The sequence below is a fragment of the Euphorbia lathyris genome, chromosome 6, assembly GCF_963576675.1.
Source record: "Euphorbia lathyris chromosome 6, ddEupLath1.1, whole genome shotgun sequence".
Lineage (NCBI taxonomy): Eukaryota > Viridiplantae > Streptophyta > Magnoliopsida > Malpighiales > Euphorbiaceae > Euphorbia > Euphorbia lathyris.
The window spans coordinates 9900596-9972684 of record NC_088915.1 but is presented as its reverse complement, the minus strand read 5'-3'; the positions used below and the strand labels follow the sequence as shown (position 1 = coordinate 9972684).

Here is a 72089-nt window from a genome sequence, read left to right as displayed (position 1 = left end):
GTAAAGTTTTAAGTGCGAGGAGGTTTGATAGGGGTCAAGAACCCCTATCTTTGGGTATGGTTTTAGGACGGTTTTTAGTGTTATTTCATGAATAAGCGAGCAATTCTCGCATTTATATGCTTTTGTTTGAGTTAGTTAGAAATTGGAAATGTTTTATTAACTTTTCGTTGTTTAGGCTCGTTTTCTGATCATTTTCGGCAAATAAGGCCAAAATGGCATGTATGTTATAATTCCGTTATCTTTTATAGCGAATTGATCCGCAAAAAGTCGCACCAAACAGAGCGTTTGCTCAAAATGAGCGATTGGCGGGTCAACTTAGCCTTGCGACTAATGCTATAGGAGTTTTTCGTGCATGCGCAGGGATAAGTTTGGGCAAAAGTTACATCATAGGACATCGAGCAACCGCGCGGAGGCGTGCAGGGCAAAACAGCTCGTCGGACTGGCCTTTATAGGCCAGCTCGCCGAGCTAGCTATGCCAGCTCGCCGAGCAGGCCTCCAAGGGCCTGCTCGGGCGAGCTGGCCATGCCATCTCGCGACAAGCTGGCCATGCCATCTCGCAACGAGCTGGCCTCCAGGGGCCCGCTCGGGCGAGCTAGGGGCCAGCTCACCGAGCAGCGCGCCATGCTCGGTGAGCTGACCTGCGGGAATTGGTCAAAAATATCAGTTTTGCCCCCACGACTCCACGACCGGTCCCACGACTTCCCACCTGCATAAGGACACGAAATAGGTCAAAAAGAGGACCCGAGCTACATCTATAAATAGAAGTTTTCCATTGTAAATTAGATATCTTTTATCTTTGTAATTTTCTTAGCTTTCACCTTGAGAAATCCTCTCCACCTCCTCCATATCCTTCAAACCTCCATTGAAGACATCTCCGAAGCTCCGCTCACCGAGGATTGCTCAAGCTCCATCCTTAAGTCCTAGGAAGACGCCTGCATTGGTAGACAGGTTCCTTGAAAGAGATCTTTCTTCTTTTATATTTTGTCTAGCCTCTGATTCATGTTATGAATCCTAGGCTCATTGTATCTTCGTGACAATACTTTTCATCTTTGATATATATTATAGTTTTGTTTATTCAATTGTTTTATTGCTTTAATCTTTGTCTTATGCTTTGTCTGATTGGTTTAACTCATTCGATAATCCCAAAATTAAGTTGGCACATATTGCGAGCTGAATCTGACCTAGTCAGTGCCTATAGGATTGACGACCCTATAGAAGATTAAGCCCAAATTGCTGAGCCGTAGAGATAGTTTCGGCATTACAAGGGAATCACGAACTAGGGACCTTAGGAGGATAGGTAGGGTTAATCGTCTCGGACACAAGTGACTTAGATTAGGTTTTAATTCTGTTGTCTAAACAATCTATTTTCATTATCATCACATCCTTTCATGTTCCTTTGGATAATTACATTGGTAAAAGATCACGTAGGAGTAGTTTAACTTAATTAGGGGTAGAGTAACTTAATTAGTCATAGAATAACTTAGTTAGAATTAGATAACTTAGCTAGGAGTAGTATAATTCAACATAGGAGTAGATTAACTTAAGCAAAACCAAACTCAAAACCCCCCAAAGCCTAGATAACATCTGAAACCAAGTAGCTTGATACTTGCAGAAATAAATCATGTGGACAATACTTGGACTTTTCCAGAATTTTATTACTTGATAACGACGAGGTACACTTATCCCTTAGATCGGCCTCAGCGGCGGGAACCGAACGAAACTCATAAACCGCTGAGGCCCCGTCAGCCAGCATGGTCAACAGTTGGGCTTTTATTTAGGTCAGCTACAGGAACGTACCCATCGGGGTTGATATGGGTTTACAATCTTTCATATCGAACTTTTTGAGCATTTCCTTGGCGTACTTGGATTGACTAATAAAGATGCCATTCTTACCTTGCTTGATTTGAAGTCCAAGGAAGAAGTTGAGTTCACCCATCATAGACATTTCGAACTCAGCTTGCATCTGTTTGCTAAATTCTTTGCACAAGGATTCATCAGTAGCACCAAAGAGTATATCATCTACGTAAATTTGTGCTAGCAGGGTATGTTTACCCTTTTTCTTAATGAACAAGGTTGTGTCAGCTTTGCCTCTGACATAGTTTCTGGTCAGCAGGAAGTTGATCAACCTCTCATACCAAGCACGTGGTGCTTGCTTTAGGCCATACAGGGCCTTCTTGAGTTTATAAACGTGGTTTGGAAATTTTGGATCTTCAAACCCTGGAGGCTGACTAACATATACCTCTTCGTTTATAAAGCCATTAAGAAAAGCACTTTTAACATCCATTTGATATAGTTTGAAATTCATATAGCTAGCATATGCACACAATATACATATAGCCTCTAACCTAGCGACAGGAGCAAAGGTCTCACCATAGTCAATGCCCTTTTGCTGACTATAGCCTTTGGCTACAAGTCAGGCTTTATTTCTGACTACATTGCCTTGCTCTTCTAGTTTATTTCTAAAGACCCACTTAGTTCCTATGGTCTTTTGATTCATATGTTTTGGTACTAAATCACATACCTCATTTCTTGTGAATTGATCAAGCTCCTCTTGCATAGCATTGATCCAGTATTCATCGTGCTCAGTATCGGCGAAATTCTTTGGCTCATTTACTGAGACGAATGCAACATTTCCGAGATATTTTCTAAGCTGATCTCTTGTCATCAGCTTGTTGTCAGCGGCATCAAGAATGGACTTCTCTGAATGTCCTCTTGGGATTTTTATTTCTTTAGGTAATGTTGAGTTGTCTGGAATAGGTGTTTCTACAACATCTGCAGGAATAGATTGGTCAGCAAAGGTAATTTTGGGTTCGTGTTTACCTTTGGTCAGCCCTTGTACTGATGACTCAGTAGCTCCTGTTGGGTCAGCGGAAGCTGAGCTTGGTTCATCTTCGACAGACTGAGTTGTCTTTCTTGCATGGTCAGTTTCATCGAACTCTATATGGACAGACTCTTCAACAACTTGAGTTCGTTTATTATATACTCTATATGCTTTGCTGTTAGTTGAGTACCCTAAAAAGTTCGCTTCGTCAGCTTTAGCATCAAATTTTGCAAGGTTATCTTTTGTATTAAGTATAAAACATTTACACCCAAAGGCATGAAAGCAGCTTCACCCCAGAAATACTTTGGAAGCCTATTTTCACTCAGCATTGTCCTCGCAATTTCGACAATTGTTTTGTTCTTCCTTTCAATAACCCCATTTTGTTGAGGCGTTCTAGGAGCAGAGAAATTGTGGTCAATACCACCAGCTTCACAGAATTCGTCAAATTGTTGGTTTTTGAATTCTCCACCATTGTCGCTTCTAATATGAGCTACTTTTAGGTCTTTGTCATTTTCAAGCTTTTTAATCAATGTGGTGAACATCTCAAATGTTTCATCCTTGCTACTCAGCAAGATGATCCAAGTATACCGAGAGAAATCATCTACAATGACCAAGGAGAATTTCTTACCGCTCAAGCTGAGTGGCTGGACAGGTCCGAAAAGGTCCAAATGTAGTAATTCCAATGGTCTCTTGGTTGAGACAATGTTTTTACTTTGAAAAGACTTTTTGTTTGTTTACCTTGCTGACAAGCATTACATAATTGATCTTTTTCAAATGTCAATTTGGGCAATCCCTCAACTAGTTGCTTTCTAGCTAATTTGGCTAGGAGGTCCATGCTTACATGGCCAAGTCTCCTATGCCATAGTTAGGAGTTATCCTCTTTAGACACTAAGCATATATTTTTGGAAAACTGTTTTTCTAAACTCAACATATATACATTGTCAACACGAGGGGCAGTTAAAATCAAGTTATTTTTTTCCCTCGAGTATCTGACACTGGGTAGCATCAAATATAACCTGTCTACCGCTATCACAAAGCTGAGCTACGCTCAATAGGTTATATTTGAGACCCTTAACTAAGGAGACTGACTCAATAGTGGGGTTACCTCCGATAGTACCTGATCCTACTATTTTACCCTTCTTATTGTCTCCAAAGCTTACGTTTCCACCTCGTTTAAGTTCAAGTGTGATGAATTGAGTTTCATCACCAGTCATATGCCTCGAGCATGCACTGTCAATGTACCACAGTTTTGACTTCTCCACACACCTCAGGCTCACCTGCATTTTGAATCATTCATCTTTAGGTACCCAATTCTTTTTGGGTCCTTATTTGTTAGCATAAATAGGTGCAAAGTCATATTCTAATTTGTGACGACATATATTTATAGTGTGGCCTTGCTTACCACAGAAGTCACAATGAGTTACCCTTTTTGGATGACTCTGTTTTTGGTCAGCACCATTGTGCTGAGCATGCCAACATACCTTAGTGGTATGCCATTTCTTTCCGCAGAAGTCGCATTGGACAATCCGCTTGTTATACCAACACACATCTCTTGTGTGTCCCTTTTTCCCACAACAGTCACACTGAGTGAGCTGTCTATGCTGACTAGTACCTGAGTACTCGCATGGGATTTATTTTTGTTTGAGCCTTTAGTTTGGCTCTGAAGATTTGTGACATCCTTTCTCAGTTTCTTTGAATCTGATTGGACCTCCGAGACAAACTTATGCATAATTTTCATGTTGCTATGCAAAGTTGAATTGTCTTGGAGAAGATATCAGAGATCACTAAGTTTGACCTCTTCAATCTCGTCACACCGCCTGCTGAGTGCTTTTATTTTCTTATTACACTTTTTAGTTAGTGTATATAAATCACTCAGGGCGTTAATCATTTCTTTTCTAAGAAAATGTAAGGATGTTACCTCATTTGAGTATTCCTCCTGCCCAGATTCTTCAGAGAGGTCAGCATGCTCAGATTGAGTGTGGTCAGCACCGTCATCGGCCATGAAGCATATGTTTGCCGACTCAGTGGCTTCAGCTTCTGACGATGTTGAGTCGTTGCTGTCACTCCATATGGCCACCATTGCCTTTTTGCTTCCCTTCTTATCTTTCTTTAGATTAGGGCAGCTTGACTTAATGTGCCCGGTTTGATGGCACTCAAAGCATGTGACAGATTTGGAGCTGTCCTTTTTGTATTTGTCACTGGACTCAGCTTTGTACCTGTCGCCTTTTCTGAATGGCCTCTTGCTTTTCTTTTCATTCTTTCTGAACAGCTTCTTCATCTTCCTTGTGAACATGGCCATTTCCTCATCGTCCGATGAGTCAGCTTCGGTTGAGTTAGCTTTCATGACAAGTGATTTTTGTTTCTTGTCTTCTGACTTTTCTTTTGCTTCAAAATTTTTCATGGAGATCTCATGAGTCAGCAGAGATCCAATCAACTCGTCATACTTATATGTGGTCAAGTCTTGAGCTTCCTCCACGGCAGTTTTCTTAGCTTGCCAACTCTTTGGTAAGCTTCTCAGGATTTTCTTCACCTGCTCTTCTTCAGTGAAGTTCTTGCCAAGCCTCTTTAGCTCATTTATGATGTTAGTGAATCTAGCGTTCATCCCAGAGATGTCCTCATTGTCGTTCATCTCGAACAGCTCGTATAATCTCATATGTTGGTTCACCTTCGACTCTTTGACCTTACTTGTTCCTTCGTAGGTTACTTCAAGCTTTTTCCAAATCTCATGTGCTGACTCGCAACCTGAAATCTTATTATATTCTACAGCATCTAATGCACAGTGAAGCATATTGATAGCCGAAGCATTGTTTTGTAATTTTTTAAGGTCATCTTCTGACCACTCAGTTTCACTCTTAACAATTTTCTCATTGTCAACAATTTTGTATGGCATATATGGGCCTTGAACTATTGCAAGCCATGCACTCATGTTTGTGGCTTGAATAAAGTTCTTCATCCTATTTTTCCAGAATGTATAATTGGATCCAAAGAATAGGGGAGGCCGACTAATTGATAATCCCTCTGGGAGTATCTGTGTTGTTTGGTTCCCGGGAAGGAAACGAGTGCTGTTCTCAGCCATTTATCGGGATCAGCTCAAGATTGTTAAATCTTTGAATAATGAGCTTTTTAGCTCTGATACCACTTGTTGGTCCCGTGTGATTAGTTCCAGGGGGCTTAGGAACTAATATAACTTTTTCTTAATTAATTAAACTGACTTAATATATTTTCTTAAGTTTGTCAACTCAGCTTTGGTCAGCATGGCCGATTGTAGCGTAAGATAGCTTTAGTCAATGCTTTAGTCAGATATTGACTAGAACTATTTTACATATGAGTTGGGAATTGACGCTTTTGTGGTCATCTTCCAACTCAGCACTCTTATTTACTCAATATCAATTTAGACAATTTATATGCTGAGCAAATATAACAAGCAACACATACAGATATATATATTGAGAGATTTAGAGATTACTCAGCACAACTTATCCTGGTTCGGCCTCTCCGCCTACGTCCAGTCCCCAGAGTCCCTCCGGGCTTTTGAAATCCAATACCGAGCTCTTTAAAAGTAGAGCACAAACCGTTTATAGGGCAGTTGAATATGCAAGAGTACCTTCCTCTATTCGTCTACTCAACTCCTACTAAGTGCTATAACCGAACACTTAGGTTTCTCTACCACTAAGCACTCAACACCGAGTACTCAGCACAGTTCTCTCAATAATACAATTGATACAGACTTGTTTTTTTCAGACAAAGAACACTTTAGATGATTACGAAAATCACTCTAGCTTTTACACAAGAATAAAAAGTTGGTGTAAGATCTCTTTTTGTTTTGATGTGCTTTTTGCTTGTATTTTTCTCTCTTGTATTTTCTGTAAATCGGCAATGGTCCAAGAGGAATGCTTGTCCCTTTATAGTTGCAATCTTGAAGATCAAATCTTTTGAATTTGATTTGTCCGTTGAATCCAAAATGGCTCTTTTGGGAGACAAGGCTCTGGTCAGCTTCAGGCTTGCAGGCCAATCCTGTCATTTGATTTCCTCAGGTGTCAGGCTTGTCCTTTTCTTGCAGTTTTGTCTTCTTGTACAGGTTTCGTCTTTTAGCTAACAGACGTTTGACCCATGCATCTCGAAATCATTTTTGTGCATAATTCTGAGGTTCCTATTATTGGTGCAGATAGTTATCAGACTTGTCTTTTAGCTAACGGATCACTCATGCTGTCCTGAAGATCACTCAGCTTGATCTTGATAGCCGTTGTTTGTGATTGTTTGCTAATGCATATACTGAGTTCTCTTTTACTCAGCTTCCATGGTCAGCTTCGTTCTGCAATACATAGTTCTGACAAAGACTCTTCTATTCTTGATACTGAGTTTCGCTCCACTCAGCTTCTTGATCTTTAAGCTTCTGTTCTGAAGATGACTTATCTTAAGTCATGCTGAGTTCCACTCTACTCAGCTTGTGCTATGATCTTATGCTGACTTTGTCCTGTCCTACTTTTTATTCCTATTTGTATTTATATTTATACTCAACATTGAACAAACATATTAGTACAATTAAATCAAAGCACTTAAATTTAATTGTCCCTTAATCATGGATTAACTTAAATGATTTTGTCAAATCAAAATCATGTGGAAAAGTGTTTCAATAGATGTGTCCTTACTCGGTGGCATGCTACCTTTAGATTCCCCTAGAACTTCCTCCGCTACTTCCCTTATACTATGCTCCATCTTAGTCCATATCGAATCTATATCTAAATCCATATTACAAGACCAAACATCTTTTTTGGTCATCTCATCCACAAATTTTTGTTGATTCTCTCCTTGTAATTTCCACCACTTAATCTTAGTCTCTACTTGTGGTGTTTGTTTTCTTATACATTTCCTACTTCGAAAATCAAGCACCACTACTCTATGTTGGGTTGTCGTACTCTCACCAGGGATCACCTTACAATCAATATAACTCTTTCTCCAAGCACTACTTACTAAGAAGAAGTCAATTTGGCTCGCATTACCGCCACTCCGATAAGTCACTAAGTGAGATGTTCTCTTCATAAACCATGTGTTCATGATACTCAAGTCATGGGCTGATGCGAATTCCAAAATATCATTTCCTACTTCATTCTTATCTCCAAAATCATATCCTCCATGAACACTCTCAAACCCATCTCGCTTAGAACCCACGTGTCCATTGAGATCACCCCCTAGTACCATTTTTTCATCCCTAGGAACCCGTTGCACCACTTCCTCTAAGCACTAGTACAGAAATGGCCTATGGCTACGGTCATTTACCCTCATTAGCCACGGTTTCACGACCGTGACCAAAGGCAGCGTGGCAAATGCTTGGCATCTTTAGCCACGGTTGTTCGACCGTGACCAAAGGGGTTGGAGTCTGTTTTTACATAGAACCGACTCTAATATCTTATTTTTTGGCCATGGTTGTTACCAAAAAAACCGTGTTTAAAGGGGGTCTTTAACCACGGTCTCTCGTAACAACCGACTCCAATGCCATGATCATTAGAGTCGGTTGTAGAAGAACCGTAGCTAATGATAAAAACATTGGAGTCGGTTGTGGAAACAACCGACTCCAATGCTCTAATCATTAGAGTCTGTTGTTTTATAACCGTGACTAATGTTAATTATATTAGAGTCGGTTGTTTTGCAACTGTGGCTAATGTGGGTCGGTTCAAATTTTATTACGAACAACCGACCCTAATGTTATTGTTTTTAGCAATTTTACAGCAGCAGGTTCAAATTGAACCTGCTCTATTTTTTTCCTACTATATTACTGTAATAAATGGTAAACGAGATTAGTTACCCTAAGTCCTTTATCATAATCGAGATTGATCCTACTGTAATTACTAGAATTAAATGCAAAATAATAAAAAAATGTACATAAATATAGGGTAATTAATTAACATACTATATATATACAAGCTTTGATATATTCACAAATTCACAGTATTCCTGTTGTATATTACTGAAATTAACTGCAAACACAAAAAAAAACTTACATATACTCATCAATACTCTAACATACTCTATAAAACAGGATGTTAAACATATCTGCAATAACAGGATGTTAAACATATCTGCAATGTTGAAATCATGCACTCTCCTCTGCTGTCAACAAGTATTCATACTTTCATCATCTCGTTCAGAACACTGCACTTAGTCTACCAACTCTAGTGAAGCTTTAAGCTTGAGAAATCAAGAGTATTTTGAAGCAACATGAATCCACAATTTTCCACATCAACATCGCAAATCTGCACGTGTCGTCTCTGTGATGATGTATAAAAGCAATAGCATAGCCTAAAGATGCTTGTATAAGTCACATTCTTTTGCATTCTAATAGATCAGCAAACAACTCCCAGTTTTTAATACCCGAAAAAAAGCAGATGAAAAGGTACCTGTCATGTATCTGATGCTAAGTTCTAAATTTTGTAACACAAGGAAATAATCACTTGCATAAAGCATACTTCTGCAATAGTTAACAAGTTCAAAATCTCCTCATGACTGATGCCAACAGAAAACCTTTTGCCTCAAGTTCAAATTCTCCTCCTGACTGATGCCAACAAGCATCCCATGCCTAAGTTAATCAAGCTCCTGCTTAAGGGTTGAGATTAGCTGTATAACAATTTAACAGTTCATACACTAGTGGCAAAAATACCATTTGCATCGGCCATTTAGGGCTATTTGCGTCGGCCATTGGCCGATGCAAAAGCCCTCGCCATCGACTAATGCAATTGGTTGAATAACCTTATATAGTACTATATAGGCATACAGTGATCACTTATGTGCAATGCCAGAAACTCAATCCTTATCTAATTGCACACTCTTAGTTATATCATATAAATTGCAGCACCAATCACCGATCATTCCCTTATGTCCTTTAACTGAAGAGTGCTCAATTCAGAAAAAGATACTTCTATTTAAGTTGATAGCATAAGGCTAAATTTATGTGAAATTTTTGACAAAACAGGAACAAAATTCTTGCCTTTTGCATATTGAAGCAACCAGGTTTGCTGTGAAGTTTCTAAGCTCCCAATGATTTCAGAAAATCGATTCGCCAACCTTTTAGCAACTAGGTAGGTAATAATAGATGGAATCAATTGATGCAGCTGAAGAAATGACAGGAAAACTAAATTAGATGGAAGGAAAATCAAGCACTTCACTATTGTATATCAGTTCAGGAAACTCTCAACCACCTAAATGTTAAACAGCATGAGTGAGCACTGAGCACAGGGCACAAAAATAGCAGATCCAAAGAACAATGACTTTGATACTTTATTGGATTTTTTTATCAATTAACCTCTGCATCTCGATTCAATAAGTCAATGAACTTACATAAGGTTCTACATGTATGTGTGGATTTTGAAGAAGGCTTCTTGTCACACGCATCAGAGCAAACAGGATAGGAAAATTATTCAAATTTTGTGAAACCTGAGATCATTGTGGGAAAAAATAAAATATAAGCTCAGGAAAACAAATAAATATCTTCACCAAAATAGAGTATCTAAAGGTCATGTACACTACCTCATCAGCAATCAAGTATGTGAAGTAAGGAAGTAACCGATGCAGACCAGAGTCTGATGCCAAGCTAACTAAAGCTTGTTTGAAGAGTTTAGAATCAGACTTCTTCAGGGTAAGCTCAGCAATTTTGTGAAAGTACAACTGAAAATAAATATATAAATAAAGAAAAGGTTTTTGCTATTTAATTATTATTTTTTAAACGTATAATTCTTACTCATCAATCATTCTGCAATTATAAAATGTTAAACCCACCTAATTGCATCATTAAGCTTAATATAATATAAACTATATAATATTTGAAGTAAATAGGTAAACCATACCTTGAATTGGGTAGATTTGAGGTGCGACAGCATAAAGTGGATCAATGCCTTGAATTTCCCACAGCATAATTTGCAGCTGAAAATTTCTCCATACTTTCTTCATAAATTTGACAGGCCATAAAACACTCAATTTCACCACACCTTTTATGATATCATACAATCCAGATATCCTACAGTCCCAACCGAGAAAAATTAAGAAGTTGTAACGAATGCCATACTGTCAATAAGTCTTAACTACAAAGCACAGGGAATTTCAAATACTAGTGTACATATCTCGTTTTAAATCATAACATAATGTAGAGAAACAGAAAAGTAATCACCCAAATGATCAAACATAAAATTCTTTCCTACGAAAAAGCCGCCATCAAGGAATTGTTCCAAATACCGCTGTATTCCACCATATAACTGAAACAGAGACCCATTACCAAGTACAATATTATCATCAACGACAAGAAATATTCCTTGAATCGACATTATTAATACTAAACAACACAGAACCTAAGAAGGTTACCTGAAAAACATTTTCAAATCCAGGACCTTTCGATCTAATATAAGCTGATGCCATTTCACATCTGATTCCTCCAGTGCAATACCTATAGCACAGTGCACAACCACAGATAAATTGTTGAAGCAACTAATCACATTCACTTTCATCAATGCAATGTTTTAAATAATAGAAAAGGCCATCAGTAACATATTGGCAATAGGCATTTAGGATCTTCACTAGGAGATGTTTCTATCACGTCTGATATATGATTGCACCTTTGAATGTGAAAATACAGAGTCCTAGATAAAGGTCATATTGAGTTCGGTGGTAAGCAAAATAAACCAGCAATACAAAGTATAACACAGATCTATATAATGCAGAATAAATATATTGCAATATTGAATATTCAAATACTACACGGGAATGATTACAGTACAAACCTTCGCAACAATTAGACCAAACTAATCTCCAATGGGTATATTGAAAGGCTCTCGAGGGAAACAAAGCTCAGTGAAACACATTGGTTCAAATTAGAATTGATAAAAACTATTACGAGTAAGACACATTTCTACCATCTATAAGATTACCAAAGTGAAGAAGGGAAAGTAAACAAACTACCACCCAAGTTTATTATAAGATTTAATAATGTCTTTTGCACTCAAAATTGCATTTAATATAGACACCGAAGTCATAATTTGTGCTTCATGTCTACATATTTCTATATTTGATCCTCAAAGTAAATACGAGCCCACAATTTAGTTAACTAAACTTTGGGTGTGATGAATCTGCAGTTACAAAAATCTATAAAATGCAATGTTTTTCAATTTTGATTTCTGAGACTGGCTCCAAAATTCTAAGTCAAAAAGGCATAATACTAATAGTGTCATTAGCATTCAGAGGATAATACTGATTTACGGCAACGAGTTTACAAAATAGAAGGGAAATTGCAGTTTAATATTCCACAGTCACAAAACAACAAAATTCAACAATAACATATTAAAACTCGAACTCATTGATATAGCATTTACATAATTTCATTTGTACATCAAATTTGAGCTACTAGTGTTTAATTCAAAAAGGAATCAAAGGAAAAGTTCATATCTAAAGAATCCAAATTATGATATACTGTAAACACCCTGCACAAAGTTCATCTTCTTTTACTCCTTGTCTAATAACCTTATATAGGACTATATAGGCATACAGTGATCACTTATGTGAGACATGCTAGATTAAAGCCACAAAAAAGAAGAAACCTAGGAAGATGTATTCAAAGTCTATATTGTGAATATACTCATTTGGGATTTGCCAAAGTCTATATTGTGAATATCACCTGAAATTGTAGCACCAAAACAATGGGTTCCAGAGGCTAGCACAACTTTGGCAGCAAAAATTACTCAAACTCAAACTCGCTGGTTATCGTGCCTTGACAGTTTCAGTTTTTCTCTTGTGATTCCCTCTATTCCAAAGCATCAATTCTCGCCATTGGTAGTTCGCTTAATCCAATTGAAGAATAAAGGCCTGTTAGCTTTCTTTCAAGCCAGAGTTCTTTTCCTTCACCCTGCCTATCTTTCTGCTTTTGAGCGAGCCCCAATTGCAGTTCTCTTTAAGAAAAGCTGTTTCTGAAAGAAGGCATTTTATGGCGTTAGGTGAATATGGTCCAGCCAATAGTTCTAAAGTCATAATTATACGTTTAGCTTAAATTGGATATATTTTGTAAACGTTAAGCTTAAATTCGTATTATTTTGTAAACGTTAAGCCTATATTGGTGCTATTTTGTACGTGAGGCCTAAAATGATGCTATATTGTAAACCTTAAGCCTAAATTGATATTATGTTGTAAACATTAAGCCTATATTGGTGTTATTTTGAACGTTAAGCCTAAATTGGTGTTATTTTGAACGTTAAGCCTAAATTGGTACTTCCCCAAAAACCTTAGGCCTATTTTGATATCTTATCCGTAACAAAATTCCAACCTCTGAATTAAAGCAAACAAACCAAGATAAAGAATGATCACTATTTTAGCAAATAAGATAACAAAAATCTCTGAACTATTTTATAAGATACTCCATAGTTAATTGTCGAACAGTTTGCTTGAACATGGAATTTTTTTGATCGACCACATCATTTGTTATATCTAAACAGCCAGTAAATTGGCATGGAGATCACTGTCTATGCCTTGACTTATATGGTCTTGTTTACAACAAAACATGAAGTGCCAAACTTTTTCTTGATTAGAGGTGCAAGAATTCTTAGAATGAAGCAAGCTAACTTCTTTATTTAGTATGCATTAGAATTGACTGAATAACAAAATAATGTACAAAAGCAATTTCAATTGAATCCAAAGCATCATAGTATAGCTCAAACACATTTGTTCATGGCTAGCCATAACAAAGTAGTTCTGTTCCATTAGTTCATATCATATGATTACTTGTGAATAAAATATTTCCTATAACTATTGAAAGGAAAGAAATGGGGGAAAGAAAAGTATGGATAAGCACAAAGATGACAAATAACCTGTGATCCTGTTTGTGCAACTGGCCTTGGATAAAATAAGTTTCCTTTACTATCTTCACTTCCCCATGATTGTAAATCAGATTCTGCAGAAAGAGTTTTCATGTTAGAAAGGATCCTGAAATGCATTAGATGAATGTAATATGTAAGGAGCAAAAAGTATTAAAAGGAAGAATCATGTCAAGGAGGAAGGTTTTGTCTTCAATGGCTAATTAAGAAACATGAACATGATTTTAGGTACACTAGGATTAGAAAATCTCTCTCTCTCTCTCTCTTTCTATGAAGTGAAGAGAAAGAATGATCACGAAACCCTTGTGTCTTCTCTTCTCTCTATGAAAAAAACCCTTAAAAGGGACCCCATTCAAATACATTTTATTAATTATCAGATGCATTACTGTCTATTCTTCTAACCATACGGTTCATGGTGTGAACGTGATAGCCCGAAACAAGAAGCGGCTCTAAAAGATCATGATAGGAGTGTGAATAAACTGATTTCCATATTGACAATGGAAAAAAGTTGATTGAGCTATATTATTAAGAGGAATTTCTAATATATATATGTACATTGAAGTCTATAAACTAAGATAAAATATACATTTAGCTCTATGATTATTAGGGAACAGAAGATTTAGCCTTCACATATAAAACACTGTCATTTTAACCTAACTTCAGTAATCCAACTAAGATAAAATCCAACTACATCAATTGTTTATACTTCAGAACTTCCCTCCAATTACAGAATAAAAGCTTAACATCTCATGTTCTTCCTCATGTTCTTCCTCATGTTCTTCCTCATGTTCTTATCTTTCGAGCACCAGGCCAAGGTCATGTTAACTCTATGCTTAAACTAGCTGAGGTTTTATGTCTTTCTGGTATTAATCATATTACCTTCTTCAATTTCCAGATTATCCATGAAAACCTTATCCGTTGTTCAGATATTGAGTCTTCTTTTGTTTCCAAGTATCCTGGCTTCCAATTCAAAACAATTCCAGATTGTTTCTCAATCAGTGATGGGCCAAAAGATCCATCTGATTGGTTAAGACAATTCTTAGATACAACAAAGAAGAAAAGCAAGCCTATTTTGAAGAAAATGTTAATTGAGAGTAATCCACATGTTACTTATATTATTGGAGATATGATTACTAGTTTTATCCATGATGATGCTTCTGAACTTGGAATTCCATCAATTCAATTTTATACTATTAGTGCTTGTGCGATGTCGATCTTTTATTCTGTACCTGACATCATTGCTGCTTATCAACTTCCCATCAAAGGTACCTAATCTCATTTTATGCAATATAAATCCAACTTCTCTTCAAAATAGACTTGTTTTTCTTCTTTCTTGCATCTAAGAATTCTCTTAACCAATCAGTTGAGAAACAATCTGGAATTGTTTTGAATTGGAAGCCAGGATACTTGGAAACAAAACGAGAATGGGAAAACTCAACTTCGTGAATGGGTTTTATAAGATATATATAAAATTAGCATTTGCAGATTATCCATTAAAAAATTCTAAAACATATGTTTAGCTCCACAGTGCGTGTTAATGTGCTGTATCCATTCAATAAACAGATCCCAAAAAATCTCCAATAATATATAGTTTAATGAAAAATAAAGAGTGCTTAAAGTACATCTAATTAATTAAATAACATGTTTCTCACATTAAAGAAATACGTAAGAAATTAAAGAAGAATGAATATGAACGAACATGAACAGAGACGGAACCAAATCCAAAAGAACGAACATTAACAGAGAGAAATACGCAATTATAACCAAATCCAGAAGAAAGAACATGAATAGAGACAGAACCCAAAAAACCGAAACCAACAAAATCCAGAAGAACCAACACCAACCCGGACGGAACCCAGAAGATCGAACACCAATAAACTCATATAAACCCATAAGGAAGGACACAAAAAAAATCAAAATCATAAAGTAGCGCAAAAGATAGAATACACAATTCAAACCCATTCACTAACCTCTTTTCCGTTGCTTCTGCCACAATCGAAACACGCATGAAACCAATGGATGAAACTTCAAACCGAGCTAAGGAGAGGAAGGAAGAGAAAACTGCTAGGTTGCGCAAAAGGAAAGAAGAAGGAGGAGGAGCGTGCTTAACTGGGTTTTTAGAGTCGGTTATTTAATTAACCGACTCTAATAAGTAATTGGCGTCGGTTTTCTTTTGAACCGACCCAATTAATCTAGTAGTTACTGACTAATTAGCTTCGGTTTAAAATAAACCGAGGCTGATTATTGGACCATTGGCCTCGGTTCAATAAAAACCGAAGCCAATGACCGGTCAAACCGCTGACCATTTTCAAAAATTACATTTAAAGTCGGTTTTTAAAAAAAACTGACCCTAATAACGTATTTATTGGAGTCGGTTTTTTAAATAACCGACTCTAATTACCTGTAGCCACGGTTTTTTAAATAACCGTAGCCAATAAAGCGTGGCCGTAGGCTACTTCTGTACTAGTGAAGTCCTTCCAAAAAACTTGTCTTATAGAGACATCTAATCCTATTTGTGGCGCATATGCACTAATGACATTCACAACCTCATCCCCTATCACTAGCTTGACCCTCATAATTTTATCGCTCTTCCTAGACACCGCTACTACATCATCAATATACTCCCTATCAATAAGAATACCTACTCCATTTCTACCCTTATCCTTTCCTGAGTACCAAAGCTTATAATCCTAAGGAGCTATCTCTCTAGCATTGGATCCAACCCACTTGGTTTCTTGTAGGCACATTATATTTATTCTCCCCTTCTTCATAACATCTACAATTTCAGCTAATCTTCCTGTCAAAGAACCTATGTTCCATGTCCCAAAGCGTAACCTACTACCCTTACTCCTACCCATACCTCTACCATTACCGTGAACTAGCTTATTTACCCGCAACCCTTGCATATTTGACACCACCCCCGGGTCCTGGGATGGCGCGTCGCTTCGGGACGACGACCTAGCAACCCTTGCACATTTATCACTACACCCGGGTCTAGGGAACGCCCCAACGGTATTTATAATATGGTTCATGTCATAAGATGTGGCTAAGTTTTACGCTGACCGCCACAAACCTACCGCAACCCTCCTCATTTTTCCGGGTTTGGAACCGGTTGTAAAGGCCATCAAGTGACCCTCACAGACGGAGTTATTTTGGATATATATATATATATATATATATATATATATATATATATAATATATATATATAATTTATAAAAATAATTTTAAATTAATTATATATAAATTTAATATATATAAATAATATTTATTTATTTATTACGTCATCCAATCCGACCAATCCGAATTATAAGTCCGATCAAGTGATCCGTGATCCAATTATATCCGATTCGATTCTGATAACATTTTTTTTATATGTTGCCGCTAAATCAGCCCTTCAAATTTGACCCAATATGAATTATTATGTTTTTGACAAGTGGATTACTAAACCCAGCCATGAATTCCCACCCCTAGCCCCATGAGAAGACCAAACTACCCTTTATCTAAAATTTGAAAAAACACAAAACCTCTCAAATACCCTACACACTCTTTGATCAAATCCGGACTAATTTGTGAACCAAAACATGGAGTGTAACAACAACCGTAAAGGGAAAGCGAAAATAATAAGATTTACCGTTTTTGTTTTTGTTTTTTGATTTAAGCTTAAAAATTGAATCTGTGGGTGATTTTTTAAAAATGCCGAAATCGCAGTCGGGCGTATGAACATCATCCAATTGTACAAAAGAATATTTTCGTCCTTTCACGGGGCTAGGGGTGAAAATTTGTGGCTGGGTTTAACAACACCCTTTTGACAATTGGATTCAAATTTTGTTTTATATTCTCGATTCAGGACCGTTACCCACCCAGCCTAACTTCAACTGTACACAGCTAGAGGTGGAGCCCAACCACAAGTGAAGCGCACAGAACTTCTCTGTACAGCATCACACCCTAACCTTACCCTTTCCAAATTAACAAGTAGAGTACAAAAACTGAAACAGTGGACAGCATATTCACGACGAATTAGCTGACGAAGAAAGAGCCGATGATTCGCTGATTCTAAAATCTAAATGACTCCACGAACACAGAATTTCAGAAACCACAAAAAGAAAAAACAGAGAGATTCAATTCAACATCATGGTTTTCTCTAAAGACAATCTAAAAGGTATTATTTTGGCTTTATCATCAAGTGCATTTATTGGCGCAAGTTTTATTATCAAGAAGAAAGGCCTTAGAAGAGCTGCTGCTGCTTCCGGTGTTAGAGCTGGTTCGTCATCTTTTTTATTTTTTCTTTTCGTACCTAAATTGGGGTTTTTCCTTTTTTCCTAATTTGTTTTTTTTTTTTTTTGGATTTATGTAGGTGTTGGTGGATTCTCATATTTATTGGAGCCTTTATGGTGGTTGGGCATGTCAACGAGTAAGTGGATTTTGTTTTGTCTCTTAGTTCTTTATTATTTCTGGAAATTGTTCATCAATTTTGGGAAATTTTGAGTTTCTTATAATAGCATTTATATTGGGAATTGTTTTTTTTGAACCATATATTGGGAATTGTTGATTAATGGATGTGGGATCTATATAATAGTCGTCAATTTTAATGATTCAAGATTGTGGTTTTGTAATTCGTTCAGCAGGTTTAGAAATTAATGGAAATTTTCCTATTAGTCAAATTAATAGAGTGATAATTGGTTAGTGAATTGTAACTTGTTTGTTATTTGCTATGTTCCACGGAAACTCCTACTCATTAGCATTTTCAGGTTTCATTTCGTGTCCGCTTTGGAAATGAAACTCCTGGAAGGCAGTACAGCTCTTAGGAAATATTGAAACTAGGAAACAGGTTTCTTCCAATAAACACCACCCAATTCCGACTACCACTCTATCTAATTGAACTGTTTCTGCTGATAAACACATTCCAATTCTAATTCCGATTATGAATGCAATAAATTGGGCCAATAATATGTACATTTTATCAGTTTTAGTCCAAATCCAACACCTTGGTTCTCACGGTTTTAAAATGTGTCTCCATATTGAATACACACCTTACTAATAAACCTCATTTCCTTTTTTTATTTATTTTTTTTTTCCGGATATGGGATTCATTTCATTCCTAACCCTTCACCCTCTCTTAGTGCTACTCCTTGCTCAGACCTTCAACTCCGGCACCAACCGCTCTGGAATGGGTCGTTAAAATGACTATATCCGATTGAAGCTCTCTCTTTAGCTAGAATTTCTTAATGGATGATAATTTCTATTCCACAATTCCTAATTATTTCTATTTTATGGCCAGTGTTTATTTTATCTATGGAGTATAAATACCACCCCAAATGTTTTATTATTATACTTTTTATACTACTAAATATGTCCCTATATTATTATATTTATACGTTTCTATGTTTTTTAGAAATAGTGTTTCTCGGTGTCTATTTCCGTATCATTGGAGATTGTTCATCTCTGTTTTATCCTTTTATGTAGTGATTGTTGGAGAGGTTGCAAACTTCATTGCTTATGCGTTTGCGCCAGCAGTTCTTGTTACTCCACTTGGTGCATTAAGTATTATTGTAAGGTGATCTCATTACATTACATTTCATGTCTTTTCATCCAAAGTTAACATTGTAGTAAGGCTTAGTACATCCTAGCTATTTGTAGTTGTCCAAAAAAATCAATTGGCCCCTTATACTCTTAAAATGTTCAATTTACTCCCTGGGCTTGTTTAACCTATTAACCCCTAAAATCAACGTGGCGGAGTATGGGAGAAATTTTGGGGAAGTTGAAAGTGTACACCTTAACAAGTTTAGAGGACCAACATATCACTTTATGAAAGTCTAGGGGGCTAGTAGTTAACTTTCAAAGAGTCAATTGGTTACTTTAAGCAAGTTCACCGAGTTAATAGAACCTTTTGAAAGTAGAGGGGGTTATTGATTTTTTTTAGACAAGTACATTGCACTAAAAATATATTAAGCCTTTTTACTAACCCTAACCTCTTCTAAGTCATGTGCATTCTATTGGATGGTGTGTAGTTCTGTGTTGGCTCACTTTATTTTGCATGAGAAGTTGCAAAAGATTGGGATCTTGGGTTGTGTTATGTGCATTGCTGGTTCCATAGTGATTGTGATTCATGCACCAGAGGAGCACCCTATCACTTCTGTTCAAGAGATATGGACTATGGCAACTCAACCAGGTAAAGTTTCCAATTTGAATGTGTTCTTTTGTTTTGTATCAATTTCATCCTTTTTCTTTGTTAACCATATTACTGTTGTCTGTTGCAGCTTTTTTGCTATATGTGGCCTCTGTTGTTGTGCTTGTTTTCGTTCTGATCTTCCATTCTGTGCCGCAATGTGGGCATTCAAATGTCTTAGTTTTCATTGGGATCTGTTCATTGATGGGTTCTCTTTCGGTAAATCACTTGAACTATCATTGGCATTTTTTATTTCAGATTTTTCTGTTCATTTTAAGCAGTTTTTTTTTTTTTTTTTTTTTTTCCATTTGAAATACTAAACCATAAAAGGGCCCTAATATGCATTCGGTCATGTTCTTTCTTTCATTAAATTTTAACCAGGGTTAGTTATGAGCAAAGTGAACCATTTTCGGGTAAATTACATCCATAGCCCCTCAATTATGCTTACTTTCTTTATGACCCCTTAACTTCAAAATCTAAAAGTCCTTGTAATTTTGCCCTCTACAAACATAAAACTCTCTTAACATTTGACCACTCTTATAGCATGTAACTCTTCATTGTAGAGCCAATGAAAATGATATGTTTAGGTGTTGTTTGGTCAGGAGAGAGAAAGTGGCTCTTTAGAGAGAGAAAAAGCTCCAAAATGGTGATTTGGAAAATAGAAGACAATGGTTCCATATATATGTGGTTCTAAACAACTGTAGTTATTGGAATTTTTCATTTTGAGGCTGTCATCGGTCATTTTAAGGTCGTCTTCTTTCAAAAGGGCCTTTTACATTAGTAAATGGCAAAGTTTAGAGACTTTTATGTCTGGTTTTTAAGTTTAGGGGCTATAGAGAAAGTAAGACCAAAGTTGAGGGGCCGTGAGTGTAATTTACCCAACCATTCACATTTGTTCTTTGAAATTGTTAGAGTTTACAATCTTGGGTTGGTTGAACTCAATCAAGAGTTTGGTAAAAAACATGTCATAAATAGATTAATCAGTTATCTTAAGCTGGCTAGAAATTCATAGAGTGCACTTATAAATGCGTACAATGGAACAATCTCCTAATATTGCTTTGTCTAGTGGTTGATTCTTACAATTTCCTTCTTACTATGTGGGATAGGAGACAAACGACAGATCTAAGATTCACTAAAACTGGGGTACTTATGTGGTCTCTCATGATTTATGGGTGCTAAATTAATATCTTTTAGACTTAATACATCTTTAGCCCCGGTACTTGTCTATAAAAGTCAACTGTCCCTGTGCTTTGAAAAAGTTCTATTAACCCCTGAACTTGCCTAAATTGACCAGTTGATTCTTTGAAAGGTACCTATTAGCCCTCTGAACTTGTTTAAAGTGTGCGAGTTCCAACTTTTCTAAAATTTCTCCTTACTCCGCCACTTGGATTTTAGGGGGTTAATAGGTCATTTTAAACAAGTTCAGGGGTAAATTAAACATTTTAAAGGTATAAAGGGGCAATTGACTTTTTTGGACAATTACATGGGGTTAGAGATGTATTAAGCCTATTTTTAAGGTGTTTTTACATTAAAAAATAAAAACATTCATCGAATTTTTGAAGTTTTTCGGTGATTAGTGGATGCTCAAACCCCTTCAGCTCCTTCCTGGATCCGTCCCTGATAGGAGAAGGGATTAAAACCACTGCTAAATATGTATATATTGACTGGAGTAATGTCTATGTGCAGGTGATGAGTGTTAAAGCCGTTGGAACAGCACTAAAATTGACATTTGAAGGGAACAATCAACTAAGTTATCCGGAGTCATGGTTGTTTATATTTGTCGTCATCGCTTGTGTTGTCACTCAAATGAATTATCTCAACAAGGTTAGTGGTGAGGCTCTTTTGCTTGTTACTCAAAAAATTTCCATTGAATTGATGCAAACATACAATCACATTCTTAGAGCTCTTTTTTGGCTTTTCTGTTTTATTTTCTGCACTCTGAATTTTTTTTCACTTCCAGTTGGTATGCTTGTCTACTTTAATTCCAAATGTATATAACTTATAAGGATAAATTACATCCACGACCCCTCAACTTTGGCCTTATTTCTTTATGGCGCTTGAATCTAAAAAACGGACATAAAAGCCCTTGTACTTTGCCCTTTACTGACATAGAAGTCCCTTATGAAAGTAAGCGACCTCAAAATGGAAAAAATTCTAAGAATTAAAGTTGTTTAAAACCACATTTTCCATGGAACCATGTTTTTTTTAAGTCCATGAGTGTAATATACCCATACATCATCAGGTATGCTATACAAGGAAATGAAATAAATTACAGTAAATTACTTCTAGTATAATTCCTATAATTAAGTAACTGATTCCTATTATCAAGAAAGGCTATCTGTAACACAAATTCTGTAACACATGTTACACCAAATTTCAGTCTGAAAGAAGTGGGTGTACTATGTAGAACAGATTTGATCAGCTATGCTCTAGATTCATTTGCATGCTTCATAACCCATAGGTAGTCAATCAGTTAAATGTTTAATTTCTTCATTAATTCCTTAGTAGGCTGTAATCGAGGCGAGTCGGTCAAATTTTGACCTGTTCATGCTTGGCTCAGCCGAAATAGACGAGCTCGAGCTTAACATTCTGTTTGTTAGCTGCTCGCGCGAAGCTCATTTACTTGTTCAAGAGCTTTGCTGGCGAGCAGCTCGTTAATTCTGTTTGTAAACTTTGCTCGCGAAAAACTCATTACTTATGTCCATTTGAAATTTATTTACCAGAACTACCTACAAAACTAAATATTCACACAAAACTAAGTAGTTTTACTTTTCCCCTTTTATAGAAATACTATTATTAAAAAAAGTGATCCAACCAACATGTTTATGAATATTATAATCGAGCTTGTTCATGACCTATAACTGGGCGTGTTCACGAGCTTTGGAGCCTTATTTCACCGTGCTCAAACTCAACTTGCTTATAAATTGAGTCCAACTCAGTCGAGCTTTCATCAAGTTGAACGCTGAGACGCTCATGAGCTGCTCGGCTCATTTACAGCCCTATACTTAAGGTTATATCTATATTATTAGGAGTTGAACGTGTATCTTCTGAGTAAAACTGACATGCTAAAATCAACAATTCTTATGTTTCAGGCGCTCGATACGTTCAACACTGCAGTTGTTTCACCCATTTATTATGTCATGTTCACATCTCTCACGATTCTTGCCAGTGTCATCATGTTTAAGGTGCGGCTACATTGTTTCTGGAATATTACATTACTGATTTCATGATTTCTTAAGCCTCTTTTTATTTATTTTCATGACATTCATTTAGCTTAAAATTGACTATATTAACTAGGATGAAAGTGAATGAATGCAGGTTCATCTTATTGAAGCATGATTCTATATATTCACTAGAAGACATGTATTACTATGGTAATTTTTGTTCCTGGCACCTAATCTTGGCAGTAAAGAATATATTGGCCCTTAAACTTTGATTTTGCAGGAAAAATAAAAAAACTTAAACATGTAAAAAGAAAGTACCTCTAGCTAAATTTTGACCAAAATGTCACTGAAAAGAAGGAAGTCCCCCTGAATAACCGTAAGCTTGTATTATAAGTGAAAAACATTACTTCGTCCATAGTTATTAAAGGCGCACGGGATCCTTGACCCTAACCGTAAGGCTCAAGCGCGCATGGATGACACTAGGCGCACTAAAAGAAAATAGATATAAAATCAGAAATAACAGTAATTAACATTTCTAAAATGCAACAAATAGTCAAATGGTTAGTTACTAAGATGCATGATATGAACTTCAAATTAGCAACTAACTCTTTGGTAATCATAACTCATAGTAAAAAAGTCTAAATCCAAAGACATAAAGTGCAAGTGCAGTGTTTTCTTGTTTGTTCTTTTCGATAGTTGTGTCCAAATTTTCTTTCTTTTTTATTTCTTTCTTTTTGTTTTAATTTAATTTCATTCGTAGATCATATAGATAGGAAAAAATTGAGATTAGAACATCCTATTTTTAACTTAAAACTCTGACATGACATGACGTGCCTAGAGCCTAGCGCCTTTTGAGACTGAGGCATGTCTTTAATAACTATTACTTCGTCTCATGATGAACTGGAGGGCATACTATGATTTACTCCTAGGTGCGCCTCAGGCAAGGCACTAGGCTCAGAAAGGGGCACTCAGGCGCGCACCTCTTGAGCAGAGCCGCCTTTTGGCTTCTAAGCCGACATGCTTGGAGCCTAGCACCTTTGAGCCTGAGGTGCACCTTTAATAAATATGACTTTGTCTCATGATGAACTGGAGGGCATACTATGATTTGCTCCTAGGCGCGCTTCAGGCAAGGCACTAGGCTCAAAAAGAGGCACTCAGATGCACACCTCTTGAACAGAACCTCCTTTTGGCTTCTAAAGCAACATGACATGCCTAGAGCCTAGCACCTTTTGAGCCTGAGGCACGCCTTTAATAACTATAATCATCTCATAATGAAATGGAGGGCATACTATGATTTGCTCCTAGGCGCGCCTCAGGCAAGGCACTAGGTTCAGAAAGGGTCACTTAGGCGCGCACCTCTTGAACAGAGCTGCCTTTTGACTTCTAAGGCGACATGCTTGGAGCCTAGCCCCTTTAATAACTATGAATTGGTCTCATGATGAACTGGAGGGCACTAGGCTCAGAAAGGGGGCATTCAGGCGCGCCTCTTGAACAGGCCTGCCTTTTGTCTTCTAAAGCGACATGACATGCTTGGAGCATAGTGCCTTTTGAGCCTGAGGCGCACTTTTAATAATTATGAATTCGTCTCATGATGAACTGGAGGGATACTATGATTGCTCCTAGGCGCGCCTCAGGCAAGGCACTAGGCTCAGGAAGGGGCAGTCAGGCATGCACCTCTTGAACAGAGCTGTCTTTTGGCTTCTAAAACGACATGCTTGGAGCCTAGCGCCTTTTGAGCCTGAAATGCGCCTTTAATAATTATGATTTCGTCTCATGATGAACTGGAAGGCATAGTATGATTTGCTCCTAGTCGTGCCTCAGGCAAGGCACTAGGCTCAGAAAGGGGCACTCAGGCGCGCGCCTCTTGAATAGAGCTGCCTTTTGACTTCTAAACAAAAAAGAAAAAAACTTAAAGATCCAAATAATGTCTCGCCTTGGCCCCTGAAATATATTCGTTTTAGATTGTGACCAATGCATCTATTTTCGAAACTGTTGTGGCTCTGATCTGATAACATGAATGTTGAAATGTATCTCAGGATTGGGATGGTCAAAGCATGGGTAGCATTATATCTGAAATATGTGGCTTCATTGTTGTTCTTTCTGGTACAGTCTTGTTACAGACGACTAGAGAGTTCGAAAGATCTTCTTCGTTTAGAGGTATGTCACTTCCAACATATGTTCTTTCTTACAAATGGAATATATATGAATAGTTCTGGTTATTATGTTCAAGTACTTTAAACAACTAATTCCCAGAGTTCCTGAGATTTTGGAGGTCTAAGGGCAACGTACTAAATAAGGGCCCTAATATATAAGTACAACTAAAAAATAAAGTGGAAAAATACTATGTAAAAGAAAAATTACTTAAAAATGACACATTTTCATATAGAAAAACTTTTTATTTGGCATTAATTACCAAGTTGCTTATACAAAACATTATCTACGAGCATTTTTAGATGCAAAATCACTAAATACATTGTTTACATCAATATGCTCTAACATATTTCTTTCAATAAATAAAATTACTAAACCATTCAAACTTTCTTATTGTGAAGTTGATGAACTCAAATAGTTTTTTAATAATTTTAACTTCGAAAAAATTATTTCAGCAGATACAATAGTCACTTGTATAGTGAAGATTATTCGAAAAGCAATTAAAATATTTGGATAATAATTGAATTTCAAATGCTGACATCAACAAGTTTAACAAAGTCATTTGCAACACTTTCATTTCTGAAAAACATTATCTGTATAAAATTGTTTGTTGTGATTGTTTAGACCTAGCAATTATAATTATTGTCGGTGCATTTTTTAGATTTTAATTTTTGTACTTTTTCTTTTTTATAAAAAATCTATTTTTAGGTCATACCTCCCTTGTGTCGAGATGTGTGCTGCGATATGTTTAGGTCTAGAATTGTTTCTGTAACCGTTGCATCTTAAGATTTCTTTTCTGTATTATTATTTAAAAAGTATATATTTTTGGGCCCCTCCTGCCATGCCCAGAGACGGCCCTGCTAATTCCGGTTATGTAACTCAGGTGGTTATGCGCCATTGTCGCCTACATTATCGACCGGACTTTGCAGCAGCAACGGGGAATTCCTGAAATATGAAGAGGGAGAAGTTCCATCTCTTGATGAAATTTGCCTACACAATAAGTGACTAGACAACAACAACAACAACCTTCATTGATTCTCATGCTGAGTTTCCAATGACATGCCCCCCTGCATTAATGCTGTCACATCGTCGTTTTCAATCAGATTATACGTCCAGTGTAAACTGTAAATACTTTGTTTCCGAGCTTTTTTGGGGGGCGAGGAAGCAGCTTTCTGCAACTACAGTTTCATAAACAGCGTCGTTTCGAGCGGATAGAAGTACCGGAATCTTGTTGGTTAAAGCTGAAGTTTATAAGCAGTGAAATTAGTGTGTTGATAGTGGGAGAGTGTGGTGCATAATGTCAATAGTTTGCATATAGATTGATTGTTGATATAAGTTAAATGTAGGAAGAGCAAAGTTATGGATTGATTCTTTGACAGTTTTAGTTAGTTTTTTTTTTTTTAATTCTTTTTTTCAGTTGTCCATTGGAAACAATTGCTGAATAATATCTATAAAAAAGGAAAAAATTTGATTAAAAATAACTTTAGCTTTTTATATTTTAGGGATAAGGTGCAAAAATACCTCTAATATTTACAGTTAGGAGCAATTTTACCTCTAACGTTGGCAATTGAGAGCAATTTGCAAATGTTAAGGATAAAATTGTTTTTGGCTGTAAACGTTAGAGATAAAATTGTATAATTTTAGATATGAGGGGTAAAACTGCTTATAGCCCTAAACATTATATCCTATCCCTATATTTTATGAAATAATTTGGATTCCATGGAAATGGTGTGTCTATTGCGTTTTTCCTAACAACTTGTTAGGTACATATTACAAAAAAAAAAAAAAAATCTTTATGGTTATTTTGTTTGAGAAATAATATCTTTACGGTTATTAATCAAGAATAATTTAATAGGAAAAGTACGTGGTTTAAAAATTTACAAACGGGTACATCAGTCTAAAACTAACAGTGTTAAAGAAAAAAGTTAAAAGTCAAATGATAAAGGTTTATTTTTATATTTATAAATTAATTTCTTTAATATTTACTTATCATAAATAAACTCTAAAATAAAAATAAAAATAAAATATTATATTATATTTTAGATGTAAGATTTGAACACCAACCTTTTGTTCTTCAACCATTAAGTGATACCACTAATCTACTTTATTTTTATTGATTAAGGTTAAATTTGTTCAATTTTTAAATGAATGATTTATTAAATTTATACTTTGTTAAATTTGTAATTTTTTTGTTTTATTTATTGATTCTTAACGGATAAGAGTACCCGCGGGTATAATTAAATGGAACGGATATGAGATGCAAAATATATATCTGTTAGGGTAATGAGATGGGTACGGGTAATTAAAAAAATAAAAGGATAAGGGTTTGAGATTGACACTACCCACGGGTAGCCTACCTGTTATCATCCCTAGTTTAGACTGCATTTAGGGCCCGTTTGTTTTACCTATTGTTTGCTGTTGCTGTTTGCTGTTACGGTTTGCTGTTGCTGTTTCCTGTTTCCTGTTTGAAAATGCTGCTTTTCCAAAAAGCAGAGATTCTCTGCTTTTGCAAAAGGCTATTTTTCAGGTGTAAAAGGCAAACAAGATGTCACTAACCAAACACTTAATGCTGCTTTTCAACTGTAAAAGACAAACATGAGAAGTCTAACCAAACACCTAAAACTCTGTCTTTTAAAATGAAAAGGCAAACAAGAGGTGAAAAGTAGGTAAACAAACGCCACCTTACTAACAGAATGAACCAGAAAGTACCAATTTGTAAACTTGTAAACCACGTACGTAGTTTATGTTTGAAAATGAACCAAACTACATGATTTATTTTTATAATTTTCTCTAATGTAATTCTAATGTTATAACTGATATAATTAAAGGACTAATATCGGTGAGTTGGGTTAATATATATTAGGCTTAATAGGCATCCAACCCTCTAAACTTGTAACTTTTTTTCACCTGGCCCCCTCAACTTAGGGAACAACCTCTCAACCCCCTCAACTCTCCAAAAATATCACATACAACCCCTTACACCCCTATGTTCGGTCAAAATATTGACTCATGTAGAAAACGCGTTTGACTGTTGAGCACACCAATACCACGTGTCATTTTTATAATAATCACTTGGATACATTTCACCTCGACGACCACTACCGCCAACCTCAGCACCTCGATAAGGATGCGACGACAAACAGCGACAGCACCTCGCACGAATATGGAAAAATTTAATAAAAAAATGACACGTGACATTGGTGAGGTCAACAGTCAAGCACGTTTTCTACACGGGTTAATATTTTGACCGAACATAGTGGTGTAAGGGGTTATACGTGATGTTTTTGGAGAGTTGAGCGGGTTGAGAGGATGTCTCCTAAGTTGAGGGGACCAGGTGAAAAAAAGTTACAAGTTTAGAGGGTTGAGTGCCTATTAAGCCTATATATTATCATTAAGAAAAGCGTCAATAGTATCATTACAAACTAAGCTCCAAATGGCTACGTCCCAAATGGCAGCCGTACAATCCTCCAAAAGGATAATTAGAGAACTTATGTCCTCTACCCAAAAAAATTAAACTATGAGCTACTTTTTTCTCCTCCCTTAACCTAAACATAATAACATCTTTACAAAAGATTGTTTCTCGAGTCACGAATCTACGTAATTATTTATCGAGTCATGAATTAGATGTGTACTAATTTCATGACCAATTCAATGGTTATTGGATAAAAAAAATCAATTAAATCTAATCAAAGAATGAATTCATGAATTGCTTGTTAATAACCAAATTCGATTCATGGATAATGCATAAGGTTGGATTGTTTATCAACAATTAATGAATTAATTTCATTCAAACTCATTATTTTTCAATGTATCACATTTAGAAAAAAAAAAGAAAAAACATGCAAAACGAAAAATAATAATATGAAAACGTGAAAAGCGGGCAACAAATGGAAAAATAGAAAAAACATAACAAACGTGAAAATATAACAAAACAGAATACATGAAAACCAAAAATTTGTAGGAAACAAAAAAATAGAGAAAATAAACAAAACAGAAAAAACGGAAAAACGTAACAAATGGAAAAGCAGAAAAGGTGAATATATAAAAAAACATGAAAAGCAAAAAACGTGAAAACAGAAGAAATGAAAAGAAAAAAAAAGGAATTAATTGATATTGTTTTTTTTTTGTTTTTTTATGCATTTTCCTGTTTTTTTTTATCATTTTATTTTTTTAACGCTTTTTCATTTTTGTTTTTTTACCGTTATCTTATTATTTTTTCTTCTCCCGTCCCACAATTTTAAATATGTTAATAAAATTAAAATCGATATGATTTAGAAATATTAAGTTAAAATTTTTTCTTTATAAAAAAAAAGTTAAAATTTTTTCAATCCATGGCCAAATATGTGCTTCTAAAATATTTTTACATGTGTCCAATCACGAAATTAGGGGTAAACTACTAGTATACAATATTTACCTCATATCATATTTTATTCTTAACATTTGGACCATGAGCAATTTTATCCTTAACGTTGGAAGCCAAGAGTAATTTTATTCCTAACGTTGATAAATTAGGTCAATTTGAAAAATAATTCATCAAACTGTCTTCTCGATCGTGAATCTTGTTATCTACACTTCACAACGTACGTTATTTTACCAGTAACAAATACAGATATATGTCGGGATGTAAAAAAAACATACTATCTTTTTGTACAAATTAGACAAAAAAAAATTCAAAAAATTCACCATATTTATAAATATTAATCTCTAATTCTATTATTAAAGTATAAAAAATATGAAATCTTTTCTTTATAACGAATTGTTATGCAATTGGTGCAAATAAAAAACAAAAATATCCGTGTTTTATAATAATGTCTGAAATTAATCCAATTTATCAACGATAGAGATAAAATTGTTCTTGATTTCTAATGTTAAGAGTAAAATCATACCATTTTAAAACGTAAAATTGTTCGGGCGAAAATTTATTTTTTCTGATAAATGTCTATTAAGCCAAATTCATGAGAAGCATATCCGGACACCAAAATTTGAATTCAAAGAAGATGGACATAAACTAGTTGTCGTCTCTCCTCCTTGAAAATTCTGGGATGAACCTAACATTAACATACTCTCTTCACCCCTATGCATCATCACCTCCGATTACTATCCCTTTCCACCGCCATAACCTCCGTTTCCTCTTCTCCACCTCTCAAGGTTCATTTCATTTCCATTTTAAACCACAATAACAAATTTTGATAATAGTCTCTTACCGTTTTTGTGTTACGCCTCCTCTTTCTCAGTTGCACTTGAAGACGGTAAACGGATTGCTAGGAGTCAGAGATTGCTTCGTTTTCCTTGCTCTGCTATCAGAGCTGTAGATGGAGGACATCCGTTGCCCTGGGATGAGAAACCCTATGAAATTACGCCTACTGGAGACAAGGCATACTTAGACGAGGAAGATGTAGTTGCTTTTCTTGATCCTCCTAATGATTTGATTCCTCTTGAACCTGCTTCTTATAATCCAGCTGCATATTTATGGTGAGTGAGTTGTTTGTACTATTTCTGCTCATTTCGGTGGTAATGGCGGTAGTGGTGTCTTTATGATTGCGGTTTTCCGACTTCAGTTCAAACAGGTTAAATTAACTTAGGGATGATGAACTATCTGGTGAATTATGCCTTTATAGATTCCTTAATAGATGATGAACTTGTGGATTTTTTGTTATACATTTATACTATGCTATTAGATGATATTTTCGTGGTATAGGATAACTGTCATATTATTATTTTGCTTTTTAAGCAGGATAAAATTGGAATCAGAATTGTTGCATTCGTTAATTCATTTGCATGTGCATTACAAGCATAATCAGGCCTAAGGTAATGTTTTAGCTCTGGACTGACATGTAGCAACATTGTGTCTGGCCTTTGGGCATTGGGGGTGGTTGCTTTCAAGGTGACTGGTGTACTTATTAGGAATTAGGAAGCAAAAACGAGATGTTCTGAGTTCTTAAAATCGAATATTGAATGTAACTATGGATTATCAGTTTCTAAATGTGTGGCAGAGTAACCCACACTCTAATTCAGTAGTTTTGACTGACAAATTAGTGTCCTCATTCATCAACCTAAACTGCATTCAGATATCTTTGACTATATGCAAACTGCAAATTTGAGATTTGCTGATTTGAACTCATTTCAACTGAAAGATAACTTTTGTCGCTCTTCTCCGAGAGAGGAGCACATCATCCACCATCTTCTTCTTCTTGTAGTTGCACATACGGTTGCCTATGTTGCATGGAAACTCCTCTTCATTAGCTTTTCCGTGTTTCTCATATCCGTTTCCGTGTAACATAGCTGGTTTATAGTGGAGGGCCTTGCTGTCTCTTTGCAAGGGGTTGACCGTATATATCTTTTGCCCACTCCTCGATATTCATTGCTAAACATTATTACATACTGCTGATGTGCACATAGGCAAGCAAAGAAATATCAATGTGCCTGTATCTTCTAATATACTACAGCTTTAGATTTAGCCTTCTTTTCAGGCCATGCACCACATGTTTAAATTTATTGAATTTATGGCCCAGGCCCATATATTCTCTGATTAATTTTGATTTGTCTTGATCTTCAGGAAAAAAATTGAGGACATTCCTGAAGACAGGCGTCATAGGCTGCTGGCATTGTTAAAACCCAGGTTATTGTAGCAGTTATGATTATTTTTTTCTTAAGTTTATTGAGCTTCCTTAAAAAAAGAAATTAGTAAGTTACATGAAGTTTATTATCTTCGATTGTTTTGTAAATGTTTTGGTAGTGTTTTAGCATATCTTCCTTCTTCTTTTTCATTCTATCCAATAAGATTGGTTTTGCTAATCTATGGAAGTAAAGAATCATAATTTACTGGAGTATTTTTGAATTATTTATATGATCATTTATATGATGGGGAAAACGTTATGTAGGCTTATATCAAGAGCTTGGCAGATAGCTGGCACACGTTATGAGGATCCTAAGTTGGCTAAGAAATGTGCATCCAACTTGTTATCTGGTAGAGATGATGAAACATCGATTGAATTTTACAATTGCCGAAGCAGTGGAGGTAAATTATTTGAATGTTGTCGCCGTTTATGCAGTTGGATGTATATTCCTGCATACTAATTTAGGACTAGTTTATGTAGTATGTGGTCATTGGTGTTAAAAGAATTATTTTTGAATGTGATAGCTGTAGTCAATTGTCAATACCTGGCTTTACCAAATATTTGGTGTATATATACTGTGATGTACTCATGTTTTTTCTTTTACTCATATTTCATGTGCCATAAATGTTTGAAAAGAGAGAAAAATAAGTACCTTCGCTCTGAGTGTCTTCCTTTCACTTTATTATTTAGGGACATCGGGTAGGAAAGAAGAGAAAAGAAGGGAGGGGAGATTGCTTGGGTGGTGGGATAAAGATGCTAAAGGCCACAGATAGGAGTTGTTAGGGGGTTATAGCAAGATATGTGTGGTTGCTGCCAGTAGCAAAATGCGCTGAGCAACAACTAGGTGGATACCACTTGCTGTGAATGACTCGTGGCTACCTTTTGGACACATTGATAACTTTGAAAGATAGATGGGACCTGCTTTATTAGCCTTATATTGATAAACTATGCTAAACTCCAAAGTCATTCCAGTGATTTAAATATTAAGCCTTAAATGAATTGCGCATGTGTTTGTAGTCATTTTACCTTTATCAAATTTCAATTCCCGCCATCCTTTAAATGACGTTTTGATACTGATATGGAACATTAATGGTTAGGACCTTGGCCTATTGCTTGGATGAAATCCTTCAAAAAGGTCAGTTCTGAACTCATTTTTGTGGTGAAATGTGATAGCTATGATTTTCTTGTACTTTTCATTTTCTATTTGTCTCTTTGTCACATTTTATGCAATACCAGAGTTATGCTTTTCTGATGCAACTTTTTTGGGCTTCTCAGGCCATATTCCGTTGCAACAATGGAAATACTTTTGGAAGATTGATCGGTAAGTTCACTGTGTTCAAGATAAGTGCATTACATACTCTGATTTTGTTATGCGAGACAGAAGCTGAGTTTAGGATTTCAATGAGTTCTGGTCCTTTTCAATTGAAATGCTGCAAGCAAGTTCTTGATCTTTTTAAGGAAGTTTAAGTCTTATAGAGGACCACAGCATAATTATGTCACGAGTGTTTGAGAAAATGTATCATACAAAGAGGTGGAAATGGCAGTTCAGCTTGCCATGCAAACAGAGGGTTATTTGTTTCTAAAATTTTGCTGGTGTTTGGCACTTGAGGAATTGCCCCTCAACTCTTACTCTCACTCTCACTCACACTCATACTTGATACTATCACAGATTCTATAGGGCCTTTGGAAAATAAAGATGTATAAAATTTTGATAGTTTCATGCTCTTGCGAATGATTCAGTTATCTGTACATCAAGTCCATTCTTTTAATATATTTCCATTCCTTTATATAAGTCATTCTAGGAGTTTTCACACAAATTAAGAAATATAATTAATATAGAGTCAAATTAATGAATTTAGATTGGTTAATTAACAAAAACTTACCTCTCATGTAATGGTTGGGGAATAAGCCTTGGAATGTTAAAGAACACATGGGCCAACACAAAAATGTAATGCTTGGACCGAAAAAGTAAACTAAAATTTTTTGGAAAACTAAAACGACTTATATTTGGGAAAAAAAACTCACTTGCTAGAATGACTTATAAAGTGGAATGGAGGGTTTTTTGAATGCATATTTGTCTGCACTATGTGCTGCCTGTATAAGCAGTTTGTTTTTAGCATATCAGATTTTTGCATTTGCTTTGGGTCGGCTCTTACTACAAAGAGGGAGACAATGTACCAGGCTTCTTCTAAGATTAGCATAACAAGTGAAACAAACCTTACCAACTGGAAAATTTTCGTGATCATGTAATTGCTGCATATGTTTAAACATTTTGGATTGATCTTTCGGCTATCTTGCTTTTGTTTGGTTTTCTTTCTGCTGTCTGGTTAGTATTTGTATCAAATGTAGAACACATTTTCATTTTTTTGGGTTAATAAGCTAACTTTTACTTATTTTAGACTTCTGTGTATTTTCTTATTTTCTCAAGTTAGCGAGCCTTGGCGCAACGGTAAACGTTGTTGTCGTGTGACTGAGAGGTCACGGGTTCGAGTCTTAGGAGCGGCCTCTTGCCAAAAAATTGGCAAGGAAAGGCTTGCCCCCAGTACATCCTTGTGGTGGGACCCCTCCCTGGACCCTCGCTTAAACGGGGACGCGTAGTGCACCGGGCCACCCTCAAGTTAGCTTAGTCCTACCGTTCCTCAACTGATGGCAGTAATACATGAACAGGTGGGTCCATTGTGGCGCAATTTTCAAATACTTTAAGTCCATTGTATTTTAAGGTAATGCAAAGGAGGGAAGTAATGTCAACAGAGCAGCCATGTGATTTGGCATATGAAATGGGGGATGGACACTTAACTGTTGATAATTATCCTCAAGGTTTTCCAACGCCAGGTGAGATTTCTCTGTGATTTTATAATCTGTATGTTTTGGTTCCTATCTATAATTAAGATATAAAAGTTTCTCATGCATTCTTTTTCTTTTTATTTTCTTGTCATAAAGTTGTAACTGCTGAGATAACAATGCTTATCTTGTATTTGCTTTGAAGTCTAAACAATCGGGATGTTTTGTTGAACAAATTAACTCAACTTAGCATTTGTTTTGGCTGTCTTATATGAAATTCTAACTAATGTCTTCTTGATTCATCATTGCTGACCTTATAGAATAGATTTAAAAATGCTGTTATGGCTGCAGCCAATTTTTCTTAGTCATTGGTGACAGATCAACGATTTTGTGTGCAGGAGGTTCGAATGAGCCAACTATAGGTGTGTGATAGGTTTTTAAAGCCAAGTATGGGTGTGTGATAGCTTATTTTAAAAGTTCAGGGGCCAATAGGCAAAATTTGCCAAGTTTAAGGGTGTAAATATGCATCAAGCCAAATTTTAACTTCTTCAATTTCTTCAACTTCTCTAGGCTTTTATGAATACATATGCCTTTGTTATGTTTCATGCCATCCATCTTGCTCTAATCGTATGATTAACAATCTTTTCGCATATCACCATTTGTCTTATTCACTAGAAGTCTACATAAAATGTATATTTGTGAAATTTCTGCACCGTCTTGAAGCTAGATTCACCTTTCTCCCCCGGGAACAGGCTGGTTAATTCTTAATCTAGGATGTCAATAATTTGCAAGGTTTGTCATGTTTATTATTAGCATATGAATCTATAGAATTAGCTATCTAAGTTTTCATTTATTGCCTAGTTATGGATCTCTCCTTCTAGTATGGCGAGACATTCAAATTCTACCTTCTCTTCCCTCCAAAATAAAACGGTTTTGGTAAGAAGAAAAGTTTCAGATAGGGATGTGCATTATTCAATAAAAACCGAATTATCGAATCGATTCAATTCGGTTTTTTGGTTCAGGTTATTTAGCTTTTCAGTTTGGGATTGGTTATAGTTTTAGGAATATTTCTGTTTTTTTTTTTTTAATTTGGTTCAGTATGGAAAAAGTGTAAAAAACCAAACCAAACCATATTACTTATATTATGCATTTCTATGTATATGTATATATACACATTTGATTTTAGGAATTTAATTTTCATTTATTGTTGTTGAGATAATGATCCAAAATAGGTGTATTTTGAAAGTATTTTAAATTTTTTTGTTGTTGACAAATTAATTGATGAAATATAGTGATTTTTATTTTGTTGTTTCTTTTAAAGGATATTTGCTGTTTTTATTTTTATCTAAATTCGTTTCTCTTTTGAACTGAATATTGTGGTTTGGTTATATTTTTGTTTTACATGCTATTTGGTGCAGTGTCTGTTAATTATTTGGGTAATACAGTATTCAGATTTTTTGGTCCGGTGCACACCCTACCTGACTGACTGTTTACGATGACACAGATATAAAGCCGCTACCAAATCATCATCTTATGTTGTGTTGTTATCTTTTTACCCTTTTATAAGAAATCTAACCGAACTCGGAAAATATGAAAAAAACTTGCAGCAAAGCATCCATATCCATTCAATGATGAGGTTATCATATATGTTCGTCATATTGGACCTGGAGTTTTAGTAGGGCAAGCATGGCAAGAAGGAAAGGAATTAAAGCAAGTGCCTAAGAAGCTATGCGGTGAGATTTTAATGGTTAAAGAGTACGGTGCATCTGCCTCTTCTCATCTCTGAATAAAAATCTCATGTAAGCTTCTGATAACACCATCATGTTGAGAATTGGCAAAGTTATTGAGCACACAATTAGAAAACTACTAGATGTATACATGCTTCACTGCTAACGCTAAGGTATTAAAATAGATAGGCTCTTCGATTATTAGATGCTATGTTGCACGGACACTTCTAGTTAGTAGCGTTTCTGCATTTCGTGTCTTGTGTCCATTTCCGTGTCCGTGCGACATAGAGAAGATGTTTATGTGGCTTCTGATCATGCTTACTGATTTTGACCTTGAATGTAGCAGATTCTCGCAATGCCTTCTAATATAGTATCACATAAAAATGTTTTGCTGATATTTTTAGGGTATTGTTAAACCCAGCCCCAATTTCCCACCCCTAGCCCCGTGAAAGGACGAAATTACCCTTTCATGGGTTTTGGGGTGGAAAAAGCTATTTTTTTTGCTCTCTCGATACACGGGCGTATGGACATCACGCCTCACCTCATGGTGGGGCGTGTGAACATCACGCCTCACCGTGTGGTCGGGCGTGATAGCCCCACGCCACACCGTGTGGTCGGACGTGCCCACGTCCGACCACACGGTGTGGCGTGGGGCTATCACGCCCGTGTATCGAGAGAGCAAAAAAAAAATAGCTTATGAATCCCGTAAATAGGCCGTTAAACCCGTAAATAGTCCGTTAAGCCCGTAACTACATAAATGTACTTAACAAAAAAAATTTAAAAACATAAAAATTAAAATAAACATTAATAAACATAAACATTTATAAACGTAATAGAGTAAATTTAATATCTACAACAAAAAGTGTTTAAATGTATGAATGTCTACGACCAGAAATATCTATATCACGCAATCTCGTATGCCGTGGTGTATCATCCTCGTCGTCCATATCTAGACGACGAGCAGATTACGGGATGGATTTCCCACCCCTAGTAGGCCGCTCCGTCTACAACAAAAATTACACTAAATTAATAAAATTGTAAATAATGTAAATTATACTAAATTTATAAAATTATGCTAAAATACTACTAAATTAATAAAATTATAATAAAGTTATACTCAATTTATACTAAATTATAAAAAAATTACACTAAATTACTAAAATGTTTACTAAAATTAAACTAAAATTACACTAAATTACTAAAATTTTAAAAAATATTAATTTTTATACTAAAATTTATACTAAATGTTTACTAAAATTAAACTAAAATTACACTAAATTACTAAAATTTTAAAAAATATTAATTTTTAATAAAAAAAAGGGGGCGTAAGGGAATCACGCCCGAACCATTGGTCGGGTGTATGCGCATCATGCCCTATCAGTGGTTAGGGCGTATGCGTATCACGCCCTACCATTGGTTCGGGCATGTGGCTATCACGCCCGCACCACTGGTCGGGCGTGATACGCATACGCCCGAACCGCAGATCGGGCGTGATGTTCATACGCCCGACTGCGATTCCGGCCGAATTTTTAAAAACCACAACAGATTCAATTCGATGCAAAAATCAACGAAATAAAGCGGTAAATCTTACCATTTTAGCTTTTCCTTTACGGTTTCTATCACCATCCGTGATTCGGTTCACTAATTTGTCCGGATTTGAGCAAAAATCGTTTCGGCTTCTTGAGAGGTTTTGGGTTTTTTGAAATTTAGTGCAAAGGGTATTTCGGTCTATTCACGGGGCTAGAAGTATAAATTTAGGGCTGGGTTTAGTAAATCACTATTTTTAGGGTAAATTACATTCATGCCCTCTAAACTATGGAGCTATGAACAGTGTTGCCCGTGAACTTCAAATTTCTTGACAACATTTTTTTGAATTTTGGTCACATTAAAAAGTCGACGAGAATCCATTAAGAATTTAATTACATTATTGTATCTTTTCTATTTATCACTATAAATTATGGTCATAGTTATTTTACCTTCATATATGAAGGAAGAGTCAAAGAACAAGCGTAAAAAACGAGTTATATGAGGGTACAATAGGTATTTGACTATAAATTACTATAATTTATAGTGTCATGGAACAAAAAAAGAGGGGATGACATAGTTAAATTTATCCATGTCATTATTTTATCAAAATTTTATGGATTTTTATGTAATCAAATGAAATTTAGGGATCATGCTGTTAATAGAACTAAATTCAAGGGACATGAATGTATTTTGCCCTATATTTTAGTAGTGTGTGCAGTTAATGGATACAAGAATGGATGCAAATGCTTGTGATTAAGCATTTCCAATAGTCTCTCCTCATCGAGTGCTTCATGATGTAGCCATGGTTCCGACAACTATCAAAAAAATGTTCGTGAGTGTTTGAAATTTTCAAGGTTGCTACTTTTTATGAACCTTTTGTTAATGTTGCTTAACTTTTTTTATATTAAAAAAACGATTTAATCGGTACATTTTTATAATAATATTTATAATTATAATAAATTACAGGGTAAATGATTTATTAGTCCCTTCCTTTTTACTTAACACATTGTTTAGTTCCCGTATTTTGAAAAACACATTATAAGATCCATATTTTTTGTCAATATTAACCATTTGGTCTTTTTGCGTAGTTTTTTTAGATTTTTAATTAAACATATCTTAGCTTTCAAGACATGCATAGTAAATATAAAATGTTTATGTTACTATGTTATTTTCTGTATGTCTGTTTATGTCAAATATAACGGCTAAAAATCTAGGCAGAAGGACCAAAGAGTTAATATTGATAAAAGATAGGAATGTGATTAAATAGTGTATTATGTAAAAAAAAAGGGACGAATAAATTATTTACTCTAAATTATATATAGGGTAATGATTTGTGGGGCTATAGTGTTAACTTTGAAGTTTCTTATGATTCCCTTATATAAGTCATTTTAGATATTTCAAATTAATTAAAAAATATAAATAATATAGAGTTAAATTAATGAATTTGCACTGGTTAATTAAATTAAAATTAAAACTAGAATAATTTATATTTGGAAAAAAAAATAATTTGTTAGAATAACTTATAAAAGGAAATGAATAAAATATTTTAATATAATATGATAAGTTTTGACACTTTCTTTTATATAGCACACTCGATTGGAGATGCTTTTAGAAGCATGATTTTTATGATTTTTTTGTTAGTGATTGTTTACTCATTCCTTTTATCAATTAGAAAGTTTGCTTTAATATGACTGTATTCTTGAAAATTTATTCTTTGTCCAGGCGAAAAAAAGAAAAAAAGGGACTCTTTAATATAAAAAATTGTATGTAAAAGTTCAAAATATATTCCAATAAATAACAAACAAAAAATATTTTATTAATAAGTGTACTACATTATATTGTTACATTCACTAAATACGTTTGTTTATCTAAAAAAAATATTTCATAATTTTTTTAAATTAGTCGTCATCTCAATTTATATTTAAAAATTCAATTGAACATCTTTTAAATGTAAAATATCAATTATTTTGCACTTTTAAAACTTAAATGGTATATTTACACTGTATATACATGTAACCATTTTTCATAAAAATTTATGGATTTTTTCTTATAAAGTAACAAATTTAAGTAAATTTAATCCAACTTTACATAAATTATCTCTAAAAATAAGGGTTTTATGTAAAACTTTTTTTTTTTTTTTGGTAAACTATCAACTTTACTACAATTAAATAACGAGTCAATTAAGAAATACAAATGGCTCAAATGGTTAAGATATTAGCTCATGTTTCATAGACAGGCTGTTTGTCTTAAGAGTCAGAATCTCATTAAAGCCATCTTGAGGCTTCGTCCTGCCTTCGATTCTCTTACCTTCTCCCATATTTATAGGGAGCAAAACCGCGTGGCGGATCGCTTGGCAGCTGCTGGGCATGTGGGGATGTTAGGTGTTTCTACCCTTTCCGTTCCTCCTTCTTTTCTGTTACCTTCTCTTCTTGAGGATAGGATTGGGGTCAGTCTTCCTAGACTGATCCCGGGTTAGGTTTTTGTTTGTTTGTTTTTTTTTCTTCCCTTCTTACCAAAAAAAAAAATAACGAGTCAATTTTCTTATAGATAACGGTAAATTTGATTTTACATAATAATGTTAGGTGTAAATGTATACTTCCTTAAAAATGATAGGAGTTAGATTTGCAATTTATTTCACAAATTCATATTAATATGCGACTGAATATTGTATAAATTTTAATGAGATGCTATAAACCAATAATATTAAATAATTAATCATCTAATTTGATGCAACCTTATGCTTCTTACTTTTCTTTTCGTAGTTAATAATTTTTTTTTTTAAATTAACAAATGCGTATACTATACACCCAATCGACGTATAGTATAATCTCCTATGTTAAGCCGAACATCTACATAGATAGATCAACTTATTAAATATCTTACGTGATAACTATTTAAAGGTATGAGAAATTATAGAACTAAATCTCGCCTTGAGATATAGAGGTGGAGACATGGAACCACTCTAACCAGGGGTGGTTCCGGCTTCCCTGTCTCCACAAACTTTGATTAAGTGGGGATGTTAAATTAATGATTCGATTAAACTGTGATTGGATATTTGATAAATTGGAGATTTGACCTAGAATCTTGATTGAGTATTTTATAAATTGGTTATTTGACCTAGAATTTTGCTTGGGTATTTAATAAATTGGGATATGATTAATACAAAATTAACTCGTTGAGGTTGTATTTAATTAAGATTTAGAGTGATTAATTAACTCATTGCGTTTGTATTTAATTAAGATTTCGAGTGATTAATTAACTCACTGCGTTTTTATTTAATTACAAAATTCAACTAGATTAATATATGATAGACAATAAATTTTCTAAAGTTTGTTAAAAACGATTCAACCCTGCTTTGTAGTCCAAATCTAGAATTTTTTTTTAGTAAGTTAGATTTAGAATTTTTTTTACACACGCAACTATAAAATCGGTCCCTTTATTGACTAATCCTATATTCGTCACTGTATATATGTGTTTTAAAACTGATAAAATTCAATAGATTGAATTTGGACCAAAATAAACAATATCACATGATATTGTATCAAACTAGTAATAACTGGCCATTCACATACAATACAATGTTATAAAATAAATAAAAAAATATAAATATAATTTTAATTAGCTTGAGCATTTGGAATTAATTTACATAATTTTATTAATATAATTTTAATTTATAATAATAGATTAATTTAAATTTAGTTTCAAACAATAACAAACAATTTTTACTCCCAACTTACACCTACATCATAATAGCGATTTCACTTGTTATATAGTTACTCACTCACGTTTACAACTAGAAACAATTTTACTCCTGACGTTTAAAATGATGTAATTTTATCTCTAGAAGCTAAAAACAATTTTACTCTTAATATTGATAAATTGGATCAATTTGATAACAATTCACCAAACTGTCTTCTCGGTCTTGAATCTTGTCATCTACACTTTATATTTGTGTCATTTTATCACTAGTTAGTAACAGATCACAAACATATGACTAGATGTGAATTTTTTTTTGTAAAATTATACTGTATTTTGTACGAGTTCGAGAAAAAAATTACAAATATTTCACCTAATTTAAAAATATTAATCTCCAATTGATATACGGTTTGTGCAAAATAAAAAATAAAATATGTGTTTTATAGTAACGATGACCGACTGAAATTAACTCATCCTGCCAACATTAAAAGTAAAATTATTTTTGGCTACCAATCTTAAAGATAAAACTACTTCTGACTACAAACATTAGAGGGTATTTTTACACTTTATTCCTTGAAAATTAAATATGCTCATCAATATATAATATAAATATAATATTATTTTATATTAGCAAACGAGTATACTATACACCCAGACATATAGTATAATCTCCATGTTATAAATGTAACAAAATTATAATTTATTTTACCTGATCAGTGATTGACCAAGTGATTTTCATATGGTGCAGATTAATAAAATCCTAGATCTAACGGTGATTGACCAAATTCACTTAGTCAATCACTGACCAGTTGAAAACTATTGTTTATTTTATATTAACAAACGGGACAAACGGGTATACTACACGTCGGACATATAGTATTATCTCCTATATTATAATTGTAGAAAAAATATAATCATATAATGCAACCTTATGGTTTCTTACTTTTCTTTTCATAGTTAATAAAATTTATTTTATATTAACAAACGGATCTTAGATTGAACAGTTTTAGGAATGATGTAAAAATCTAAAATCTCACTACGGAATGCAATTAGATTTAACGAAGCTTTCATCCATCTACATAATTTTAGGATGCTTCAATCCAAGGATAACAAAATTTGGACTCAAAATCCTAAAAAATAAAATCAAAATATTACTTCCGACACATCGTCAAAATCTCTCAAAGTATCCAGCATCTGTTGATAATCCTTCAATGCAGACTTCAAACAAGAACGGACTAACAATAAAAAAACAAAATGTCCACCGGATGCAATTTGCAGCGGTATCAACGGGAACTGGATGCTGCGATGAATCCGTCTTCCAGCACACTGAAATCAGAGTAATATTACATACAGTTCAAAATATGTCCCTCTCTGCTATAAAATACACCACATTGATGATAAAAAGGACATTCGGATCAAAAACATAAAACAAAATAAACACCTTATTCTTTTCGTTGATAACATTCTGACCCGGACCCAGCTCAAAGTTATCCGAGAACTTATCAGATATGCACCTGCTAACTAAAATCCTTGATCCCTCTACCATTATATTGGTAAAGAAATACAAGTTAAGAGAGTTAAAAGAATCCATTTAAACCATAGGCATAAACTGAAATTAAATTGTAAGAAACAAAGAAAATGATCTCACGTTGATTTTCGTTTAATTGAACTGAAAAACTGAGATAGCAAAACTCTGACAAAAAAAAAAAAAAAACTAGATTTTCGTTTAATTCATACACATATATGTACAAATTACATACTCCCACATGTGACCTGAGAAAGTAAAAGTTTACTGGATGTTTGCAACATAACATTCATGATTGAAATTAGAGTGTTTCCTATATCTTGAATTTAGACATTATCAACTGATGATATGAGAACTCATGGAAACAAACAAACAACTGATGAAATAACAATAACAAAGAAGGAAAATTAGAATTAAAGGAAACAAACAGTAGGTAATCGCAGCAGAGAACTTCGATTCTGTCCCAAGCATAAAGCCGAGCCTTAATTCTTCTCCCTATAGCTCAACGAATCACCACATGACCCTGCTCCTTTTTCTGTCTGAAACATACTCGAGTCATAGGAATGATTTGTTTGGTCTAATCATCAAATGCATATCTGCAGTACATTTATAATAGCAATTTCACTTGATAACACTAAACTAAACAATAAAGAATCCATACAGCAGAAAAGAGAATGATTGCAAAGTTTCGAGTCATAGGAATAGTTGGAACGTTATAGCATGACCCTTTCGCACGGATATGATATGAGAAATCAACAAATGCAGTAATAATAACAAAGAAGGAAAATAGAGATAAAGGAAACAAACAGTAGATAATCGCAGCAGAGAACTTTGATTATGTCTGAAACATGACGCCGAGCCTCAATTCTTCTCCAATAGCTCAACCAGTTGTTGCCACATGACCCTGCTCCTTTTTTCATCTACAACATACTCTCGGCTACTAGAGGACTGATCACAGTCACCCTCTTCATCATCAGACTCGGAAGAACACACTAGATGCTCAAATAGCATCAAATCCAATACATAAATGACACTACCAATAGCAGAAGCCATTGAACAAAGTTGTACAAGTTGCACACAAAGATTATCATTAAGCTCAAATGTCTTTTTTACGAGCAATAACATCCTACAAAGAGTTGTGAATCTGTACAATCAACTAGTAGCTTCACGCACTTAATAGTAAATATTCTGGTACAAATAATTTAAAATAGCAAATCAATCATTTGTAAGCAGGCCTTGCATATGAAAATTTCAGCTCATCTTTCTGGCTGCTTATCCATAAACATATAAACTTACAGTAGTTTCAGGATGTCATTATTCTCTATAACCAGAGCTACTGTGGTATTATCGGCAGAGAAGCCCTTGCCACGCATTTCATGGATTAGTTGCGATGCCCTTGAAAAATCCTTGTGCCGGAGAAACCCATGGATAATGACGTTATAAGAGCAATTATTGGGTGAGATGCCATTCTCTTCCATTTTTCTGAAGACTTAGTATGCTTTATCCAACGATCTTCCTCTGCTTAGTCCATCAACTATTATATTAAACGTGTAAATATCGGGCTGCAATCCATCCATAGAAAGCCTTGAAATCAAATCCTTTGCATCTTCAACCCTTCCAACTTTAAACAAGCTATCAATTAAGGTACTATATATGAATATACCAGGCTTGAACTTGCTCATTTTCATTCTTTGAAATATGCCCATTGCAATTCTCAGGTGTCCACATTTACAAAAACCATTTATCAAAGTTGAGTAAGTTACTACATTGGGAGGACAAGCACTTGCACGCATGTATTTGAAAAGCTTTAGTGCTGCCCAAGGGTACCCAACACTGCATAACCCATGGATAAGAGAATTATAAGTATGATGGTTAGGAATTACACCTTTATCAAGCATTTCTTCCAGAAGTCCCACTGCCGCATCTATCCTTTTATGCTTACAGAACCAATTAATCAAGATACTATAAGTATGAACCTCGGGTTTACAATCCTTCTTTGCCATCAAATGAAACACTTTGTTTGCTCTACGCATTAGTCCATGTAAGCCATACCCATCTATTAAAGAATTATAAGTTACAACATTAGGTACTATGCCCCTTTCAATCATCCTGCTGAGCATACATTGAGCCTTCACTATCATTCCTTCTTTAAAGAGTTCATCGACCAATATGTTTAAAGTAACAACGTCTGGAGCTACATTTGTATGCAACATTCTATTGAACAACATGAAAGCTTCTTTCCAATTGTTGGACAAGCACAGACCATGAATTAAAGAACTGTAGGTAATAACATCAGGAGCTACATTCCTATCCAACATATCATTGAACAACACTAAAGCCTTTTCCCACTTGCTAATACAACATAGACCATGAATTAAAGAATTATAAGTGATAACATCTGGCGAAATACCTCGACTCCTAAGCTTCATAAAGATGTCAAATGCTTCTGTAACTAAGTTATGCTTGCAAAGACCATCAAGTATAGTATTATAAGTGACCACATCAGGCTCACAGCCTCTCTCATCCATTCTCTCCAGCAAAGAAATTGCAGCATACATATTACCAATTTTACTCAGCCCTTTTACAATAATATTGTATGTATATAAATTTGGTTGATAACCTAAAGCAGATACCTTATCAAACAAATCTACTGCATCATCGACTTTACCATCAATACATAACCCATCCATCAAAGTATTGAAGGTTATGATGTCAGGTTGAAAACCAAGCTTTAGAGCTTTACCCAAGATAGAGAACCCACAGTTAAGACGCTCTAAATGAGAGAAGCAATTAATTAGGATGTTAAAAGTATAAAGATCAGGCTTAATTCTCACCGATTCCATCTGCTTTGACAACAAAAGGGGAGACTGAAAATCTTTCATTCTAATGAGTGCAGACAACAATTTGTTGAATTCAATGACAGAAGGTTGGGGCTTCATACGAAGAAGCTGATGAAAGGAAGCGATAACTTCAGTGGAGGCAGCGGTTGAATTGTGAGTATGAAGAGGAGAAATAGAACCCAAAATCTGATAAAAGAAAGGAGGGAGAGGGGAATGTGAAGAGGGAGAAAGAAGAAAGCGTCTTGAGATGGAAGTGAGCATGGTGGCTGGAGATCTGAGAAATTTGGATAGCGGCGGCGATGTGGAAGGGAAATCCCAAATATAACTGCAGTTGAGGGTTTGGAAATCCCTAATATAACATCTGGCAAATGACATTTTCTCAATTTACAGGGGTAAATTACACCCATGGCCATGAACTTTACCCATTTAACATTATAGCCACCGAACTTTAATTTTTAACAGTGTGGCCACTGAACTTTACAGTTTTGAACACCAATGGCCACTCAACGCCTCAAATAACCATTGTCGGTCTCAAAATAAAAAATTCGAAGAGTTAATAACATTATAAGAAATTTTAATTCTTAAAAAATTTCGCTTTAAGGTCATTTAAATGTTGTTTGGTTAGGAGAGAGTGTGAATTTTTAGAGAGAGAAAGCTCAAAAAAATATGATTTTGGAAAATAAAAAAATGTGGTTGCATGGTAAATATCGTTATGTACAACTGTAATTCTTGAATATTTTCATTTTGAGGTCGTTAACGGTTATTTTGAGGAGTTGGTTAAAATTGAGTGACTACCGGAGTTAAAAAGTGTAAAGTTCAGCGGTCATGCCATTCAGAATTGAAGTTCAGTAACCACAATATTAAAATGGGTAAAGTTCAGTGGCCATAGATGTAATTTACCCCAATTTAGAGCTTTTTTTTTTTTTTTTTAATGTTTCAAAAACTGTTCTCTATTACGTATTTTACCATTAAAATCATAAAAATTAATGTTAGTTATTTCATAGGTCTCTCTAATATATTTCACCATTTAATTTCATTTATTCCTAAATTTGTTGTTTTTTTTGTTTCTTTAATAAAAGAATAATCGAGTAAATTTAATTTTATTGGACTTACAAGAGCAGGAGGGATAATAGAGGTTACAATTAAAGATGGAGAGAATAATCCCAATTTTACCGTTGCATCAGCTACACTATTGGCCTCCCTTCAGACAAAATGAAAACTAGAGTGGCATACTGCTATAGCAATAGTGCGGCAATTCGCTAAATTAAGTCCCAAACTCGAGTAATCATCCTCCACATCTTGAAGTAACGCGTTTATAATCAATTGTGAATCTCCCTCAATGCACACCTCAACATCACCACGTCGTTTGATCCAAGTGAGTGCTTCATGACAAGTGATTGCTTCTATAATTGTTGGAAGAACTGCCCCTGGCAATGCTTCAAAGCATGATGTAATGTACAAGCCGTGCAAGTCTCGAATGATAGCTCCAATTCCGAAATTGCCGACAGCCCCCTGAACGGATGCATCAAAGTTTACTTTGATTCCCGACATTGGTGGTCTCCAAGTCCTGTCTGTTATACCTGTACAAGGCTTGTTGTTGATATTAATATGTGAATTTCGCCAGGAAATTAGGAACTATGCAGCTCGTCCAACGATGTTCAAGGGGATGAAAGGCCATCTCTCCCACACTAGTTGATTACGGTTATGCCAAATGAACTAAAGGAGCGTGACCCTTGATGCTATTGACTCAAGTGATGCCGTCTGAAGCTCCAAATTCCACCAATTATCAAAATCCACATCTGCAGGTCGCGGTCAAATATCAGCAAATGTTGAGTGTGACCAGGCCGATAGTGCAGCAGGGCAAGTAAGAAAAATATGAGAGATTGATTCCTCGGTTGCAAACAAATAGGATAGTCAGCATTATGTGTAACATGTCGAGCTCGAAGGTTGAGATTAGTTGGAAGAATATTCTAAGCAGATTGTCACATGAAGTTTTTTTAGTTTTGGCAGGCAAGGTAGTCGCCATATCTTATCCAAAGAGCGTCACCAATCTCCGGGGATGGTCTCGGGTGTACTGACACCATAGTATGATAAGTCGATTTTACACTATAATTGCCTCTTCTTTCCTACCGCCAATATAATCTGTCTTCGTTCTGACACGTGGAGATAGGGATCTGCAGTATACACTGTCAGTTTTCTTGTGAGAATAACTCAGAGAGGAGAACCTTATTCCAATGACCATCGCAGATCAGCTTGTCTACCATCCACACTCTTCATCCGGCCTAACCACTCGATCAGAAATCCCCGAGTTTGAATCCAACCACTGTTCCTTCTATATCCTCGTATTCTTTCCATTCCCAATCTGGTTCTAAGTCCCATTCGTTAGCAACTCACAGCATTTGTATAAACTTGACCATATAGCACTCAGGTTGTATCCTTGTCTCGTGTTTCTGAAATCTGAGCCAGGGAAGTAGTGAGCCTTAAAAAATTTAGAAACCAAAGCCTTCGGTCTCGTAATGAATTTCCAAGCCTGCTTTCTTAGAAAAGCCGCATTAAACTCTTGAAAGTGCTTGAAGTTCACCCCCCCCCCAACTTTTTCCGTGTGCAGAGATACTTCCATGCTTTCTATTTTACACCCCATCCCTACCAATATCCATTCAATAAAATTTCAACTTTCTCACATATAGTTTTAGGGAGAGAAAATACCTGCATAACATAGGCCGGTAGGAACTAATGAGGACCTCTTTACCGCCTTGGGAGACTCTTTTACCTTGCCAACCTCTTAATTGTTTGTGTAGACGATCCACAATGTAGGAGAAGGTAGAGATGCGGCTACTGCCTACTTCTGAAGGAAGTTCCAAGTATCTATCCTAACTATCTACCATCTGTAACCCCAGAAATTGGGTTAGAATCATCATGCGCTTGGGGGGAACTTTCGAACTGAACATGATTTTGGATTTATCCAAATTTATTTTCTGTCATGAGGCTCGCTCATACACTCGGAAGATGTGCTGGATTGCATTTCCTTCCTCCATAGTAGCTCGAAAAAAGAAATAGCTCTCATCTACAAACAATATGTGAGATATAGATGGTGCCCCACGACAGATGTAGCACCTATGAATTTTATCCAGTTCCTCTTTATGACCTTCAAATTTTACCCAAGACTTTTAATTTAATAAATTAATTCTCATTTTTTTTTCTGTTACACGTGTAAGAAATTCTCAAATTGTTGATTCTAATTTGATAGTACCTTAGTATAAATCATTTTGTCCACAATTTGGAATTTAAATTTTACCATACTTTTAGTAAAATAATTTGAATTTTTTTATTTCACTATAAAATTATAATGATTTTCTAATCTCGTGCATTGCATAGGTGTTCATACTAGCTGAAGATTTAATGGAAAAGGTAAAGGAGTCAGGACATATAATTAAACAGTTATATATTTTTTTTGGTAGAAACAGGAAAGGAAAAACAAACAAACAAAAGAAAACCTAACCTGGGATCAGCCTAGGAAAACTGACCCCAATCCTATCCTCTAAAAGAAGAGAAGAGATAAAGATAGGAGGATCCGAAAGGGTAGTGACACCCAACATCCCCTCATGACCAGCCGCCGCCAAGCGATCAGCAACACTGTTCTGCTCTCTGAAGATGTGGCTAAACTTTATGAGCTCAAAGGAGGAGCAAAGCCTTTTAATCGCTTTGATAAGGTTACGGCTATTAAGACAAATAGCATGATTATCTGCAATCATTTTAATGGCCTCTATGTTATCAGATTCAACAGATAACTTCTTAAAACCCAAGCTTTTGGCAAGCTTGATACCAGAAAGAATTCCCCAAAGCTCCGCTGAAAAGGAAGAGCCCAGCCCCAGATTCTAGGTGAACCCAGACAGCCAGGCGCCCCCCGCATCTCTAAGCACACCTCCGGCAGCAATCTTCCCATCATTGAGGCAGGAGCCATCCGTGTTCAATTTCACCACCCCCTCTCTCGGCCTGCTCCATCCAATGAGTTGGACATCTCTCTTCTGGGTTGACCTGGCAAGGGAATCCCCTTTGAAACTCTCAGTAATAATAGAGAGTTTTTTCGAGAAGAATTCAGCTAAGTTAGGAATAAAAATAGTTTTATCCCCAAAAATCTCCTCGTTCCTCCAATTCCAAATTTGGTGACAGATGATCGCAAAGAAAATATCACCATGCTCCATGTAAGCCAGTAACTTCCCACAAACACCATCAGAAAACCAGTCACGCTCAAAGTGGACCAGGAAGGAAGGAAGAATGTGGTGTGGGAGAATTTTCTTCCACACCTCTTTACTCTTTGAGCAGTCCCTAAGAGCATGGCACAAAGTTTCATCATTGCCAACGCATCTACTGCAAGCTCCAGAATCCACCATATGCCGTCTGTGCCTATCCGAATTAGTAAGCAACCTGTCCTTAACCCCCAGTCACAGGAAACTCCTAATACGGTAAGGGATTTTAAGGGCCCAAATGAAATTCCAAGTATCCGAGAGAGGACCGGACCTGTTAAGGGAAAAAGCTTCAAAGGCTGACTTGCAGGAATAAGCTCCATTGTTAGTCAGGGCCCAGCAATGCCTATCCTTATCTTCCTCTTGGTTACTTATCTTCACTCCTCTAATTCTAAGGAGAGTATCAAGGCTAAAGAAGGATTCAAACTTAGTCCAAATCCAGTCCCCCTCAGAATCAACCACATCGGCGATCCTCCAATTACGGATATTGCTAGGCGGAGGGGAGCTACACACTTCTAACAACGGTCTGTCTCCAATCCAGACATCATACCAGAAACTGATGGATTTGCCATTACCCACCTCCAGGCCAACCCCCGAACAGAACTCTACAAACACATCGTTAATCCCTTTCCAGAGGAAAGAACAATTGACCACTCTCTCCTTAGGGCCTCCGAAATTTTTATCTTTTCGATACTTACCACAGAGAAGACGCACCCAGAGAGAGGAGGGGCTTTGCCACATTCTCCAGAGAAGCTTCATTAATAAGACTTTGTTATTATCCTTAGCTTGTCTTATCCCAAGACCCCCCATACTTTTCGGCTGGCAGACCTCCTTCCAAGGGACAAGGTGAATCTTTTTCCCTACTCCAGACTCTCCCCAAAGGAACCGCCTGTTAATTTTGTCAAGCTCATTAAGAACAGGCTCAGGCTGTCTGCAGGCTTGCATGACATGGTTGGGGGCAGCGCAATTGACAGACTGAATTAACGTTAGATGACCTGCCAGGGAGAGAGAATTTGCTTTCCAGCTAGCACACAAACCATTAGTTTTATCCAAAGTTTCCTTAAAAGAGGCTTTGGAAACTCTATCGCTATGGAGGGGGACCCCGAGGTACTTACCCAAAGAGTGAGTAAGAGGAATACCAGATAAATCACTTAGCCTTTTACAAACGCCTTTATCCATGTTTTTAGAGCAAATCATCCGGGATTTTTGGATATTGATCTTCTGGCCAGAAGCAGCGCATAAACAATTAAGGATATCCATAACCACACCAACTTGTTCCTCATTCCCTTCCACAAAGATCATCACATCGTCAGTGAAGAATAAATGGGTAATAGGAGGACAGAACTTATTGATGGACACAGGATGGAAACTACCAATGTTCACAGCCTCTTGGATCAGGTGCGACAACCTCTCCATAGCAATAACAAAAAGGAAAGGGATCATAGGATCCCCCTGGAGGGAGAAAACTCATCAGACATATCTCCATTGATTAAAACCTGCAAAACATGAGAAGAAATGCAATCTTCAATCAATCTCCTCCAGCTTTCCGGGATACTTAGTTTGATGGGCCTTGTGACACTTAGCCCATCTGTGCTTAGGGCCCGCTCTGAGCTAATGCTACCCACGTTGAGTCCAACCACCATACACACGTTAGCCATACCGAAGTATCCTAACCCTCGACGGCCCACTAATTACTACAGCATACCTGCTAGGGCACGTCATACACTGTAGCACTACTTGGGAGGAAGAGGTGTGAATCTGGGAAGCACTTTTAAACGACTCAATATTTCATTATCCGGATTAATTAAGTGATACGGGTTTAACATATAATTATCGCGGGTGATGATCTGGTGATCGTTGCTACTTATATTTCATGTTATACTAAGCAATTGTATAATCAAAATAAACATAGAGACTCTATGGGCCTTATAATACATCCTAGTGAAACTAGATAAACTATCTAATCTTCACGGGCTTGCTTCAAGTCTCATTGGGCTCCCACCATGGGCTTGGACCATCTGGGCTTCTTCACGACCAATTACAATTATGAATAGAACCTATTCTAAAATTACATTAATGAAAGAATAGCACGCAGGCCATATTTCCCAAAATAATTAAATTACAAACCGGCTTTAATTTAGGGCCCATAGAACTCTATAACACGTTGCTGCACGGTAAGACATACAAATATAATGCATGATCATGGCATTCCAGAACATCTAATAAAGTTAAGCCGGGTTACTTAGGGTGAAATCGCCAATTTTTACCATATGTGACTAAGGCCCATAAAGGCCCAAACGGTTAACATCCATTTAAATACAAAATTACAATTTCGCTCCCACTAAATTTTTAGGGTCGTCACATATCTAAAATTTAGCTCTCCTAATTTAAACCGGTGTCACGGTCTATTGGGCCAATTTCACAAATTAACCATATTCAATTTTATACAAATTATCAATTCGATTAAAATTAAATATGCATGCCAATCAAAAACGTTTTAATACCAATTAATTTTTATTCAAAACGTGTTTAATAAATTAAACGGTATTAGGGTCCTGATTTTATTAAAATTACCCGAGAAAAATTTAAAGATTAAAATCAGTCCCGTCAAATCCAAAATTAAACAAATTATGAATTTTTTAACGGACCCGGAACAGCGATGGGGCTGCTGTCCGGCGGACAGCAGTAGTGCTGTTGTCCGCCCAACAGCAGCCGCGGGGCTGCTGTTCGCGGACAGCAGTCCCGTGGCTGTTGTTCCGTGTCCGAAACTATTTTTTTTATTTTACTGTTTAAAAATTGCTGCTGTATTTTTTATTTAATTTTCAATTATTTCAAAAATAATTTCAGAACCAAATAATACAAAATACAGACAGAAATAATAAATCGAAAACTTCCTAGAACAATTTCTACGCGAGGAATTAATAGGAATTCTCAAAACTGATTTGGAAAAATAATAAAAACCAAATCTTATTAATTTTCAATCAATCAAAACAGACTAAACCATGGCTCTGATACCACTGTTAGGGATTAAAGCCAGTTAATCAACTGTAGCGCAGCGGAATTGCGGTTTAAAATTTATTTCTAATCCCTTTGAGTTTGATCTTTGTCCGTTAACCATTGATTGAATAAAACCCTTTTGATCCGTTTAAGGATATAAACATACCCGGACTGTCTCTTCTAGAGACGGCTGAAGAATCCACAAGGTAGTAAGATCTCCGTAGTCAGGTGCACGAACAGCTATTGAGTCAGAACCGGTGCTAGCCGAAGAACGGATGATGAACTGGAGAGATTATGTAATTAACCAATAATTCCCACTATACAATTGAGTGGTTTCTGGCGAATTCACTTTTGTGAATGTATGGTGGCTGCCTATATTAGTGTTCTTCACAATATTTGGTGGCCGAATACCATATTTATTAGTTAGGTTATTTTAGGTTTTAGTCTTTATTATATATAGTGTTGTTATTTCTAAACCTAGTTGGTTTAGGGTTAATTACAAAACTAATCTAATTCTAACATAATCACTTAAATAAATACTAATAGTATTTATTCTATGCAATTAGTTACAATTAGATTAAATTTAATTACCCCAATTAAATAAATAACACTAATTAATAAATTGACATATTAGTTTGATTAATTATTTACGAATACAATTTCATTAATTTACAAATTAATTAATTACATCCCGTAAACTAATTAACCAATTAAATGCTCAACGCCTAAATCCATTAATCAATTACATTGATACAAAGTATCAATTAATCAATTAATTAACCACCAATTAATTACCTTGACATTTTACTGTCAACCAATTAATTAATCTCATCCCTCCAGTGTACCGTTCTATAAGTTCTAACTCAGATGTTCAATGTGCACGATCCTATGGGACTGTGCTTAGCTAGCAGTGGGCTCACGGCCCACAGACAGTAAGTGGGTTCTAGCAAACCATTACTGCCCCTAACCAATACAGCTATTTCAGCAGTCTAAAGATGCAGAGACCCTGTAGTTATCTCTTAACTTCTTTTACCATTTGATATCGATATTATAAACTAGAGGCATGGCGGCTGTCATCCTCTCTGATGTTTATGATATTTCTTGATCTTAAGTAGATTAATGAATCCGATAAGTAAACTACTTATCAGGGTGTGGCCACACACTTATCAATCTCACTTATCAAGTGGCCTGTGATATCATCTCACTGTTACATGAGTGGTAATTCCATCACTTCAATATCAATACCAACATGTTCACCTGTTCACCCAATCATACCCGTATTTAGCATCCTGTTATAGACCTGTTAGGCGTATGTCAAAGTGAACCGGATCCCATATTGATATTATAATGAAATCTGGTTTGAAGATAGTTAGAGACCTACTTAAGAAAACTAATGACACAACCACCATGTAGTTTTTTCGGGCGGATCGATCCAGTCACATGTATGCAACATGTACCCATATTCACAACTGACTTAACAAGTGCTATGGCTAGTATTATTTACTACCATACAGTCATCGAATATAAAAGTCTGTGGTCCTAATCATTCCCATGATAGAATAGACTTGGGATATGGTTTTATGATTGTCAATCAATGGATTCTCTATTCATATTATAGCACAAGATATAAATGAACTAGATTAATGCCTTTATTAATGTAACACAAATGCATTTTATAAGAACCAATGCCTATGAACTAGGGCACACCAACAGTCTCCCACTTGAACTAGTTCCAAACGGGTATTGCCCTAAACACTATAGATCTAGTACTACCAAGTTCTTTGGTAAACTAATCAGCGACATTGTTCTCGGTGTCAACCCTCTACAATGTAATGTCACCGGGTAAGGTGTTACTGTCTAAGTACGCGTTTGGATCTCGTGTGACATGGGCTCCAGTGCTTGTGCTATGGCCCAATTAACGTCACAGAAAACATCAACTGATCTTAGGAGAGTTTGACCTACTCATAAATCAGTTATGAACTTCTTGATCCAAACTACTTCCTCTACAACATCGCATGTGTAGACACCGAGTCGGAGGACCTGTGACGAAAATCTGGAAACAAGACGGTTGAAGCGATTGATTCCGGAATTTTGAAAAACAAAAAATAATAAATACATAATAAGGGAGGAAGAGTTACGACGGGTCGCTGTTGTCGATCGGATGGCTTGCGAGTGCTCAGCGGCATGGTGCAAGCGCCTAGCGGCAGCCAACGCGCGTTCGCCGACAGTCGGACGCCCGCTCGACAGCACGAGGCGCACGCTCGGCGTTCGTCGAACGCACGAGTCCAACCGCGAACGGTACGCGCTCGGCGCCCGAACCACGCACGGGCGCGCCCTCGTCGGCCACTGGGCGTGTACGCCCGGCAGCGCAGAACGCGCGTCCGGCAGCCACGGCGCGGGGGCGCTCGGCGGCGCGGGACGCGCGCTCGACGGCCACGGGACGTGCACGCCCGACGGCCCAAGATGCATCCCGGCGGCCGTTGGGCGAGCGCCCAACGATCGTTGGGCGTACGCCCAACGGCGGTTGGGCGCTCGCCCAACGCTGTTGGGCGATCGCCCAACAATTGTTGGGCGGCCGCCCAACCTTTGTTGGGCGATCGCCCAACATGCCTTGGGCGGCCGCCCAACCCCCTTGGGCGACGCCCGATTTTACTCAGGCGTCGCCCATTGGTCCGGGGACCCGTTTGCCTATAAAAGGCACGAATCCCCATGCATTGAGGAGGAGGAATTTTTTTTTGAGCTTTCTCACTCTAGACATTTTTAGAGAGAGAAAGTCAATTTTTTGGAGAAAATATTTTTTTTCCAAAAAAAATCCAAATTTTCCCAAAGTTAAATTTTTACTAAAAAAACACAAAAAAACCGGAAAATCACGACTCGTGGAATCAATCGGCTTCGACTGTCAGATACCGAATTTAAGGTATTATCCGAGGACTAGACTCTTTTATTTTTATTTAATTTATTTCCTTCTTCTATTTATTTTTTATGTTATGTTTTTATTTATTTAATTGTTCATTTATTTCATCGCTTTTTATTTTATTTGGCATATTTATTTAATTTTTGTCTCGTATTGAATAAAATTCGGTTTGTCTTAAAATAAAAAACCTCGTTTTAATATCCCAATACGAACCGTGATCCGATAAAAAGGTAGTTCGGGTATTGAAAACGTTGTAATTATAGGTTTTAATCTAAAGAACTTCCAAATAACGTTTTAAAATAAAAAACGTCGTTTTAGGAACTTCCGTTATTGACTATGATCCATATTTGGTAGTTCGGAAATCCAAAACGATTGAATTAGATTTAATTTAAAGCTTTTGAATGAATCTGGAAATAAGTAGAGTGCTGCTGTAATTTGCCATTTCTGTCACTAATTGCTGTTTACCGACGGATTTTTCGTCGGTAAATCTGCCAGAATGTAAAAAATACTGTTTGGTCCCTCTTTCTCAACTTTTAAGCTTTTAGTCCTTTATATATATATGTATAGTTATGTAATATACATTTTCAAATTATTTTTAGATGTTTAGTATATAAGATTGTCGCACCCTGGCTTCCGGTTTTTTTGCAGGTCGGGGTGTGTGGCCGGCTCGATCCGCCTTTCTCGTGTTTTAAGGTTTCGAGTCGCCACCAATCATCACTTGGAAATACGTGCGTGGGCGTGATTGGTCGCCCTGTTTGGATTGACTCTGTATATTTTGGTTTGGATAAAGATGGTCTTCGCAGAGGTTTAGGGTTCGTTTTTCCGGTTACGTGTAGGGAAGAGATGCGATCTCACCCTACCCCGCCCGACGTATCGGTACTATTGTGATATTACGTGTTTGCTATTTGTTTTGCTTTGAATCATCAGTATAAACCAGGCACTTGTGGATTTTTGGGGTTATCGAGTTTAGTATATAATTCTAATGACGTTTTCACATCGATTAGAATTAACTTAGTTTATGAGTTTGAATGACGTTTCACATCAATTCGAGTTAATTTAATTTATAAATTCAAATGACGTTTTCACATCAGTTTGAATTAATCTAATTTATAAATTCAAATGACGTTTTCACATCGATTCGAATTAATTTAATTAGGAATTCTAATGACGTTTTCGCATCGATTAGAATTAATTAGGATACTCTATGGTAAGCTATTGACAATTAAATCTTAACTAAGTCTAGATTATTAATCAACACTAAGCTAAGCTAAGCTAATAAAAAGTAAATTAATCAATCTAGAAATCATTAATGAAATTATTCTGAACCAAAAGAGTAATTGAATCACCCTTAAACTAATTAAAACCATGAACAAACCAACAACAATTACATGAAATATGGAAATAAGTTTTAAATTATAAAACATCAAAATTTAATCAAATTAGACATTAAAGTATGAATTTAGTGAGTACACAAGTGAGAATTGGATTAAGAATTAATATTAGGCCCAAAGATGTTAGTTAAGTCATCAAAAGTCCAAAGTTGGAGAAAAAGAATCCATTTAACACCAATATAAAAACATACTGTACCTAAATTGGATTATCTTGAAGCAGCAACCATGCCTCTCCCCTTTACTTTTTCTTCCTCTTTCCTTCCACAAAATCGAAGCCTTCTCTCTACCCTTGGCCGGCTTCGTTTTGCGACGGCGACTCACCCTCCAAACTCCGGCCGTTCCTCTCTCTCTCTACCTCGCACGCTTTCTCCCTGGGTTCAGCTCGCTTAACCTGGGCTGGGTCTATAGCTTTTGTTCGATTTCGGGATTTTAGCAAGTTCTATCGGACCGGTTCCGGCCACAGCGGCGCCGCCTCCGATGAAGAAAACCCGAAGAAGTCCTGACCTACTCCTAACTCGACATGCAAGGTAAATTTAAGGTTTGCTCTTTCCCATTTTTCCGATCTCGGCTTCTATTGCCCCCTGATTTGAGATACTTGTTGCGTTGGCTTGGATATAGATGAGTTTTCACTGAGTTCGCTTTTGGTTTTACGGTTTCTCAATCCGGTTCTAGTCTCTATTTCCTATTGATCTGAACTCGGGTTTTGTGTAGGAGATAGTCGAAAACGCAACCAGAGCCGTTATTGGCTCTGGAGGGTGTTTCGGTCCTTCGTTTGGTGTGCTCGGGAATGAATGCGAGTTACGATTACTACTTGGTTGATTTATGTGATAAGATGAGATTAAAAAGAGAGAGCAGTGATACAATAATGATATGTATATATGTAGGAATGGATTAGAAATATATTACCCTTGCTCTTTGATTGATTGAATGTTTATTACAATGTTGTTCTTGCTCCTTCACTCCTATTGCAGTGAAACTTTTTCTATTACAATGGAGTTTTTACAAAAATTGTTATCTCCCCTTACATTGTGTTTTTTTTCTCCTCTTACATTGAGTTTTTGCTCTCCCTTCTTCTTATTACAGTGTAAGCTCTCCACTTTTTTCCCTTACAGCAATGGACCCTTTCTATTTATAGTAAGAAATCCACTGTGAATCATTGCTCATCATTTTTCACTATTTTCTACTGTACCATTGAGGGTTATTTCGTCAATCCGTTTGCCCCATTTTCTCTGTATTTTTGACATTATTGGATGCCTGCCGGATGAGATCATCTTGTTGAATTATTGATTTTTTTAGTAAAAATGCCAATTGGTCCCTGTAATTGTGATTATTGCAGACGGACGCTGTATTTGATCCGAGTCGGTGAGTTTGTTGGGAATTGACGGAATTAGTCCCGAATTGAATCGCCTATTTGAACTCCGGGTCCCTGTTTGACTGTTGTCGCTTCGGTTTGATTCACCGCGGTTTAATTTGGTAGCCCCGGGTTAAATCTGACGATTCTCGACTGTCCCGTATGAATTTGGTTGCCTCGGATGAATTTTGGTTGTCTCGGGGGAAGACATCCTAAAAGCGAATAGGCGCTCCTGGATCGAATGTGGGCTTTGACCTTGCCTTTCGGGGGTGCCAAGTTGCCTCAGTATTCAAAGTGGGGTATAGAAACCCCGACATTATAAGGCGGGCCTCCGGGTCCGCTACATTTATCCCGCTTTATCTTCTTTTTTTTTTTGTTTCCTGCAAACGATGTAATTAGAAATTAAACATTTGTACCACAATGTAATTGTACTTGTATATTATTACTTTTTTTTTTTTTTTTTGGTAAGAATATATTATTACTTTTATTAATAAAAGCTCGATTGTGTTTTTTTTATACTATTGCCTCCGTTTTTATTTAATGCAACTAGCCCAGCAGCACATGACGGGTTAAAATACTTAATAAATACGACTCGAGTTACAATAATCTGTGACCGTGAAATTTTACAACAAAATAATTTGAACTCGACTAATCTAAAAAAAAAAGGAAGAATATAACAATCACCGACTTATTTAATAAAGATACACTTTGGACTATGACGACGACTAACATTTTAAGGAAACGTTCAATTGTCGTTAATTTATTAACTTTTCAATTTTTGGGATCCATTTGTCATAATTCGTTATTTAGAAATCAATTATATTCTAAACGTTTAATTATAATATAAATCGTAATCAAAGTCAAAATTAACTTTAACTTTGATATACGATGTTACATTATAACTCGCAATTCAGACTATAGACGTTTCTAAATATATTTTACGACAAATAAATACGCATTGAAATGTTAATTTGATTGATTGACATTTGAACTTTAATTAATAAATTATAACTCGAATTCAAGCAAATTCAATTTTATTCAAAATATGATGAATATATCTCAAATAAAATTCATAATAGCTCAAAATTATACCTTAATTCTATTAAGTCGCATTTTGAATATAATTCGATATTTTTACCGATTTATACCGAAATACGACAAATTAGTTTTAACAGCACAATTTTCCCACAATAAATTATCTTTGAGATAATACCATATATTCCGGATAATTCATGAATTGTTCAAATTTTGAGTGAAATTTATTATAAACTTAAAAAATTGACCCGGACAAAAATGGGTATCTACAAAGATTATTTAGAATGTTTATACATCATTTTTTTATTTTATTTTAAATATAAGTATATATATATATATATATATATATATCTTTTCTCTTCTTTTTCTTTTACTTAAATGGTAATGAATTTTATTTTAAAATGACATTTGCTTGAGTGTTTTGGGAGTGATTAATTAGTAGACATTTTGTGGATAAATATATGTTATTTTTGACATTTAAAGTTACATTAGTTATGTATATATATTATTTTTGACATTTAAGATTAATGGATAAATATATACTATTTTGGACATTTAAGATTATATTAGTTATGTATATATATAGTTTTGGGATATTTGGGCTATATTACGTATTATTAAATAAAACTATTTTGGGGATAAATGTTATTTTCTTATTTAAGAGTTTTATTTACTATTTTCAAATGTTTAAAGTATAAATGTATTATGTTTAGTATTTTCATATATGTATTATATAGTCTCTTTTCATTAACTTTTATTTCATGGTTTTTTGGTTAAAATGTATATATGTATATCTACATTATTTTCTTTATTCTTTGGGCATTTAGGAGTCCATGTTTCAAATGGGCTTTACTTGGGAGTGAGTTTTGGTTCAAATATGTTTATTATTGTAATTATAACAAGTAGAGAATCCATTAAGGAAAAATAGGAAAATAAATCACAAAAAGAGTTTTCAACTTGATTATTTAAACTAATGAATTTTTAGAGGTTTCTAATGTAGATAAATAGAGTTTTCTTAATATTTCAAATCGTTTCTCAAACGCCACGTTTTAAAACCTTAGTCCGTTCCAACGACGGATTAAGCGAACATTGTAATTAAAATCGTTTTCATTGTAAATAATGAAGTTTTGAATCGTTTTCTTAAAGGATTTGTATAAAAATAAAATTGACTTGTATGTTTAACCACGTTTTCTTATTAAAGGTTTTTATCTCAACGTTTTCAAGCGCTCGAGTCGTTCCAACGGCGAGTCGGGTGAACTTCATCAAACGGGGTTTTAAAACGAACCTAAATCGTTCCAACGGCGATTAAGGTGCGAACCATGTAAATAAATTCATTTTGGGGAAATAAGTTAGCGTAGAATTAACTCGCAACACGACATGTAAATCACGTTGTAACTAAATCACTTCTTTCTTCCCCCCTCTCTTTGTATGTATATTAAATTGATGTAAATGGGTGATTCTTTACTAATGTGGCTTTTCAATAATATATGCTCAAAACGGTTTCCAAAATGAGAAAGAAAAGGTTTCAAATGAATTTTAAACTTAAAGAAGTGTACGATTAGTCCGTTATCGCCTAACATGCTGAATAGGAGGCCGGTGGTTCATAACCGGGCGATGTCGGGGTGCCTAGTAGCCTTTCTCCGGAAAGGAGCTAGCCTTCTCGTCTCGTACCTAAGTTTCCCGAACCCACACCGGTCTCCCGCAAGGGATCGATGTTCATTTTCCCATTCGTGGGTGGCGACTCTTCCATATTTCCGAGCTCCGGTCCTGCCGAGCAGCTTGATTCCACGATTGGTTGCTTTCGACGCCAATCACCGCTTACGTCGCCATGAGGTTGTCCACCCCCCGATCCGCCCGTGAGATTAGGCCGCGGCACCTCGTCTAACAAGTAGCGACTCTGCTGGGGAATCGAGAAATTTGAATCCGGAAGGCGTGTATTAAGCCCTTAACGGGGACGGATCGTATTATTTCTTTTCGTATGCATTCATAAGCATTATTGCAAACCTTTTGGGTAATTTCCGCGAAACCTCTAGCGAGAGTCCATTCGTCGCTCGAAAGAGGCTAGTGTAAGTTCCCCCTTACAGTAAGTCGTCAAAGGGTCCCCATCCATTCGTTAGGGGCGAATTTGTGCGGTCCTGTGAGGTCCCGCGCTCAGCCGTGTCAGCATATAGTAGCCTTAGAAGTTTCCATAGGATTACCCGTTACTATTTTTGATGTGATAAATGAATCAATTCGTGTTTTCAAATCGCCATGATACGTGTCCAATCCTAACATATGTAAAGAAAATGAAACGATACGTTAATATATACTCTTAAACCGATATATGAACTACCCCAAAGTATTGAAATGATTCGAACTAAAGACGACTTAGTCATCTCGTATGAATGAACTTGTGCGACCCGCCTGGTCCCTTTCCGTGTCCCGAAGAAGGCACATGTTCATAGAAATACGTTATGACGTAAGCACGTATTAGTACGGATCGGTTTGATATTAAGGATAGTCATATCTCGATTCAAAAGACTATATTAACGAGTAGCCGTTATTCACATTCTTTAAATAGGTTGGGATAAAACGAAATTATGACGAAACGAAAACGAAGAACATTTCTGTTTCGAATGACCCCGTTGTAACGTAAAGAGTTTCGCAAACGTGGCCCGTCCCTTCCGAATAAAAGACGAGCTCTTGCGTTATGTCTTGTGTTGTTCTTAAGAGAAATGGACGTGTCCGCAAAAGTGACTAGGAAAATAAAAAGCAAAAATGAAACAAACGACCAAAATCATTCTTTATCTACGATATATGTCAATCTCAAAAGTAGTTAAAGAAAATAAACCAATGTCGTTGGATACGTGTCTCGAACAAGTATATGCGCCGTTTAAAATCAAAAAGCCGAATCAAACCAAACCGCATAATTGCGTCATATGGACGAGACTATGGGTTTTGACTAACGACTCGATCATTTCGACCGTTACCAAAACTGCAAGAAATATGGCCCGATATACGTGTTTGCTTAATTCGTGCCTAAATGAAAAAGAACGGTAAAATCCTTGCTTCGAATAAACATGCGATTCAACGAAATGTTGATTTTCTATAACCACGCTAGGATGATATATCCCGTAGATTGGAAAGAATAAAGAGTTGTTATTAGCCGAAAGATTACCGTACGCTCAAATAAGACTCGCCGTCTTTTCACGTAGCCAAAACGAGCAAACGGAGTCTTAACGCTAAAAACAAACGCGTTACGCGATGAGTCCGTTCCCTAAATTCAAAAGTGATCCCATCACTAAATAAGCACGTGGTTACGTCTCTCGATAGATCCAAAAGATCCCGTTGTAATCCAAAAATCGAGACACGAACCCACGCGAATAAAAGGGAACGAGTCATTGACAATAACGAACGATTGGACTAAAAGAATAACTCGTACCACGTCTAAAAACTGAGACGCGCTCAAAGGGAGTCAAAACCCGAATTAATGCGTCTCGCGAAAGGACAAAAGACGAGTTATTCCGAAAGGACAATCCAACTTGGTCGATTTCTTAGTCACTGAACGTTGATACGTCAAAACGAACTGTGTTGTCTGATGGATGATTTACCTTTTCCGTAATAATCGACGGCATCACGCGTCCCCTGGACCGCAATGTGAGCCCAAAACCAAAATCCTAGGAAAGAGACCTAGACCAACGAGTGTGTGGAGGAATAAGGGTGGAAGAGAGATGTTGTGATACGTGTAATTAGAATAACGTTTGTTCTTCTTATCTTATATATCCGTAAATAATAAACGCACACACCACGAATCATGCATATAAAATCATGCATACATACTAATGGATACCGTTCGCGCAGACGTCATCATTAAGCGGTTGTGGTACCGAGAGAGCAGTCGGCTAGTTAGACAGTTTGATCAGCTACAGATTGACAGTCCCGAATCAGCAATTGTGGCTTCTAATTCATCTTCGTCTGAGTATTCTCATTCTTCTGTCAGTATGTCTGCAACCGACGAAAAAGTGGCCGGATTGGAAAACTCTGTGAACAACATTAATGAGCAGTTGCCTGCGATAGTGACCCAGATAGCTAAGTTGGCCATGAAGGAGGACAAGAGTGGCAGCAAGCACGCTGAGAATGAGGTGAACGATGGCCCTCGCTTTGGGAACGAGGATGATTATCAGGATTATATCCGAAAATAGCTTGAGAAAGAGAAAGCTAAGGAGGAGGAGTGGAAACAGCACATCACGCAGGAGGTGCAGGACTTACGCGGGGGAAGTTCCGGGAGTCAGGACTTTTATAACTTGAAGAATTGTTTGTCGGCAACTGCTCTACCTTTGAAATTCCGACTCACTGACATGAAAAAGTTCGATGGAACTGGGGATCCCACTGCCCACATGAATCAGTATGTTGCTGTGATGAAGCACACGATCCTGACTGAGGATCAAGTCCTGGGGTTGTTTAACACTTATCTAGAGGGGGCTGCCCTCACATGGTTTTATACATTGCCGATGGTGACGAAGAGGGATTGGAAAGAGTTAGCGAAGTCATTCATTGTACAGTATAGCTTCAACACCATGCTTGAGGTCACTTTGAAGGAGCTTGAGAGCACTAAGCAGCAGACTGGGGAATCTTTCTCCGATTTTGTGAAAAGATGGAGGGCCAAGGCCGCGGTTATGAAGTAGAAGCCGCTTGAGCAGGATCAGATCCGAATGGTAGTCGGCAACACGTTGCCGTATATCAAGAATGAGCTGCGGTATATGCCTTTTACCGATTTTAACCAGATGTACAGTTGTGCCTTGACAGTTGAGGGGGATGGAGAACCAAAGAAAGCTTATACCAAATGGACCAAGTCTGGATATAGTGCCGGAGGGCCAAGTGCGAGTACGGAATCCGCAGCAGTGAAAGTGCTTGATCTAAATGCTATTGAAAAGAGGCGGTTCGCCAAGTTTGATCAAACCTACGCAAAAGTTTTCGAACGTTTGCAGAAGAAGGGATTGTTGAAAGCCCTTACCCCATATAACAAAGCTCCACCTACTCCGCAGATACAGGCTAGAGGGTATTGTGAATTCCATAGCAGTTATGGGCATACAATTGAGAATTGCGAGAGGCTGAAACACGAGATCCAAGATTTAATCGAGGAGAAGAAGATAGCTGATCCTTCGTCAGCAAACCCTTCCGTTAGGCGTAATCCATTGCCTAATCATAGGGTGAGCATGATCGGAGTTGGTCTGGCAGAAGGTGTAGTGATGGAATCCTTCGAGGAGAATGTAGAGGAGTTGTTGGACTCCGACGAAAAGAGCAACGTAGGAAATGGTATATATGTGTCCTTCCTTGGCGAGGAACAGGAGGATGAACTGATGAATGAAGGGTTGGACAGTGGAGCACCGTATGATGAAGATAGTGCTGAAGAGACCGGAGAAGGGTCGTCTCAGACTATTGTGCCAGAATTGGGTCTGTTTAGTGGTGGAGGTAATCCCGAGGTGCACTTGCGTGAATATATGCGCGACATGTTTGTTGAATCCTTCGGGGTGGACGAGATTGCTCAATGGTTTCACCATTCGCTGGTAGGCGAGCCATTGGAGTGGTTCCACTCGTTATCCGACTCTTGCAAGCATGATTGGGATCAATTATGCGATTTATTCTTAGAAAAGTACCAAAGAGCCGAGGACAGGACCGCAGAGCGCTTCGCAATGCAGATTGGACCTATCAAGCGTCCGTTACCGAGGGTTAGCAAGTATAATGGCAATAAAGATCCTATGGAACACCTTCACTTCTACTTATCGGCCATGGCGCCTTTGGGTTTTAAGGAAGAAGAGATCACCAGCTTGTTCTGTAATTCGCTGATGGGTGAGCCGTTAATGTGGTATATGTCACTCCTAATGTATGTTAAGACCGATTGGGCGGCAATGACGAAGAGGTTTAACAAAGAGTATACGGTATGGATGCTGGCAGAGCAAACCCCAGATTCCCCCTCTTATCAAACACCCGATGCGGTGTTAGCAATGCCTAGGTATGGTGGATACCAGGATCCTGTTGAGCATGCGAGGTTATTCCGCAACCATATGTATGACGCCGGATTCCCGCAATGTGAATTACATGAACATTTCCCGGAAACTTTAATGGGAGAGGCCTTGTTGTGGCAATGCTGGCCCAAGAGGGAGACACCGGTGTGGAGCACGCGGTGTATTATCTGAGTAAGAAGTTCCTGGAGTACGAGCTCAAGTACAACATGATCGAAAAGACGTGTGTGGCGGTAGTATGGCTAACGAAGAAACTACGGCATTATTTTCAATCATATAAAGTAATCATTATTTCTCGGATGGACCCCGTGAAGTATCTGTACCGAACTCCGTCTTTGATAGGGAAGTTAGCCCGATGGTTACTACTTTTATCCGAGTTTGACATTGAATATGTAACGAAGAAGGTTGTCAAATGGAGGGCCGTGGCAGAGTTTCTGGCCAACCAACCCCTGAATGCAGAAGAGGAAGAGATAAGCTATGATTTCCCCGATGAACACTTGAACGCAATAGAAGTCATACCCTGGAAAATGTTCTTCGACGGAGCAGTTAATTCGAATGGAGCCGGAGTTGGAGTACTACTTATTTCACCGGAAGGAGAAAGGATCCCGATGGCCAAAAAGTTATCCTTCCCTCTCACCAATAATATGGCCGAATATGAAGCGTGCATTTATGGTTTAGAGTCATTAGCAGCACTGGGAGCATCGTATGTCGAAATTTGGGGTGATTCAAAGCTGATCATCGAACAGGCACAAGGAAACTGGGAGGTAAGGGAAGAAAGGCTACGTCCATATCTAGATCAGCTAGAAGGGTTGGCACAAAGATTCAAGGAATGTCGTTTCCATCATATCCCTCGAGCACAGAACCAGGCAGCGGATGCTTTGGCCACTTTGGTGTCAGTTTGGGACAATCCCCGGAACCTCGCCTCGAAACTGTTGGTATTGAGGAGATCTCACAAACCATGCTACGAAGACGTAATGCTGTTAGGGGCAGATGAAAAGCCATGGTATTTCGACATCGTGAACTTTATGAAGAGTGGAACATATCCGGCAGAATCAGAACCTAGGGATCAAGCTGTGATTAGAAGATTGGCTCAGCAGTTCGTCATCCACAACGATTTGCTTTACAAAAGGCACATTGATGGGTTACAACTAAGGTGTTTGGATGCGGGAGAAGCCCGCGAAGCGATGGAATCTGTACACTCGGGAATTTGTGGGGCCCATATGGGAGGAGAAGTGTTAGCTAAGAAAATCATCAGACAAGGCTTCTATTGGCTCACTATGGAAAGAGATTGTAACGAGTATGCGAAGAAATGCCACGATTGTCAAATCCACGGCGATTGTAGTCATCTGCCGGCCATGGAATTACATGTGTTAGCACCTATTTGGCCATTCGCTGCTTGGGGCATTGACATCATTGGTGAGGTAAGGCCTAATGCTTCGAATGGGCACAAGTTTATTGCAGTCGCCATCGATTACTTCACCAAATGGGTAGAGGCAGAGTCATTTAGCAAATTGGGGTCCAAGCAGATGAGAAAGTTCATCGAGAAACACTTGATCACCAGGTTCGGAGTGCCTCCACAAGCTAATGGGGCAGTAGAAGCAGCTAATAAGAACCTTAAGAGAATTCTCGTAAAAATAGTGGAATCACATCGGAATTGGCACGATCAGCTCCCACTCGCATTATGGGCTTATCGCACGATAGTTAGAACCTCGACTGGGGCAACGCCGTTCTCCTTGGTATATGGGGCAGAAGCCGTTCTCCCGATTGAGATTGAAAAGCGATCGTTGAGAATCGCAGTGGAAGCAGAGATTCCTGAGACGGAATGGGTGAAGAAGCGATATGAACAGTTGGCACTAGTAGACGAGAAAAGGATGGAAGCCCTTTACCATGTGCAGCTATATCAGAGGAGGATGGCCCGAGCCTTCAACAAAAAGGTCAAGGCCAGCCCTATCAAAGAAGGGGATATGGTGCTAAAGCAGATCCGTGTGACGCATACCGACCCTAGGGGCAAGTTCAAGCCTAACTAGGAAGGGCCATTCATCGTGAAGAAGATACTAAGCAAAGGAGCGGTGAAGTTAACTACTATGGATGGCATGGAATTCTCCGAACCTACCAACCTGGATAGGCTTAAGAAATACTTTTCGTAAAAAAAAAAGAAAGAAAAATTCCCGATAGGTTGAAAACCCGCAAAGGGCGACCTATGCAGCAGTCAGGGACATCCCAATGGGTGAAAACCCGAAAGGGCACTCATTTGAAAATTCCGGGATAGTAAAAGGAGAGGAGAAAAATCGCCAGGATCCGAAAACCGAAAGGCGGGTCCTGCTAACAATAGTTATAACTTGAGCAATTACAAAAACAATGTATAAGAGGCTAAGTATTTCTTTTGTTTGTAAATAAATAAAGGCATGAATATATTTGACGAGAATGATTGGAATCATCATAATCTACTGAATGCATGGTAATATGAATCATGAGTTATACATTTCCTATCTTACTTTTCACAAAAAAGCCTACCTGCTACCCACCCCACTCCCTATACATCATCTATACATCGGGGTAACTCTAATAAAAAACTACAAAGCAATACATAATAAGCCTAATACGGAGGGAAGTCCCAATAGGCCTCAAACTCCCTCAAATGCGATGCCCGCTCCGCAGATAATGTCTCCTCGGCAGCTCGCGCTCTCTCATCGGCAACTCGTGCTCTCTCATCGGCGACTCGTGCTCTCTCCTCGACAGCGAGGCGTCCAGTCGACTCATCACGCGCTCTCTCCTCGGCAGCAAGGCAACCCTCAGTCTCCCGCCGCATCACCCCCGACCAGTGGTCGTTCCGCTCTTGGTACACCTGACCAACCCAGGCATCGGCCTCCCGCACCAACTCGCTCTGTCTCCGCTCATGGGCATGCAAATCGCTCTAAAGAAAAAGAAGGGAAAAACAGATAAAAATAAGAAACAGCATAGGCAAGAACATAAATCATACATACATGCATACATTCCACTACACTAAAGTAAAGTAATGATATATACTAGGTGATCGGCGCAGCGCAAGCTGAGGCGGTCTCGGAGATAACCAGACAACCCCACATAATCCGAACAGGTCTCCCTCGTAGTCAGAGAAGCATCTGAAGGATCAAATGGGACCCTCGAAGTGAAGATAGAAGGAGCCGTCTCGACCCCCGCATAAGCTGTCCCGGACTCATCGTAACAAACCATGGCAAAATCTCTCCCGTAGTCCGGTACAGGCACACCTAGGGAAGACCTCTCCGGTCGGGCGGCGCTGGAGGACTCGCCGACGTAGTAGGGTGGCTCGCATACGGGTGTCTGAGCTCGAGTGCCGTCAAAGAAATCAGATAGATGGGCACTCCTCCAGGACCCTTCCTGCAAATAAAAACACAATAAGTACCGCTAACCATCTCGTGAATAGAAGGTAAAAAGGCGGAATCACTTACCGGGACCTCCTCCTGACCAAAGACTGCCGCGACAGCCTCCCTCGAAAATACGTCTGCTACCGGATCCACCTCCATCGCTGCCGTCGCGGCATCCCTCACGCTCAGCAGAGTAGATAAGTAAGGAGCACGGCCCTCGGCATGAACCCACACCTCTCTACCAACGAACCGACGGGTCAAGTCCCGACGGATGATCGACAGGGGCATGGTCCGCACCGCGAACATGGAAACGGGAATCTCGTCCGGTGTCCAGTGTGCGTCACTAACCCCGGTGATGCCTCGGTCCCCCAAATACCATGCCCGCACGCAGGGGCCGGTGAGCACGCACTGCTGCTCCTGGATCACAGATACATACATGTAATCGGGACCGAAGTCAAGGTCGTCCCACCTAAACTTAATCTAAAAAAAAAAAAACACAAAGAGAAAGTCAGAACGGTTCAAACAAGAATCTAGCACGACTAGACGACATCTACCTGTCCCAGGGTCCGCGAGTCGATCCAATCTAGGAGCCGCGCCACAGTCCGTCTCCTCTCGGCGCCTAGGTCAAAATCTCTCCATCGGGTCATGAGAGGGAGCCTCGGTACTCGTGGCCGAGGCCGAGACTGGCTGGGAAGAATCCGCCTCTCATACGCCCAAACCTGCGGTAAAAACAAGGATTATAAGTGTGAAAAGCGCGAAGAAGATAAAATGGGCGAGTCAAGGGTGCGTCACGTACCAGCAGGGCAAAGGTGTAACCACCGAAGTCCTTGCGCTTTCGGCAAGTCAGATCCAAAAATTTATATAGAAAGGCTAGGCCTGCCCCCGCCCAATCATAGGAAGCCGCCGCATCCAAATCACTCAGTCCCTGAATAAGACCCGCGTGTACCTTTTCGCCCTTGGTGCGGAAAATCGTCTCACTCAGAGTATATACCAAGAAACTACGAACTGCCAAGTCAGTATCGTCGGTCTCGCAAAAATCCCGTCGACTCAAAAGGCTCGCAGTGGAAATAAACTTCACCGGAGTAGATCGGGCGCCTGGGCAAACTCCCGGTCCAATCAAAGCAGCGAGTCTAGCGAGGTCAACCCGCGGTCGCATCATGTCAAAATGAAAAGGAACTGGAGTACTGCTCCCCTGCAGCCCCGTCAATAAAGAGAAGTCTCTGGGCGAGATGGTCATCTCCCTAAAGGAAAGGTGGAAAGTGTGGGTCGAGTCAACCCACCGCTCGTATAAGGCACGTAGGCCATAACGATCACACACCCCATTGGTGCGGGGCAACGCTGAAATAAAGGGCTCGAGGCCCAACTCGCGCACACGGGCTCTCGCTGCGGCGCCCAGCCTAGCGTACCACGAATGAATCTCTACCGTAGTCCCGGAAATCTCAATGAACTAGAAAGAACAAGACAGAAAAATTTAAATGCGATTCCTAAAGCATACAGAGACATCTGGTCAGTTAGGACCAACTTCTTGTAAAAATCCCTCCTTTAGGGTCGTTCATGTAAGGTTTAGTTAATTCTTTAATCCACTCTCGTCCGCATTGACAAGGAGCATAGGTTAAGTTATACTATTCACGTGCATTAGTTAAGTTTTCACTATTCACGTGCACTATTCACGTTTTACTATTCACGTGCATTAGTTAAGTTTCCACCATTCACGTTTTTATTATTCACATGCACTATTCACGTTTTTACTATTCACGTGCACTAGTTAAGTTTTCATTATTCACGTTTTCACTATTCACGCGCATTAGTTAAGTTGTACTATTCACATGCATTTGTTAAGTTTTCACTATTCACGTTTTTTCTATTCACGTGCATTAGTTAAGTTTTTACTATTCACGTGCCCTATTCACGTTTTTACTATTCACGTGCACTATTCACGTTTTTACTATTCACGTTATTTTTACTATTAGCATGCATAAATTCGTAGTGTCACTATTCACATGCATATAGCACGCATTCTCACAAGTGTTACTTGTAAGTGAAGAAATTCATGTTTTCTAGCTAAAGTCCTCTAAGGCAATCTAAAGGTTAGCATGCAAGTCGTGTTCGGATAGGGATACTAAAGCCTAGAATTTAAATCAAACAAAAGTGAGAAATTACTTACCTCGTTGCAGCGTGTCCGGCTCAGATGCGTCGTAGGGTCGTGGAAAGGGTCCACTCTATCTAGGTTCACGTAAACCTCGTCCATGCCTCTCGTGCCGTCCCATTCATCTCAATCCATCCCGAGAATAATCCAAATCAAAGTCTAGAGAGAGAAAGAAGAGAGAGAATGTGTGGGGTTGAAATGAAACCCCACCACCTTATATAGGAAGAGGGAATGACGTTCCCGTAAATAGTGAAAAAGGTACGATTTGACATAAAGGTAAAAAGTAAATAATTAATTACCGGGTGCACAGACCTCCGATTTGCAGTCTGTTTCAGCCTGTATTTCTCCCAGACAGCAACCAATATTGTCAAAATATGAACTCCAGACAACAGCCAATTTTATAGAACAGTGACACCAGTCAAAGTACAGACAACAGTCAACAGAAAAATTATCATTAGTCTATATCTTTCCAGACTAAAACACGTTCCCATTAAACCTCCGAGACGCTAGCTCCAGTGGGAAAATACAGACAATAGTGTGGTAAGAGAATCCAGAGACAATCCTCGCTTTTGTGCCATCTGACTCACGGTCGCAGACCGGAGTTGCTTTTGAGCCATCTGACTCACGGTCGCAGACCGGAGTTGCTTTTGAGCCATCTGACGCAAGGTCGCAGACCTGAGTTGCTTTTGAGCCATCTGACTCACGGTCGCAGACCGGAGTTGCTTTTGAGCCATCTGACTCAAGGTCGCAGACCTGAGTTGCTTTTGAGCCATTTTACCCGCG

At 37.2% G+C, this 72089-nt stretch overlaps 4 protein-coding genes and 1 long non-coding RNA gene across 15 annotated transcripts; 3 read left to right on the top strand and 2 right to left on the bottom strand.

Moving 5' to 3' along the window:
* Window positions 1-8733: 8733 nt before the first annotated feature.
* Window positions 8734-15779, bottom strand: LOC136232295 (transcription initiation factor TFIID subunit 6-like). Of its 7 annotated transcripts, none has more exons than XR_010690456.1 (10): window positions 15636-15779; window positions 13660-13742; window positions 12477-12765; window positions 11171-11252; window positions 10980-11064; window positions 10660-10829; window positions 10343-10480; window positions 10154-10249; window positions 9217-9927; window positions 8734-9118 (listed from the first exon to the last, which is right to left on the bottom strand). XR_010690456.1 is itself a non-coding variant. In XM_066021357.1 (10 exons), exons 6-10 carry the CDS (start codon window positions 10690-10692, stop codon window positions 9417-9419), a joined length of 408 nt encoding a protein of 135 aa, XP_065877429.1. In that variant the 5' UTR covers window positions 10693-10829; window positions 10980-11064; window positions 11171-11252; window positions 12477-12765; window positions 13660-13742; window positions 15636-15779; the 3' UTR covers window positions 8734-9416. The 7 variants fall into 7 exon arrangements, 5 of the variants coding, with proteins under 5 accessions (XP_065877429.1, XP_065877430.1, XP_065877426.1 ...); XR_010690457.1 differs by having other exon boundaries at window positions 8734-9072; XM_066021357.1 differs by having other exon boundaries at window positions 8734-9433; window positions 9804-9927.
* A 1904-nt stretch (window positions 15780-17683) lies between these two features.
* On the top strand, window positions 17684-26619 carry LOC136232294 (probable magnesium transporter NIPA6). Of its 4 annotated transcripts, none has more exons than XR_010690453.1 (10): window positions 17684-17928; window positions 18022-18078; window positions 19131-19221; window positions 19676-19836; window positions 19925-20052; window positions 21520-21657; window positions 22926-23018; window positions 23152-23207; window positions 25034-25154; window positions 26032-26046. XR_010690453.1 is itself a non-coding variant. In XM_066021353.1 (9 exons), the coding sequence occupies exons 1-9, from the start codon at window positions 17799-17801 to the stop codon at window positions 26151-26153; spliced, it is 1041 nt and encodes a 346-aa protein (XP_065877425.1). In that variant the 5' UTR covers window positions 17684-17798; the 3' UTR covers window positions 26154-26619. The 4 variants fall into 4 exon arrangements, 1 of the variants encoding a protein (XP_065877425.1); XR_010690455.1 differs by having other exon boundaries at window positions 21520-21664; XR_010690454.1 differs by lacking the exon at window positions 23152-23207 and having other exon boundaries at window positions 21520-21664; window positions 26032-26048.
* Window positions 26620-30093: 3474 nt separating this feature from the next.
* On the top strand, window positions 30094-36668 carry LOC136233215 (uncharacterized). 2 transcript variants are annotated; one of them, XM_066022824.1, is made up of 8 exons: window positions 30094-30296; window positions 30383-30620; window positions 31705-31767; window positions 32030-32166; window positions 32863-32900; window positions 33041-33086; window positions 34433-34597; window positions 34945-36122. In XM_066022824.1, exons 1-8 carry the CDS (start codon window positions 30191-30193, stop codon window positions 34974-34976), a joined length of 825 nt encoding a protein of 274 aa, XP_065878896.1. In that variant the 5' UTR covers window positions 30094-30190; the 3' UTR covers window positions 34977-36122. The 2 variants fall into 2 exon arrangements, with proteins under 2 accessions (XP_065878896.1, XP_065878895.1); XM_066022823.1 differs by lacking the exon at window positions 34945-36122 and adding an exon at window positions 36154-36668 and having other exon boundaries at window positions 30097-30296.
* Window positions 36669-42531: 5863 nt separating this feature from the next.
* LOC136232694 (pentatricopeptide repeat-containing protein At1g62670, mitochondrial-like) lies at window positions 42532-46196 on the bottom strand. Its single transcript, XM_066022052.1, has 2 exons — window positions 42938-46196; window positions 42532-42822 (listed from the first exon to the last, which is right to left on the bottom strand). Exon 1 carries the CDS (start codon window positions 46120-46122, stop codon window positions 44512-44514), a length of 1611 nt encoding a protein of 536 aa, XP_065878124.1. The 5' UTR covers window positions 46123-46196; the 3' UTR covers window positions 42532-42822; window positions 42938-44511.
* An 11409-nt stretch (window positions 46197-57605) lies between these two features.
* Window positions 57606-59211, top strand: LOC136232012 (uncharacterized). The gene is made up of 2 exons (XR_010690232.1): window positions 57606-57934; window positions 58744-59211. It is a non-coding gene; the product is annotated as an uncharacterized lncRNA (long non-coding RNA).
* The last annotated feature ends 12878 nt before the right edge of the window (window positions 59212-72089 follow it).

Bases quoted from the DNA above. Each gene is read 5' to 3' on its own strand.
- LOC136233215 (XM_066022823.1), top strand. From the start codon at position 30,191: ATGAACCTAACATTAACATACTCTCTTCACCCCTATGCATCATCACCT. The intron at 30,297-30,382 runs GTTCATTTCATT...CCTCTTTCTCAG, and splicing joins CCTCTTCTCCACCTCTCAAG to TTGCACTTGAAGACGGTAAA. The intron at 34,598-36,153 runs GTGAGATTTCTC...AAAAACTTGCAG, and splicing joins TCAAGGTTTTCCAACGCCAG to CAAAGCATCCATATCCATTC.
- LOC136232295 (XM_066021354.1), bottom strand. From the start codon at position 10,692: ATGCTGTCGCACCTCAAATCTACCCAATTCAAG. The intron at 10,481-10,659 runs GTATGGTTTACC...ATTTATTTTCAG, and splicing joins TCAAATCTACCCAATTCAAG to TTGTACTTTCACAAAATTGC. The intron at 9,928-10,153 runs GTAAGTTCATTG...TCATTTCTTCAG, and splicing joins ACATACATGTAGAACCTTAT to CTGCATCAATTGATTCCATC.
- LOC136232294 (XM_066021353.1), top strand. From the start codon at position 17,799: ATGGTTTTCTCTAAAGACAATCTAAAAGGTATTATTTTGGCTTTATCA. The intron at 19,222-19,675 runs GTGATCTCATTA...GATGGTGTGTAG, and splicing joins GCATTAAGTATTATTGTAAG to TTCTGTGTTGGCTCACTTTA. The intron at 20,053-21,519 runs GTAAATCACTTG...GTCTATGTGCAG, and splicing joins CATTGATGGGTTCTCTTTCG to GTGATGAGTGTTAAAGCCGT.
- LOC136232694 (XM_066022052.1), bottom strand. From the start codon at position 46,122: ATGCTCACTTCCATCTCAAGACGCTTTCTTCTTTCTCCCTCTTCACAT.